Below are 72,089 nucleotides of genomic sequence, written 5' to 3'. Positions count from 1 at the left end.
CACTGCAGTCAGAGCCAAGGTGATTTCTTTCTGTTTATGGCGAAGCGTCTGCTGCAGTGTCCACGCTCAGCCAACATAAACAAATCGCGGCGGCATTGGGCAGTGCTGATCGCTGCGCTTGTCGCAGGCCTCGACAACAAGAGCGCACTCTCTGCTAACGATACTATGGAGTTAATACATCTTACTTAACGTAATATGCAGGACGTGGGTTAGGTGAAAATTCAGTTTGTAACTTCCCATCGCATTAACATACTTTACAGTCATATTTGATGCCCCGTTGTCTGTCTGATGTTAATAGTATTGATTCAGATTGTGCATTAACACGAAAACTCACTCACACACACACACACACACACACACACACACGCACGCACACACTCATTGATTCCAGTGAGGGTGACAACTACTGTGTGTTGAACAACACATGCACCAGTCAGTTCCTCAGTTGGCGTCGAGTGGATGAGTTTTTTCAATTACCTTGCATTGCAAGAATTGTATGTAAGAGCCTGAAAGTAAATGGACTTGTATCCTAAAGAGCTGCGACAAAGCAAAGCTTGACCGATTATCAGATAATTGTCCACATGGGTTTTGTGGACGAGTATACTTTTAGTAGCCGCGCGGGATTAGCCGAGCGGTCAGGGGCGCTGCAGTCATGAGCTGCGTGGCTGATCCCGGCGGAGGTTCGAGTCCTCCCTGGGGCATGGGTGTGTGTGTTTGTCCTTAGGATGATTTAGGTTAAGTAGTGTGTAAGCTTAGGTACTGATGACCTTAGCAGTTAAGTCCCATACGATTTCACACACATTTGAACATTTGAGCATTAGTTCTGCTCCTGTAAATAAACTGTTATCTCGTTAGTTCACATATTTATATTGGAATAACGTATTTGTAATAAGCACATCGGATTATTATTTTCCACAGTGTTTAAGAATTCAGGTCCTGTCATAGATAAGTGATCTATATTCAACAGTCCGATAAAGAATGTGGTTTACACAGTCTATCATATGATGACAGTCGTGGTCGGATATCCACATTAAGACTACCTGGCTGAATCCGATTAGAAAGATCTGGTATCGAAATGAAATTACAGAAATCGGATAATTTGAACGTCTGTATTTCAACAATGCTTCGCACATAAATTCCTATGATGGAGTAACAGGTAGCAACTGTCTAAGAAAAAGTGAGAAGTATGTCTACTAGTAGCAATGTAACGTAATTATAAACCACATTTATGTGATGGAAATACTGAATCGAACAATACACATCTATTTCAGTGGTGGGAAGATACACCATATGGGATTTGCTGAGACATAATGACAATAATAATAATAATAATAATAATAATAATAATCGCGTGTGGCGGATAGTGGAAACCCTCCCCCATATGGGTGGTACCGAGGAAATCAAATACTAGGGGTGAACCAAATACTAACACAATCCTGAACGGCTACTCAATCCGTTGAACGCAAAATCCAGACACGTCTGAGTGAAAATCACCGTTACTCTGGTCACCGTGTTAGCTCAATGAGCTTGGCTGAAAATATTTGCTTTCAAAGGCTTCAACACCCTCTGGTCCTGTCCGGTCCTGGTATCACCCAAGCACAACCAATGAAACACAAGCAAACGTAAACTATGCAAGCAAAGTCAACTTTATCCCAGGTGGTACACAACCCGGCTGTCAACAGGCGGCAGTTGGATTTTCGGCTTCTGGGGAGTCCAGATTAGCACGACAGAGAATATCGAAGATCTCTGGTAAATTTCCCTACAAGCAAAAAACATGCATTTAAAAGTAAACATCGATACCTTGATCCAAACACGAAAACTAAATAATCTCACAAAAGAAATGGACCGACAAAAAATTCTCATCCTTGCACTTCAAGAACCACGACTAACTGACAATGAAACCGTGCATTAGTGAAACCATTGCATCTTCAAGAGCAGAATACAACAAAAGGTAACGAAAGGCGTACCAATCTTCGGCATTGCATTTCTCGAACACCGATCTATCAACTCTGTCAAAGAAATCACACCGATCGACAATCAAAAGGTTCCAATGGCTCTGAGCACTATGGAACTTAACAGTGGAGGTCATCAGTCTCCTAGAACTACTTATACCTAGCTAATCTAAGGACATCACACAAATTCATGCCCAAGGCTGGATTCGAACCTGCGACCGTAGCAGTCGCGCGGTTCCGGACTGAAGAGCCAAGAACCGCTCGGCCACCGCGGCTGGCCCGTCAACAAGCGACTTATGACTATGGTCATTCAGAGCCCCAGTAAAACATATACACTCATCAATGCACGTGTCCCCACCAACATCGACGGCCGGAGTGTTCGAGAGGTTCTAGGCGCTACAGTCTGGAACCGCGCGACCGCTACGGTCGCAGGTTCGCATCCTGCCTCGGGCATGGATGTGTGCGATGTCCTTAGGTTAGTTAGGTTTAACTAGTTCTAAGTTCTAGGGGACTGATGACCACAGCAGTTAAGTCCCATAGTGCTCAGAGCCATTTGAACCATTTGAACCCACCAACATCGAAAATAAGAAAAACATCGACAATGTTGAAAAATTCTGGAACACACTCGAAAATACCATGAGCAAAATTCACCAAGATGACGTGAAAATACTAATGGGAGACTTCAACTCTATTTGGGACAGAAAAAACGTGTAGAAAAATCATTGGTACAAATTCAACACACCGAAACGCTTAGACTAACGTCACACGTCTGACTGACATTTGCCAATTGAACCACAAAAGGATGTCTTCCCGCTTTAAGAGAAAACCAGTCCCCAGGTAACATGCTTAGTAACCAGGTGCAAGCTGCTTTTGTTCGCCTTTCGAGACTTGCTGAAAGCCAGATTTTTAATTCTTTTGTAGCACAGCTACAAGCAGGCAGATAAAAACTTAATAAGGGAATCGTAAGACAACGCTCGAGCAAAATTCTTCTTGCTACTTTCAGTAACTCTTAGTGTCAGAGTGAAAACCTTACGGTACTGCCAGATTCATAATGCCACTTTTGTTTTCTGCCGACATTTTGTTGTTGTTGTGAATACATAATTTTATCTATGAAAAGCCCCATTTTCATAACACTTACGAATGGTACAGGAAATGAAATAAATACAGATCTTTTCTAAGTGTAAAGTCTGTAATATCCTACTAATTCGTGTTAAAATAAGCCCAATTGTCTCACAGACACTTAATGCTTTATTAAGATAGACTGCCGTCGTGATGTTTCTGTATTAAGCTGACTTTAGTTTGTATTAGTACAGTGAATATTTTAATTGCATTTTCCATTAGTTTACTAAACGCAACAGTAATTATCAAAGAGAAATTAATTAGCAGCAGAATTTTCTTTCACGATATCTAAAACGATATGACAATGCTAAAGTTGTTTACAAATTCTACGCCTGTAGAAACCTACTTGTTCTAACGATGTCAATAAACCAGAGTAGTTTTAAAAGTATTTTCGTCTAGAAATGAATTGCCTTCACGGTTGATCGATCTAGAGTGGGAAAGGTAAAGTTTTACAAATATATGACGAGAGGGACGAGTGCTTGTGAGAGGACTTCCCTATCAATACAAATGTGCCTGAGAGACGACTTTCCTATCAATCTCCTGGATAGTTTTGTTTCTCAAATCAACATAGTGCGTTATCATGCAGTAGCACAGGTGATGTAGTTTTGTTGCTCGATTTTCTTACACTGTGACCGAAAGGTGACTCAGTTGTTGGCAACAAATTCCAGCTGTGTTGCACACACCCTGGGGGCAGAATTCGTAGCCCAAAACACACTTTTGGATTTATCAGATGTAAAATAATATGTTCACGCAACTCTATCCTCGAGTTTACGTCTTTTGGTGGGGCTCAGCCTTTCATTTCTTCTTAGGAAGTTAACGATAAAGGCATCATAACACGTCACCAGTAACAGTACTGCATAGGAATGCTCGATGAGTGACCTGATGACGTTCAATAATAGTTACTCTGTTGATTTTTGTTGTTTCGAATTAGAGCATGCAGTACTCCTACACCAGACTTCTGAACATTGCCTGTTGAATGCAAATTCAAGTGGTTCATAATTATTTTAGTAAATTCACTCGATATTTTTATGTCCTTTAAATTACATTTGCTACATGATTCGCATTGAAGACGTAGGAAATGTATGTTATTTGGTCCGGGAAGCACGTTCCAACAGAAACTGATGCTTACATTGACATTTATGTTGCGAATTAGTCGTCTTATCCATCACATGGATAACGAGGATGCTCCGTTTTGCTACAGTTGTTTCATAGCTAACAAGGGAACCTTCCCATCGCACCCTCCTCAGATTTAGTTATAAGTTGACACAGTGGATAGGCCTTGAAAACTGAACACAGATCATTCGAAAAACAGGAAGAAGTTGTGTGGACCTATGAAAAAAATATTCAAACCAAACAAACTGAGTAGTCCGTGTGCATGATAAGCAACATCAAGGATAGCTTGAGCACGGGAGCGCAGTGGTCGCGTGGTTAGCGTGAGGAGCTGCAGAACGAGAGGTCGTTGGTTTAAGGCTTCCCTCGGGTTAGTTGTTTGATTTTTTTTATTTTCAGACAATCATCACCACACGTACTGTTATTCAACAAATGTAGGAAATAATCATACAAATGTTCGACAATCGTTCGATCCCTTAAGGAACTTTCCGATGCCTTACAGTTCGGAAAATATTCATTGACATTGTTATTGGAGTCACGAGCTATATTTGCTGGATTCATATTGCCCACGCAATGCATCGCACGTATTTAATGCACTCTCGTCCAAAGTAGCGAACAGTTAACTGCCAGCCAGGGAGCCTCATTAGCAGGAATACTCTCTCTTCCGTGCGCTATAGTCGACTGACGTCATGTCTTTCGATGTTTTTTAGGTGTAGCGTCATCATACTACGGCGCGGTTACCTCGCATCGGACGGACGGACGGACAGATAATAATTGTCTGAAAATAAAAATTAAACTTTTCACTCCTGGGAAAATTTGACGGAAGGACCTCTCGTTCCGCAGCTGCGTGCGCTAACCACGGGATCACGGCGCTCCTGAGCTCACCCTATCCTTGATGTTGCCTATCTTGCGCATGGACTACTCAGTTTGTATATTTTGCTTATTTTTTTCATACTTCCACACAACTTCTTCCTGTTTTCTCGATTGATCTGTGTTCAGTTTTTCAAGGCCTATCCCCTGTATCAACTTATAACTAAATCTGAGGGCGGTGCGATGGGGATGTTCCCTTGTTAGTGGTATTGTGTGTTGGTGGCGTTGCCAGTTTACATACTGTGCATGTAACTCACAATAAATGCGTTGGATGCCTCCTGTGATCAGTTTACTTGAAAAACGTTTGTTGTCATCGTAATTTATGTAACTGGCTCTCCGACTTCCAATTTGACAATTTGTGGAAAAATTGTTTACCTCGTTAGTCCTAGTTTCAAACATTGTCTGTCTGACGGAAAACGTAGGCATGAAGGGGTCTGTAAAAAGCAATTAATCGCTATTATAGCAAACTTTTGAATTCACATGGTACTTGAATTCTCTATATTGATTCTGAGAGTTTTGTTATTTCTCCTGTTATTTACTGTCTCAATGTCATCCGTGAAAATAAAATTAAAGGCAGTTGGATTAGGTTCCTGATCTATAAACTGTGATTTAATATTCTGCGCTGCTAAATAAATTTTGAAGGTTGTATTCTTTACGTAAAACAGAGTATCGGTGTCAGTCCTAGGATTGACGATAAACTTCAGAAATACAATTACGGAAAAGTGACATATCGATTATGGCTCCTCACCATCAACAATAGTTGTTACCCATAGTTTCATATTTGCTATTTTATCGTCGTTACCCTTTAGAGACCAACCTGATCATTCCACAATGCCATTTTTGACTCGCTTCTTAATATGTCCTATAACTACAGATTTGTCGAAAATATTAACTGTTAAATACGCTTTCCACAAATTAGAAACTTCCAGTTATTCTTCATATCTTGAAACTTACTACCGTTGACTTTCACTGGAGAAAAGATACATAATAATAAAATGAAATCAAAGATTAGAATGTCAAATCATAGTGTGAATGGTTAAAATGAAATGAACTAAAAATCATCTCCTTGTCTAAAAGACGTTATTCTTCCAGAGAACTTCGGCACCTCAAAATTTTTTACACCTCTGATGTTCAGCCACATGTGGACAAATAGCGGGTCCCATGATGCAGCACTGTTTAGCCGTCACAAAATGAAGCCTCAAAAATCAGTCCACATTCCATTTACTGCGTTTCCTTGAAATTATATAAAATATACGTCTGTAAGTAAAAAAAAAAAAAAAAAAAAAGACGAAGAAGAAAGAAACAAAGCTTGAAACAGCTGATTGGTGAAGCCTCCTTTGGCTTCCACAACAGCTCGAAGTCTGTTGGGCATTGAGCCCACAACTCGAGCCACATAACTAGGAGATTCAAGTAACTCATTCCAAGCGTCATGAATCACATCAGAAAGCTGTCGGCGAGTCGACGGTGACTGCCCTTTTCTCGTATTACTCTGACCATTTCTGCCCAGATATTCTCAATGGGATTCGTGTCAGCTCCTTTAGGTGGCCATTCCGTTACAGTAATATTACTATGGTCGTCGACCCGCCTCTTAACCACACGTGCCATATGAATAGACGAGCGATCTTGTTGGAACATGATCTGATCATCGCCAAATCTTGCTGCCACAGCAGGCAACATCACGTTCTCCAGAATTGATATGTAATTGCGCGCATCGAATCTTCCTTCCACTTCCCACAGGAGCCCACACCCTTCGGCCGATATCCACGCCCATACCGTTACCGTCTACAAATGGCTCTGAGCACTGTGGGACTTAACATCTGTGGTCATCAGTCCCCTAGAACGTAGAACTACTTAAACCTAACTAACCTAAGGACATCACACACATCCATGCGCGAGGCAGGATTCGAACCTGTGACCGTAGCGGTCACGCGGTTCCAGACTGAAGCGCCTCGAACCGCACGGCCACACCGGCCGGCACCGACAACCTGCCACTCCTTCGGCAACTGTAAATATATTTTCGATTATACCTAGCACATTTAGGCCGGTAAACTAGTACTTTTCCGGATGATGCCGTAGAGAAAACTTTTTGGTGCGTGAAAATCACTTGCCTCCAAAACTGGAGAGGTTTGTCGCCATTTTCAGTAGCAAAAGCAAGGCAAGCTTCTCTTTGGGAAACAGTCAATGTCTCTTTCACAGCAGCGCTTCTTGCTCTCAGCCCACCTTCCCTTACACGAGGAGTGACGGTCTTACTGCTAACATTGAGACCCAAAGTTTGCTGAATTTGTCGTGCGTTGACAAATGGGTGGTTCTCACTGAAACGGCGTATCTGCTGATCCTGAGCTTGCGTTGTTTTGCGGCGACGGCCATGAGGCCTCCCATTCAAGTTACCACTCTCTTCCTTTCGTCTGATCCACCTGGCTACCGTCGACTTGTGAAGACCCATAGTTCTTGCTATGTCGGCATTTGAAGATCCCTCTGCATGGAGTTCTATTATAGCGCCCTTGTCTGCCTCAGCCAGATGGGCCATTTAGCGTTGACTGAATGATTCGTCGCGGTTAATATTGGCTGCGGAAACAGCGCTGGCAGGAAACAGACTGCCTCCTCCACGATGGCAGCCACAACGCAGTGGCCAAGTATGTGTAACACGGAAATCGATGGCATAAAAGAGAGATCGCAAGCCCATACCCGTGTCATTACATAGTGGAGCAACTTAAAATCTCTAATTTTTCTCAGAAGGGACTGGTCCACTCTTGTCATGTCTTATCCTGATAAATATTACATGAAATGAAATGTTTACGTTTTGCATATGCGGCAGGCCTGAGGCAAGAAACATTTCTGAAATATCTGAGGCAACCTGAAGAACACTTCATGAATTTTATCTGTAGAGGGTTGCCTTATAAGAAGGAAAACGTGTTTATCCCCGCTCGCCGTGTTTCCAGGTGGCGCAGTTTACTCGGAGGCATACATAATTCTCGCCGGGCGTAAGAAGCGACTCGACGAGCGAGGGGAACTCGCCAAGTGTCATAGGCTGATTGTCCCGAAACTTTGCTCACAAGGGGAGGCCGCCAAATGTGAAATTCAGATTCGATTCATACTGCGCATAATAAAAGCTCATGGCCAGAGGTGTAATGTGGCAAAGCACCAAGATGCACTTCTCAGCTGTTGTCGAGAAAATCGACAGTTAGAAGAAACCGTTGCGGTGAAATACTCTCTACGATTAATAATTTTCTACAGCGTCGTGGCGCAGCGGTAAGCGCTCGAGTTCGTAATCCGAAGGTCGCCGGATCGAATCTCACGCCATGCAATATTTTTTTTTATTATTATTTTTTTGTAATTCAAATATATATATATATATATATATATATATATATATATATATATATATATATATATATATATATATATAAAAACTATTAATGAATTGCTTATGCATGTTGGTGAAGGCGGATCGCTCTCCAATTGTACCGCCTCCATTTTACCGTTTGTTTAACAGGGTGTACCAAAGCTCTCACGTCCGCACTGATTTTCGACGGTGTTATAAGTCGTGCTAGGGACCGCATCTACCTTCTTTCGAAGTTAGCAGGCAACTACGCTGTTATGCGGCGGCTCGTTTCGGCCCATTCAACATCTGTCCTTCAAGTGTAACGAGCGATTAACGGAGTTTATATTTCATACCTGCCACAGCAAATTTGTGTTCGTGGGGTTTCTATTCTAATTCGAACATTTGACTTACGCTATACGTATTCGTTTCGGAATATCGTTTCTACGTCTTCCGCTAACTATACGTGGTTAACATTATGAAGACAATTAATAACATTTGTGAAATACAAATTTGTTTGCGGAAAACATAATGATGTTCGAAGTCGCCAGTTTTTCCACGACAAACGACTTTCAACAACTTATTATATGCATAATTGTTGCAACCTGTTGCCGGGAATTATATATATATATATATATATATATATATATATATATATATATATATATATGTGTGTGTGTGTGTGTGTGTGTGTGTGTGTGTGTGTGTGTGTTTATACACACATTTGAATTACAAAAAACAATTACTAAAAAAAAAAGAAAAGTTGCATGGAGCGAGATTCGATCCGCCGACCTTCGGATTACGAACTCGAGCGCTTACCGCTGCGCCACGACGCTGTAGAAAATTATGTATCGTAGAGAGTATTTCACCGCAGCGGTTTCTTCTAACTGTCGATTTTGTCGACAACGGCTGAGAAGTGCATCTTGGTGCTTTGCCACATTACACCTCTGGCCATGAGCTTTTATTATGCGCAGTATGAATCGAATCTGAATTTCACAATTGGCGGCCTCCCCTTGTCAGTGAAGGAGAGGACAAAATAAGCGAACATGTGTTTCGGCTTATCTGCAGACACTCGACCGTTTCCGAGAAAACGACGGCCAAAGTTATCAACGCGCTGTTGCTCTAGTGTAGATACCTTCTGCAGCCGAGAACGCAATTGAAGCGGTGGCTCAGTGGCTACCGTCGTTCCTTCTTAGCATTGATTCCCGTGTTCGAGACCATATTGGGTTTTTTAATTATTTTATTTTCCTGCCTCTCTATCAGAATTATCTTCGAATGTTTTTTTCTAATTTATGTTGAAATAATGTTGTCATTACTCGACAATTAACTTTATGTGTAATTAATGAATTAAAAAAATAATAAACGAATGAGACAAGCTGATATAAAATCATCTCGTCTGCCTCATGTATCGTTATATCCAAATGGTTTATCAATGTTAATCTACATTTAGATCCGATAATGGCACCTTTAGTGTGTTGAAACCGGTTATCCAGTAGACAGTATTTAAGCGATCTTGGCTTCTGAATTATTTCTACAACAGAGTGATCGCCCCACTACACACTGTGTGTTCCCTTTTTAACTTATTTCTTTACACAGTAAATTAACCGACGAATAACGACAACAGTGTTTCATCATAAATTGGAATAAACATTCGTAGATAATTCAGAGAGTGAGGGGGGAAAAAAGGAAAAACCGGGTTTCGAACTCGCAGCGCAAAGTTCCGAAGTCGCTATGGTAGCCGCAGAGCCACCGCTTCAGTTGAATCCTTAACCGCTAAGCGGTATCTACACTATAGCAACAACGCATTGAACACTTTGACCGTCGTTTTCTCAGAAGCGGTAGAGTTTAAGCTTATTTTGTCCCCTCTTTCAATGAGCGTAGTTAAAAGCAAGATCGGGGTCTGACACTTGGCGTGCCCCCTCGTAAATTGCGTGCGTTGGGATTCAGTAGACAGAATGCGTCCACTTTCCTCGACTACTCATTGACATGTTTGGAAACTTTCTTTGTTGTAGTTGCACTTTGCATTATGAGGGCTGGTTTTCCTGATGAGGATCTACTTATGGACTTTGCTCCTAATTTACGTTACTGTGTAGTAGACCTACTGCAACTACTTAAACCGGAAACGTTTGTTTGTTTGGCTACTCCGCTTCTTAGTTGCTACATTTCGCTAAAATATTTTCCTTTTTTTCAAAACGGCAAGGTAAGATGACCACTGCAAAATGGTAAGATCAGTAACAATTCAATACTTTGAAACAGTTATGTGTGGTGTACGAGGAGTCTACTGTTGTTGACTGAGGAATACATTAAACACGAAAGCTGCGTCCAATAACAATAATTAACTTTCGGTTACATGACAAAACACAAGTCGAAGCACTGTCAGTTCATCTCAGTACCCAGTAAAACTTAAACTGGAAAGATCGAAAACATACTTTTGTGGGGAAGGCAAACGAATGACTGCGTTTTATTGGCCGCACACTAAGAATACGCAACAGGCCAACTGAAAACACTGCCTACACTACGTTTGTCCGTCCACTGCTATAATATCCTTGACAGACGTGATTGACTGTGCACGCAAAAACGTCCAAGGAACGGTAGCACGCTTTGTAATGTCACGAAATAGGGGAGAGAGGATCCCAGATTTGATAATCGAGTTGGGGTAACATTCATGAAAACATATGCGTTTTTCGTTGCCACGAGATCTTTTCACGAAATTTCAATCACCACCATATGTTCTGAATGCCAAAACATTACTTCCTAGGGTACTTACACAAGAAGAAACCATAGTAATAATGTAATTCAAGGCTCGCAAGAAAAGATTTAAGTAGTCCCTTTTCCCGCACACTGTTAATGAGTGGGACGGTAGAGAAATAATCCGAACCTTCTGCCAGGCACGTAAGTCCGGATTGCAAAGAAATCCTGTTGATGTAGTCATGTAGATGTAACAACGAAATTATGTTGTAATTACGACATGTGACTTTCACTTGATCTGAACATCGAAGTTGTTTACTGTTTATTTACTTTTTGTTCATTAATTTCAGCCATATACGAACACCTAGGCGCGTTAAAGTGATATTGAAATAAAGTGTCATGCATGGACCAATAACAATAAGTTCCCACCTACTTGTTATAGTACTGCATTATCTGCCAGCGTATTCAGAAGTGGATATCGCATACGAAGTTCCTAGGGTGTTTGTAATGGATATTGCAGACGACTTCGACAAAGTTTGAATGTAGCTTCGTAAAAGTTCCGTGAGCAAACGATCAGAGTTGCTGGCGAATACAGTTTATCCTCACTAGACAGTATATATTATCATTGTACATGAGGTGAGTAGGGTTTCGCCGCGTTGCGGTGGCCGAGCGGTTCCAGGCGCTTCAGTGACGAACCGCACGGCTGCTTCAGTCGCAGGTTGGAATTCTACCTCGGGCATAGATGTCTGTGATGCCCTTAGGCTAGCTAGGTTTAAGTAGTTCTAGGTCAAGGGGCTGATGACCTAAGCAGTTAGGTCGCATAGTTCTTGAAGCCATTTTTTGACATTTCGCGTAAATTTTCTTTACATAAACCGTCGTATCTTTTGATTGCGTTGACATAGAAGCTCACTTTTTTACACCAGCAAGGGACCGGTTACAGCAAGAAGTGCGATACATTTCCGCTTATTATGTCCACCCGTTCTGGAGGTAAACGGGTTTTAAGGGTTGGGTAGACCGATAGACGGTCAAGAAAGTGAGACTAGTAGGGTTCCGTTTTTACCGGTTTAGGTGACGAAATCCTAACAACGAAAACACTGAAGATGAGGGCCGCATAAATAACACCCGCTACTCTTTATTCGAAATTTTCTAGTTGCTGTCGATACATAAGCATATTAGTCGTAGCTACGTTTTCGATCCAAATCACGTTTACAGGAATGCAAATAGAATGTATTTGCCTAAACACATGGTAATTCACATCCCAGTATTAATGCCACCGCGTTTTAGAAGTACGAACATTCTCATTGCTAGCTAGCTTAAGAAACACTTCTGCTAATGAACGTTTTCTGGCTGTGGCGAGTCTAGTGGAGAATTCGAAACAATGCAGAATACGTTTGGCAGCTATGTAGCCGTTTATTTCCTGGGGTGGTGCAGAATTATCCTACAAAATTTACTCTCTAATAACAGTAATTTGTTATTTCGATAATCATCCCGAATGATTGTCGCATAAGTGGTGACATAAAGGAAGAAAATTCATGTTTTTGAGTCCAGAAAGCTCTATGCAACAGAAACTGCAGATTTTTATTGCGAAATTGCCGGCTTGTTCATGTCTGGGGTAATAATAGAGGGCTGTTTGCCTAGGTTGTCTGCTAGCATAGTGAAAGGAAGGTCTGGTTTGTTTTCGGTTCTAATCTCTATGGAGGCAGGTAGAATATCAGTAAAGCAATTTTAAGAAATTCTCGCGCACCCAATACGATTTATCGCTACCTTTATTCTGTACTGGCGCTCTGTGGATGTCAATATGACACTCTTGTAGAATTTCATACATGATACTGCCTCCTTTTTCCGCTTCTGTCAATAATGGAATTGACTTAAGTGTGGCACTGAATGATGTTTAAGTGAATTTCGTTATGAATCTTCACGCATTGCGAAATTTGTACACTTTCATGGTAGGTCAGCAATGGTAATCCAGTATGACTGGTCTGAACGTTGACACAGACCGTTTCGCGGGCGAATGCGGATAATATTTTGCTAATTCGTAACGGTCTGGGGTTCTTTGTCTGTTATCTGGATAAGCTGAAATTCATTTTTATTCGTCCGTTTCATACAAATTAGCGTTTCTTCTTTCAGTTCTGTCCTATGTTTACGTGTTGTATTTAACACACTAATCAGCATTAATATAGTCTTAGAAATTATGGAATACAGTCTAAAAAAGTTCAGATAGTTTGTCAATTTCACGCCTGCGCATAGTATGTTGGTAGCACTTCGTCGCCTTGCCTGTTATGCTGTGTAGCAGACTTTAAAGCCGTGCGGATCAGCATAACGAAAAGGCGAGGGGTCTCGCTCGTTTTGTCCACGACTGTACATCCTCAGAAATATGTTCCTCAAATTAAGACCTATGTTTGATAGTAGTGGATTTCCCTTGGCCGGCCGGGGTGGCCGAGCGGTTGTGGGCGCTACAGTCTGAAACCGCGTGACAGCTACGGTCGCAGGTTCGAATTCTGCCTCGGGCATGGATGTGTGTGATGTCCTTAGGTTAGTTAGGTTTAAGTAGTTCTAAGTTCTACGGGACTGATGACCTCGGATGTTAAGTCCCATAGTGCTCAGAGCAATTTGAACCATTTGATTTCTCTTGACCTGGAATTACCTCATAGTTCGGGAGGCGATCGATCAGCGCTATGGATTTTGCGTTGTCGGGAACGTTCTAAACCTGTCTGAGTTTGGTGTTGGGTAATTGACATGAATGGGGTAAAGAAATAGAGTAGAAGAAGAATGGGTAGCTTTGAGTGATGAAGTAGTGAAGGCAGCAGAGGATGAAGGTAAAGTACTAGAAATCCTTAGGTTACAGAAGAAATATTGCACTTAATTAATGAAAGGAAGCAGGGATGGCTAGAGGACAAATGTATGGATGCAGAGGCTTATCTCACCTGGGGTAAGATAGATACTGGCTACAGGACAATTAAAGAGACCTTTGTATGAATATCAAGAGCTCAGATGGAACCCCAGTTCTAAGCAAAGAAGGGAAAGTAGAAAGGTGGAAGGAGTATATAGAGGGTCTACACAAGGACGATGTACTTGAGGACAATATTATGGAAATGGAAGAGGATGTAGATGAAGATGAAATGGGAGATATGATACTGCATGAAGAGGTTGACAGAGCGATGAAAGACCTGAGTCGAAACAACGACCCGGGAGTAGACAACATTACATTAGAACTACTGACAGCCTTAGGAGAGCCAGTCCTGGCAAAACTCTACCATCTGGTGAGCAAGATGTATGAGACAGGCAAAATTCCCTCAGACTTCAAGAAGAATATAATAATTCCAATCCCAAAGAAAGCAAGTGTTGACAGATGTGAAAATTACCGAACTATCAGTTTAATATGTCACAGCTGCAGAATACTAACGCAAATTCTTTGCAGACGAATGGAAAAACTGGTAGAAGCCGGCCTCGGGGAAGATCAGTTTGGATTCCGTAGAAATGTTGGAAAACGTGAGGCAATACTGACCCTACGACTTATCTTAGAAGAAAGATTAAGGAAAGGCAAACCTACGTTTCTAGCATTTGTAGACTTAGAGAAAGCTTTTGACAATGTTGACTGGAATACTCTCATTCAAATTCTGAAGGTGGTAGGGGTAAAATACAGGGAGCGAAACGCTTTTTACAATTTGTACAGAAGGCAGATGGCAGTTATAAGAGTCGAGGGACACGAAAGGGAAGCAGTGGTTGGGAAGGGAGTGAGACAGCGTTGTAGACTCTCCCCGATGTTATTCAATCTGCATATTGAGCAAGCAGTGAAGGAAACATAAGGAAAATTTGGAGTAGGTATTAAAATCCATGGAGAAGGAATAAAAACTTTGAGGTTCGCCGATGACATTGTAATTCTGTCAGAGACAGCAAAGGACTTGGAAGAGCAGTTGAACGGAATGAATAGTGTCTTGAAAGGAGGATATAAGGCAACGGTCGCAGGTTCGAATTCTGCCTCGGGCATGGATGTGTGTGACGTCCTTAGGTTAGTTAGGTTTCATTAGTTCTAAGTTCTACGCGACTGATGACCTCAGAAGAGAAGAGAAGTTAAGTCACATAGTGCTCAGAGCCATTTCAACCTTTTTTTTTTTTTTTGAGGATATAAGGTAAACATCGACAAAAGCAAAACGAGGATAATGGAATGTAGACGAATCAAGTCGGGTGATACTGAGGGAATTAGATTAGGAAATGAGACACTTACAGAAGTAAAGGAGTGTAGCTGTTTGGGGAGCAAAATAACTGATGATGGTCGAAGTAGAGAGGATATAAAAAGTAGACTGGCAATGACAAGGAAAGCGTGTCTGAAGAACAGAAATTTGTTAACATCGAGTATAGATTTAAGCGTTAGGAAATCGTTTCTGAAAGTATTTGTATAGAGTATAGCCATGTATGGAAGTGAAACATGGACGATAAATAGTTTGGACAAAAAGAGAATAGATACTTTTTTGAAATGTGGTGCTACAGAAGAATGCTGAAGATTAGATGGGTAGATCACATAACTAATGAGGAGGTATTGATTAGGCTTGGGGAGATGAGAAGTTTGTGGCACAACTTGACTAGAAGTAGGGATCGGTTGGTAGGACATGTTTTGAAGCAACAAGGGATCACCAATTTTGTATTGGAGGGCAGCGTGGAGGGTAAAAATCGTAGAGGGAGACCAAGAGATGAATACACTAAGCAGTTTCAGAAGGATGTAAGTTGCAGTAGTTACTGGGAGATGAAGAAGCTAGCACAGGATAGAGTAGCATGGAGGGCTGCATCAAACCATTCTCAGAACTGATGACCACAAAACGACAACAATATGTCAGTGCTTACGTATTATGCAAGATGAATTATCTAGCTGCAGTCACGTCTATATCTGAAAAATATGAGAGGAAAGTAGTTTTCGTGGCGCCGTGGCGTGTCTGCAAGCTCAATATGTTCGAAAGGCCTTTCCTCAGCATATGTATCAATCGCAGTACGTAAAACTATTCCTAAAACAAACATCCTAGATACTCAGGGAAGGCCGAGATATCGTAATAGAATAGATCTTCCAAATGTTTCAATTTTCTGATTTAATGCTACCGATTTATATACTTCATAATATTCATACATGTCTGCATACACGACGCAGAAATAAGCTGCTTAGGAGCAGACACACTAAAACTATCCTTTGCAAGAGTCCAGCGACAATTAATCCGTGCTCTCTTAACCACCATATGACAGCCAATTATTTTCACGAAAGTTGGTCACATCTTCGATTTTACCATGAATTCGACACATCTACATCCACACTCCGCAAACCATCAAATTGCAAGGGCAAAACGCGTGTCGGGTTTTTCCGTTACAATCACGTATGCAGCGCTGGAAGAGCAATCGCTTAAACGGCCGTAATTAACCCGATCTTCTTTTCGCAGGCAGTATGGGACCGACAAAAGTGGGGTTATAGTATATTCCTAGATACATCCCACTGGTCAGACAACCCTGTGAAAATTCGTTCTGCCCTTCTTTATACCTGGTGGATTTCTCCTGTAAGTGCTTCTTTTTGGTACTGGTTCCACACACTTGGGAAGTATTCTGTGATAGGTCGCACTAGTGATTTGCTTAGAGCCTCCTTATCGGACTGATGACATTTCCATAGTATGCTATCAATGAACAGGAGTGTGCTGCGTGTTTTACCTACGAGTGTGACTATGTGATGGTTTCATTTCATATCATTACAAGTTGCTGTACCCAGGTACTTGTATGAGTTGGCCGATTATGCCAGCTGGGACTCGTTGACATTATGGTGATAGGACAGTACGTATTTTCGTTTTAGGAAGTACACAGATCGACATTTCTAAACATCTAAGGCAAGTTGTCAGTGTTTGAAGTACATTCAAATTTAATGAAGATTTGACTGAATGTTTGTACACATTCTTTCAAACAGTACGTCTTTATAAATATAAACAGCAAAGTTACAAATATCAGCATCCCCTGCTGACTATATTAGTACTACTATTGTACACAAGGCTCTCCCATGAGGCACCGCTTTATCGTAGCACTGTCCGTGTGGGCGGGAGAGTTTGTGTTCTCCAAGGAAGCTGAGAGCTATATCGGCGGTAGCGTAGCTACTGGCAGGTCCAACTTAGCCGGGCAGGTCTCAGCAGAGGAGCCAGACAAAGTGTGCCTCACAACGACCCGTCTTATATCCTATATATACTATTCCCTACCCTCTCCTCAGTTACCATTCCTTCTCTTTCTCTAATTACCTTAACACATCACTGCCTTGTGGTTGGTCTCGGCAGGGATGAAGGCTAAGGGACAAAACCCTGAAAGAAAATCTGGAGTGGGGCCCCAAAGGCGGTTGGAAGGCGTACTGCGTCCGCCTTTCGGCAGCTCCTGCAACCGAAGTGATACCAGACGTATTGGCTTGCCTTTCCTCTGGATATTATCATTTAGGTCGAGAGGGAGACCGTGATGATTGGGCAACTCACGTGTCTTCATATTTATCGCTCAGGCTTGTAGCGTCCAGGAGAGGACACTTCAGCGACGTCCAAGGACTTCGGCACATCACGGGAAGAGGCAGTTACCGGTTATAAGCTCTGTCTGATTGGCGTAAGACTCGAGTGCCAGGGGCCACTTCCGACGGTGGGAGAGATCATTGGACAGCTACCGCCCGCCTCAAGTTGGGCAGCCCCAGCCAATAAGGTGCTGTCCCACCACTATCCGCCTGCTTCACGGGGTGTGTGAAGCTTAGAAGTAATCTTCGACAAGCGGGTTGATATAGTACACCTACCAACAACAAAAATGAAATAATAAAGAAATCACTATTTCGTATTGCCACCTGGAATGTTAGGACCATGTGTCCAAGGTACATTGACGATGCCCAAGAGGTTGATTTCATCCGTAAGACTGCCGTAATTGACAGAGAGCTCCATCGTTTGAATGTAGACATCGCGGGACTGCAGGAGACACGGCTTCCAGACGCAGGCTCTATCAGGGAGGATAATTACACATTCTTCTGGCAGGGGAAGTCTCAAGACGAGCCAAGACTTCAGGGCGTAGGATTTGCTGTTAAAAACGCCCTCCTGGACTGTACTGTGCCACCATCCGGTGGAACAGAGCGAATTATTGATTTGAAAATATGCTCCTTAAGTGGCACTGTCAACATCCTAAATGTGTACGCCCCTACCTTATCATCCAGCATGGAAGAGAAGGATCTGTTTATGACTTACCCAGTGACAGAATAGCCAAGGTACCTAGCACCGAGACACTGTATATTCTAGGGGACTTTAATGCTAGAGTTGGATCAGATAACGACATATGGCCGAATTGCCTGGGACATCATGGGGTGGGAAAAATGAATGAAAATGGCCAGAGACTGCTTGAAGTTTGCAGCTTTTATGGACTCTGTATCACAAACACATATTTCCAGCTTAAGGATCAGCACAAGGTGTCTTGGAGACACCCGCGCTCTAATCACTGGCATCAACTTGACTTAGTCATAGCTAGGCGTACTGGTCTCAAAAACGTGCTACTGACACGAAGTTATCATAGTGCTGATTGCAACACAGACCATGCCGTAGTGGCGTGCACATTGAGGCTCACTCCTAAGAAATGACACCACGCTAAACCGAGAGGTCATCCCCGTATCAACACAGATCATGTTCATAACACACAAAGAAAGCAGGATTTTGCCAGTAATTTTGAAAGTGCTTTCCCAGGAAACGTGCAAGCAGAAAGGAATGTTGATAAGAAATGGGTAAAACTCTCGGGTGCAATCTACAACTCAGCAGTATTGGCCTATGGAATAAAAGGGAAAAGAAATGAGGACTGGTACGAGCAAAATTTGGAAGAAATGGAACCAGTCAATGAGGCTAAACGGAAAGCCCAGCTTACTTACAAAAGAAACCCAAATGAAAGAACTCGAGATGACCTACGAAAAGCAAAGAACAGGGCACAGCAAACATCCAGGAGATGCGCAAGTAACTACTGGCTGAATTTATATGCAGGTATACAGAAAGCGGCCGACTCTGGGAATGCTAAGGCAATGTACGATGGTATTAAGAGAGCAATTGGACCAACTGTCAGAAAAACAGCTACTTTGAAGTCCAGGACGGGTGAAGTCTTTACTGATGTAGGCAAACAAATGGAACGCTGGGTTGAACACTACCTCGAGTTGTATGCAGCCGAGAATGAAGTTAGCAAGCATGCATGTGACATCAAACAAATGCCAGTTATGGAAGAACTAGATGCAATGCCTACAATGGAAGAACTTAGTAAATAGATTCTCTTGCTAACGGAAAGGCCCAAGGTGAAGATGGGATCCCTGCAGAGGTTATTAAGTATAACAAGTCAGCTCTTCTCAAACATTTATATTCACTTATCACAACCAGCTGGGAAGAAGGTTATGTCCCGATGAGTATGCGGAATTCGAGGATAGTTACTCTATATAAACAGAAAGGGAACAGAAGTGACTGTAACAATTACCGAGGCATTTCATTACTAAGTGTAGCCGGGAAAGCTTATGTAAGAGTCATCCTAACGCGATTACAGATCTTAGCTTCCAGAATCTACCCAGAATCTCAGTGTGGCTTCAGGCCTGGCCGATCAACCGTAGATATGATCTTCTCCTTAGGACAGCTACAAGAGAAATGTCGTGAGCAGCAGAGGCCACTTTATATTGCTTTCATTGACCCTGTTAAAGCGTTTGACTTAGTGAGCGGAAATGGGCTTTTCAAACTGTTGCAGAAGATTGGATGCCCACCTAAACTACTGCATGTGGTGTCACCGCACCACACTTGCTAGGTGGTAGCATTTAAATCGGGCGCGGTCCGTTAGTATACGTCGGACCCGCGTGTCGCCACTATCAGTGATTGCAGACCGAGCGCCGCCACGCGGCAGGTATAGAGAGACTTCCTAGCACTCGCCTAGTTGTACAACCGACTTTGCCAGCGATGGTTCACTGACAAAATACGCTCTCATTTTCCGAGACGATAGTTAGCATAGCCTTCAGCTACGTCATTTGCTACGACCTAGCAAGGCGCCAGTACCAGTTACTATTGATACTGAATAATGTACCGTCAAGAGCGGCGTTCACCATTAACGGATTAAAGTTAAGTATTCCACCAGCTACGTCCGTTTTTCTAAATTCTAATTTCCTTGTCCTGTTCCAGACCTCACGCCAGCCTGCGTGAGCTAGAACGCGTGCCTTTCGGCTTCCTCTATTAACACGGTGTTGGCTCTCCTGCCAACCCACAACACTGCAGATAATTGTCTCTTTCCATGAGAAAACACAGGCAACAATTTGCTTCAACGGTAAAACATCAGAAGCATTCCCTGTTAATAGCGGTGTGAAACAGGGGTGTGTGTTAGCTCCTACATTATTTGGGATTTTCTTTTCCCTTCTGCTCAGATTTGCCTTTGAAGACTGTGAGGAGGGAGTTTATCTACATACGAGGTCTGATCGAAATCTTTTCAACATTGCTCGCCTGAAGGCCAAGACCAAAGTAAATACAGTTGTTATCCGTGAGTTGTTATATGCTGACGATGCAGCTCTAGTAGCGAACACAGAAGATGAGCTGCAGTATATAACCAACATATTATCAAATGCCTGTGAAAAGTTTGGTCTACTCATCAGCCTTCAAAAGACTAAGATCATGGCGCAGAGCACTACCAACCTTCCATCCATTAGCATTGATGGCAATCCTCTCCAGATAGTTGATGACTTTACCTACTTGGGATCCACAATATGCAGCAACTTGTCCATGGACACTGAACTTACTAACAGAATCGCAAAGGCATCATCTGTCATGGCTAGATTGAAAAACAGAGTATGGAACAACGGACTGCTTACCACAAAAACTAAATTAAAAGTCTACCACGTTTGTGTGATAAGCACCCTTCTCTATAGCTGTGAGACATGGGCAACTCTTTCTAGGCATGAATCTCAACAGCTTGCATCTCCTCTGTCTCCGGAAGATCCTTCAGATCTCTTGGAGAGATAGAGTACCCAACACCGAAGTCTTTCATCGTGCAAGCACAACCAGCATCTTTGCACTCCTGAGTCATCGACGTTTAAGGTGGTTGGGACATGTGAGGCGCATGGATCCTGAACGGATACCGAAACGGCTGCTGTACGGCGAACTTCAGGAAGGTGTGAGGCCAGTGGGACGACCGCATCTTCGTTTGAAGGATGTCTGCAAGAGAGACCTGACGAAGATCAGAATCAATCCAAGTGCTGGGAAAACATTGCAGATGACCGTGTCAAGTGGCGAGTAACTGTGCGCAACGGCGTCCAGTTCTCAGAGGACGAACGCACACAGGAACAAATCAGGAAGAGGACAAAGCGAAGAAACAGAGCGGCTTCTGTTCGAAGTCCCTCAAATTTCACATGTCCAAACTGCAGTAGAGACTGCCACTCTCGACTGGGACTTTTTAGCCATAGCAGACGCTGCAGACTCTGAACCAATCATGCTACACCACCATCCCTCAAGGATGGACGGATGCCATTTATTTATATGTACACAAGGAGTTTAATACGAAACGTGAGCAGCAGAGGTCTCAACACACGGCCTCGGGGCACACCCGAAATAACTTCTGTATGTGTCGATGACTTTACATCCGAGATAACTTTCTGCGTCCTCACTACCAAAAAAACGCCTCATTCGCTTCATGCCCCATAGGACTGTAAAATTTTTTGATCCATATCTTTCAGCATCGCATGTGAAAGAAAATGAAACGGTTGAGTCTCACATGATAGATGTTTTCCGAATCTAATCTGGTTGACACGGACGAAATCATTCTGTTGGTGATGCTTCATTACGTTTGAGCGAAGAATATGATCTGTACAACAGATACCGCAGGATACCGCAGATATCCTTCTTGTAGAGGATTTGACCGGTGTATTCTTCCAAATAATGTTCATCGGTTTTGATCGAGGGATCTAAGATACAACATGAAAACCGTCATAAATATGACAAACATGGAAAAATTATGGGACTAGATTTCAGATCTTTCCCTGACACTTACTCAAAATCACTTGCCTGCCTTGTAGAACACTTGGCGCATTTCGCCAAACTCAATGGCACTGACAAAAGGAATCTATCAGCTATTTTTCTTCGCCATATGGGGGTCGTAAATCTCATCTAGGAACTAGATATGGGCCACAGATAACAGCGAGTGATCATTTAGGCTAGGAAAATTACGATAAAAAGTACTCGGTAATCAGTAACAAAGACACCTGCTAGAAGGAGACTATAAGGAAAATCATGTCAAGTTACAAACAAAATACACATAAAATTTAGTCTGTATTGGGACCACGTATTAATTCCACAAACTATGGCCACGCGGACTGGGCGCGTGGTTTAGGGCGTCATGTCACGGACTGCGTGGCCCCTCCCGCCAGAGGTTCGAGTCTCTCGGGCATGGGTGTGTGTGCTGTTCTAAGTATAAGTTAGTTTAACTAGTGTGTAAGTCTAGGGACGGATGACCTACGCAGTTTGGACTCCTAGAAATTCACCCACTGAACATTCTGAACTATGGTTTGTAGTAACTATGTGCTTTTGAATATTTTGTTAATCTTGTTGTTATTGTTTTGAGTGTAAGAGAAGGAAATGTATGCACTTTAATCACCAAAAACTGGAGAGATCACATTTATTTACGAAAAATTTTTACAAATCATTCCTATTATTAACGGAATCATCACTAGTTCATTTTCTTGTGATACTCGTGAAATTCTAGTTCTATGAGAAAACTATATCTTTATTGGTAACACCACATTTTCCAGATAGACACGAGGCCCACGCCTACTACAGTAGTACAAATGGTTCAAATGGCTCTGAGCACTATGGGACTCAACTGCTGAGGTCATTAGTCCCCTAGAACTTAGAACTAGTTAAACCTAACTAACCTAAGGACATCACAAACATCCATGCCCGAGGCAGGATTCGAACCTGCGACCGTAGCGGTCCTGCGGTTCCAGACTGCAGCGCCTTTAACCGCACGGCCACTTCGGCCGGCACAGTAGTACAAGTTTGTATGCCAACTAGCTCTGCAGGTGATGAAGAAATTGATGAAATGCATGGTGAGATAAAAGAAATTATTCAGGCAATGAAGGGAGACGAAAATTTAATAGTCATGGGTGACTGGAATTCGACAGTAGGAAAAGGAAGAGAAGGAAACGTGGTAGGTGAATATGGATTGGGGCTAAGAAACGAAAGAGGAAGCCGCCTGGTAGAATTTTGTACAGAGCATAACTTAATCATAGCTAACACTTGGTTCAAGAATCATGAAAGAAGGGGCAGATGTGGACTCTGACCACAATCTGTTGATTATGAACTGTAGTTTAAAACTGAAGAAACTGCAAAAAGGGGGGAATTTAAGGAGATGGGACCTGGATAAACTGAAAGAACCAGAGGTTGTACAGAGATTCAAGGAGAGCATAAGGGAACAATTGACAGGAATTGGGGAAAGAAGTACACTAGAAGAAGAATGGGTAGCTTTGAGGAGTGAAATAGTGAAGGCAGCAGAAGTTTAGGTAGGTAAAAAGAAGAGAGCTAGCAGAAATCCTTGGGTAACAGAAGAGATACTGAATTTAGTTGACGAAAGTAGAAAATACAAAAATGCAGTAAGTGAAGCAGGCAAAAAGGAATACAAACGTCTCAAAAATGAGAGCGACAGGAAGTGCAAAATGGCTAAGCAGGGACGGCTAGAGGACAAATGTAAGCATGTAGAGTTTTATATCACGACGGGTAAGATAGATACTGCCTACAGGAAAATTAAAGAGATCTTTGGAGAAAACAGAACCACTTGCATGAATATCAAGAGCTCAGTTGGAAACCCAGTTCTAAGCAAAGAAGGGAAAGCAGAAAGTTGGAAGAAGTATATAGAGGGTCTATACAGAGGCGATGTTCTTGATGACAATATTATGGAAATGGAAGAGGATGTAGATGAAGATGAAATGGGAGGTATGATACTGCGTGAAGAGTTTGACAGAGCACTGAAAGACCTAAGTCGAAACAAGGCACCCAAGTGTAAACAGCATTCCATTAGCCAGTCCTGACAAAACTCTACCATCTGGTGAGCAAGATGTATGAGACCGGCGAAATATAATATAATAATATCCAATCCGAAAGAAAGCAGGTGTTGACAGATGTGAAAATTACCGAACTATCAGTTTAATATGTCACAGCTGCAAAATACTAACGCAAATTCTTTACAGACGAATGGAAAAACTGGTAGAAGCCGACCTTGGGGAAGATCAGTTTGGATTCCGTAGGAATGTTGGAAAACGTGAGGCAATACTGACCCTACGACTTATCTTAGAAGAAGGATTAAGGAAAGGCAAACCTACGTTTCTAGCATTTGTAGACTTAGAAAAAGCTTTTGACAATGTTGACTGGAATACTCTCATTCAAATTCTGAAGGTGGTAGGGGTAAAATACAGGGAGCGAAACGCTATTTACAATTTGTACAGGAAGCAGATGGCAGTTATATGAGTCTAGGGACATGAAAGGGAAATAGTGGTTGGAAAGGGAGTGAGACAGGGTTGTAGCCTCTCCCCGATGTTATTCAATCTGTATATTGAGCAAGCAGTAAAGGAAACAAAAGAAAAATTTGGAGTAGGTATTAAAATAGAGAAGAAATAAAAACTTTGAGTCTCGCCAATGACATTGTAATTCTGTCAGAGACAGCAAAGGACTTGGAAGAGCGGTTGAACAGAATGGACAGTGTCTTGAAAGGAGGGTATAAGATGAACATCAACAAAAGCAAAACGAGGATAATGGAATGTAGTCGAATGAAGTCGGGTGATGCTGAGGGAATTAGATTAGGAAGTGAGACACTTAAAGTAGTAACGGAGTTTTGCTATTTGGGGAGCAAAATAACTGATGATGGTCGAAGTAGACAGGATATAAAAAGTAGACTGGCAATGGCAAGGAAAGCGTTTCTGAAGAAGAGAAATTTGTTAACATCGAGTACTAATTTAGGTGTCAGGAGGTCATTTCTGAAAGTATTTGTGTGGAGTGTAGGCATCTATGGAAGTGAAACATGGACGAAAAATATTTTAGACAAGAAGAGAATAGAAGCTTTCGAAATGTGGTGCTACAGAAGAATGCTGAAGATTAGATGGGTAGATCACATAACTAATGAGGAGTTATTGAATAGAATTGGGGAGAAGAGGATTTTGTGGCTCAGTTTGACTAGAAGTAGGGAACGGTTGGTAGGACATGTTGTGAGGCATCAATGGATCCCCAATTTAGAACTGGAGGGCAGTGTGGAGGGTAAAAATCATAGTGGGAGAGCAAGAGATGAATACACTAAGGAGATTCAGAAGTATGTAGGCAGCAGTAGGTACTGGGAGATGAAGAAGCTTGCACAGGATAGAGTAGCATGGAGAGCTGCAGCAAACCACTCTCAGGACTGAAGACCACAACAGCAACAACAACATATCTTAGTAGAATACACAGCATAACACAAGTAAAATGTTCTTCACGAAGAACTAAAAACAATTTACGTTATTTAAATACATTCGTTCCAGTGGATATAAGATTTTCAGGACCTTTTATCCTGCTATTCTTACTTTTAACTTTCTGTTTATTGTTAATAATTCGGAGGATATATTGCTGATGCTGAAGCTATGCATCGGCGCTAGATATATCTTGTAATTCCTGTATATCAGCTTATTAAAATGTTTTGAAAAAAATGGTGGTCTGACCGCAATCTGCATGTCTAGGAAGCGAGTCGTCTCGGGAATGAGTCCAAGTCGGAGCATGAAAATTGTCAGTCTCATATTAGGATTCCCCACTGAACTGTTGGTCGACTTTACTCTCGTGAATAGCTTGGGTGGATAAGGACACACAAGTCACCGAATCAGCGTCCAGTTCAAAGATTTTCCCAAGCCATCTGAACCACAGGGAATTATGGAATCCAAGCTTTATCTTCTAGTATAATCGAGCCTGGTGACGCTGGATTCTGATTCGGGAGGAGTGCGGGTCAAATGCAATACAGATTTAAATTTCCTGCTATTTCTCTAAGTTCCTTGAGGCAAATAGTATAACAGTTCGTTGGATAGCACGGTGAATTTCCTTCAACATAGTTCCTGATACGAAGCTTTTACCCCGTCTGAATGGCATCGACCTCGATGTCGACAGAAAGCTTAGAAACATCGAGTTTGCTTCCTTCTACAAATTTACAGCCCGTGCGTTACCTGAATGGACATTTCGTGGTCCATCCATACGTGTTAATTACTGAAAATGTGGCAGGAATGTTAGAAAACACAGTGTTCCGTTTTGTTTGCCATCTCTACCTCTGAAGTAACGTAACACCGAAATTTCATCTCATTATGAGACACAAAACCTTTCTCATTTACACGCAGCTCACGGAAAATGTGATGTAGTAAGGAAGACCCACGAGTAAAGGCTTAAGGCAGCTTACTGAATATTTCATACGAGGTAATTTCCGCTGGAAAGCGTATAGCTGCGATGCTGAATTATGCATAATCCATGTCTCACTTTTACTTGCAAATTTCTTAGAAGCATTAACTTTGAGCTGCTTAATATTTCCACAGCGTACTCTTTTTTGCCCTTTACCTTTGCAAAACATGTGTCAATCTGAATGAGAGGAATTTCAGTAACAACTGGATACACATGGCGAGACAAAAATTATGGCTCTTTGTTATCACCATCATTGATAACAGTATATTTCTGAGACCTTTAGCTCTGACAGAAGCGCGGACTAGTAAACGCGCCTTTCACGTCATATGACCAAACAATTTTTAGTGCATACCTATCGTGATACTATTTTAAGGCGTATATCTAACAAAACATGGAGTTTTACAAAGTACAAGGTCCTATTTAATGTCATTGGACTACTCATGTTTGTGCTTTGAGTATACAAGCGCTGCGGAAAGCATGAGAATTATACGAAGAAATATTCAACCGCAAACTGTTTATACATCATCGGCCTAAATAAATAACAGTTGAACATCGCTACTCGTCGTCTACATTAAGAGTGGAAATCAATGAATAGGCCGTACGAAGGGCATTCAATAAACTATGCAACAGTTTTTTCTTGGCCAATTACTGTTGAAAGAGCGAGGAATTAGTTGTGGGACATCGTGGAATATTTCCGCTTCAGTCTCTATAGTTTCACGAAGCTCCGATGGGTGGCAGCGCCGTACGTACCTTTAAAAATGACGTCTTTAAAGGAGATGCGTTTCTAGCAGAGAGCTGTCATTGCGTTTCTTTTGGCGGAAAACCAGAGCATCGCAGATATTTATAGACGCTAACAGAACGTCTACGGAAACATGGTAGTGAACAAAAGCGCGGTGAGTCTTTGGGCGACGAGTCTTTCATCATCGGAAGGATGCGCATGGTGTCCCGCGTACCGGGCGGTCGCACACAACTATGACTCTTGCAGTGGTGCAACGTGCGGACACTCCCAGTAGAGATGATCGACGGATGCAAACGAGATTCTCCTTCTCAACGACAACGCAAGGCGTTACGCAAGTCTGCATACGCTAGAGGAACTGACAAAACCTCACTGGGGTGTTCTTCCTCATTCACTGCACAGTCCGTATCTCGCACCCTTCATCTGTTTGGCTCAATTTAGGATGCACTTCGCGGCAAGTAATAAATGGATGATGAGCTGGTTACTGCTGGAGTAAAACGCTAGTTCCGACGTCGACCAATAGAGCGGTCTCGTGCGGGCTTGCAGGCCTTTCCAGGATGTTGGCGTGACACAGTCGCATTGAACGGAGAACACGTTGGAAAATAGTTTTTTATAGTCCCAAGAGTAGGGAATAGTATGGTCTATGAGAATCGGAACAAAACGAATTAGTTTTCAGATAAAGATGTGATGCATTACCGATTGAACGCCCTCATAGTAATCAGCTGGATACATCATCATAATATTCATACGACGATAAGGATCAGTGTACATGAATTAGCTACGACAGCTATGGAGCTGTTTCAATATTCAATTAACACTACACTTGTTTCGAATTTATTGTGCTTCACTACGAAATTATGTCTAACGACAAACAATCATAAGTTACACTAAGGCTTATTGGCAGCGTACTCGGAAGTAAACTTGATAGTAATTCATTTAACATTACGCCTTGTTATAATTCAGCTTGCTAAGCAGCGCTGGGTAGAATTAAACATAACAATAGTTTTACAGAGGAGAAAGAAAATATTAATCCAGGCGTTCAATACTTTTATGACAGCATTCACAAACACACAGAAAAGAGAAAAACCAAAGGTCAAAATATGTTGCTTTTAACTACATCGAAAGGGCAGTGACTTTAAATAAGCCTTGGAAATTACTGCACCTCTGTACAGCCTCGGTGGAGGAGGGGGAAGAGGAGGAGATAAGTGTTTAACGTGTCGTTGACAACGAGGTCATTAGAGACGGAGGACAAGCTCGGATTAGGGAAGGTTAGAGAAGTATATCGACCGCGGCCTTTCGAAGGAACCATTCCGGCATGGCCCTTAACCGATTTAGGAAAATCATGTGCCCGGACACGGGTTTGAACCTTCGTCCTCCCGAATGCGAGTCCAGTGTGATAATCACTACTGGGTAGAAAGGAAATTGAGAGATGAAGTTTAGATACGAATTTTGAAATTACAAAACATCTGGATGATGGATAACACGCTGATGGGTAAAATGTAGACAGTTAAGGACAAATTATTAACAACTGCACGTAATTTAATTTATTCGGATCTGGATTCAGTGGATTCATCAGATTACAAATGGATGCAGAACGTCGAATCAATCAGAGTTGAAAATACAGACGGCGATTGTGTGGTGTCTCGTAGAACAAATGCGTAAGAAGAAAAAAAATTGTATCAGAGATGTCAGTGTTTTTCTTTTCTTTGGCAATCATGTTATTAGCGTAGATAAATTATAAACAGGATGTTGGACGTGGTATTTTCGATAGCATCATCTCATCACCCATCGTAAGTGATCTAAGGTAACTTAAAAGTAGGCGAATGAGATTTTTTCCTACCACCGTTTAACTGAAATTATTAATGCCTCATCCCGTTGCGACTTCTCTGGACATAATGTCATCATTTGGCAGACATGGACTATTCATTTAACAGCAGCTATAAGTGCTGTAAAAATATCTTTCATATTAGATACCGAACATGATACCTCAGACATGGTATCTAAATAACAGTAGGGCAGAATAAATAATAGTAATATCGAGACAATTCATTTTGTATAAATATGTGAGGGAAATTAATGTAATGTAGGAATTACAGGAAGCTACATTGTGTCTTAGTTATAACGTGTACCACGAATGATCATAACAGAAGGAGTATAGAGATAATTCTGAGCCAGGTAGCATAGTGATACAGTAGCTGTACTTACATTCTGAATGCGCACGGTTAAAATACCGTAGTGCCAGCAAGGTTTGGGTTTGTGTGGATTACTAGTATCAGTAATCTTGTTGTCGGGATGATTCAAAAGTGGTTCAAATGGCTCTAAGCACTATGGGACTTAACATCTGAGGTCATCAGTCCCCTAGAACTTAGAACTACTTAAACCTGACTAACCTAAGGACATCACACACATCCATGCCCGAGGCAGGATTCGAACCTGCGACCTTAGCGGTCACGCGGTTCCAAACTGAAAGGGCCTAGAACCGCTCGGCCATAACGGCCGGCATGGATGATTCCTTAGAAAATGTCACATTCAGTGTATTTTATCATTCCTGAGTAATCATTCTAAAGATCCTTTTGTCGACAAGATGTCCAATATTAATTTCCCTTTTATATCTTAACTAAGATAATGAAACACTAGGCATAGGTTGAAAAAAAAACTAGGTGCTCTCGTAATCACATCTGAAATTAGGGGAAAAGGCAGTTAAAACGTATAACTTATTATAATTCGTCGTGGTTGATGCTTTTTGGAAGCCTGTATCTATGCCAGTTATGACATTAAATAATAAAATAGCACAAACGTTACTACTTTTCTTTTTTTCTACGCATAGAACGATGGCTTTCAGAAAGTTATTCTCATTTTTAATTGCTACTATTTACATTACTATTGTAGGTGATGTAATATCCTTTTCCTTTTGCCCTAACGAGCCATGAATTGAAAATTCCAATCCAAGACTAGAAAGGAAAGCAAAAATTAGAAAGGGACCAGTCAGTAAGACAATCTATGGGAAGTGAGAAAAAGGAGGAAAACTCTGAATAAATACAAAAACATTGATATTTGCCTATGATTTCTAAATCCTGTCAGTCATGGCAATGTACTTGGAGGATTAGTTAAACAGAATAGTTAACATATTGAGAAGATTTTATAATATGAGCATCAACAAACCTAAAGCAAGGGTAATGTAATTTAGTAGAAGCAAATCATGTTATACTGAGGGAATTACATTAGAAAATAAGATAGTAAAAGTAGATGCCGTCTGCTATTTGGGCAGCAAAATAACTGATGATGGCGAGAAAATAATATGTCAGTGTCAAGAGCAGTGCTTGTCTAAAAGGTAAATTTGTTAACATTGAACATAAATTTTTAGGAGTTATTTTTTGTGGACTATATCCATCTATTGAAATGAAACATGAACGATAAACTACTCACACAAGACAGGAACAGAAAGTTTTGGGATCTGGCGCTACTGGATTATAGAGTCAGGTCTCATTACTAATCAAGAGGTACTGAGTCTAGCCTGGAATGAAAGTATGTTAGGCGAAGACTTAATTAAAAGAAGATATCGGTTGATGAGATAAATCCTGAGGTATCAAGGAAAAGTAAGTTTAGTAGTAGAAGGAAGTGTCAAGGGTAAAAACAGTTGTGTGAACCCAAAGCTTGACTACAGCAAACATGCTGAACTGGATGTAGGCAGCAATAATTATGAACAGGTGTAGACATATTCATTCTCTTAACAGCGACGTTTTGAGCTGCACGAGCCAGGGAGTTTTGAACCTCCGATAGTAAGCAGTACGCTTGTTTTTTGTTTTCACATAACGGCAAGGGGACGGTGTCAGATGGCCCTCCGAAGTCAAGGGACGCGGAATCAATTTTTGCACCGCTGTCTGCAGGGCATTGGATCTCAAGGACGAACACAGTGAGCAGTTTCTGTTTGTGGAATCCATATTGACATAAAGTTGCGTCATCTTGACAAGAGTAGCAATACTATAAAGTAGAAATTTTAATCAAAATTCTGATATTCACTGAAATTTAAAGAAACTATTTGTCGTTGAAAGAGCAGTCACGCCGTGGTCAGCCATAACATTATGATCATCTACCTACACGGCGGTATGCGACCCTTTGGCAAGGATAACATATTCAACGGTTAGTGGGATGTGAGCAATGACACCTTGGTAGATCGCTGGAAGGAGTTGGCAGCACAGCTGCACAAAAAAGTCACCTAATTCCCGTAAATTCCGGGGAGAGGGCTATGTGTTCGATGGGGTTCAAATCTGGCAAGTTGGGAGGCCATTACATCAATCTGAACTCGTCACCGTGATCCTCGAACCACTCCATCATACTCCTGGCGACGTTACAGGTGCATTATCTTGATGAAAAATGCAAATGCCGTCGGGACACATGATCGTCATGAAGGGGTGTACGTGGTCTGCAACCAGTGTAAAATAATCCTTGACGGTCATGGTGCCCTTCACATGCTCCACTGGACCGTGGCTGCCCACGCGAATGTTCCCAAGAGCATAAAGGAGGCGCCGCCTGCCTGTCATCGTTCCTCAGTACAGGTGTCAAGGAGCTCTTCCCCTGGAAGACGACGGATGCGCGCCATCCCATCAGTATGATCACGAAGTTATTGGGATTCACCAGACTGTGCAACGCTCTGCCACTGCGCAAACACCCAGTGCCGATGGTTATGTGCCCATTTTAGCCATAGTTTCCAGTGTCATGTCGTTAACATTGGCATATACATAAGCCGTCAGCAGGAGAGGCACATTACTAGAAATGTTCGGTGCACTTTGTATTTAGACACACTTGTTCTGTACCCAGCATTGAAGGGTGATGTTAGCTTTGCTGCAGTTCTTTGCCTGCCCTGTTTTTCTAATCTGCCCAGCCTACAACGTTCGACATCTGTAATGAGGGGTGGCCGGCCATCCTCACGCTCTGTGGATGTTGTTTCACTTTGGTTTCACCATGTGTTGAAGAACGCAACACAGCACTCCCTGACAACCCGACAAGTCGTGCAGTTTGTGAAATGCTTGTGCTGATCTTCAGGCCATCATAATCTGACTCGGTCAAGCCCAGATAGATAGCATGCCTTCCCCATTCTACACATGACAGCACATTCACTGATACTACATGCACCGAATGTGTGTCTAACTAGCAGTCATTGCTCACCAGGTGACGCTGCTGCCACTTCGATGGACTTAAATCGATAGTAGTCGCTAGTCATAATGCTCAGCCTGATCAGTGTACAACCATAAGAGAGAGAATTTCACTAGATGGTCCAAAACTGTAAAGATTCAGACAACACTGATATGAAACATATTTAATGCAAAGGTTTCTAATAACAGTGAGTGAGGATGATAGGAAGAAAAATGCTGGAAGAATATGCCTAATCTTCAGCTTTGGCGGATTTCAAATGGAAAAAAAAAGAAAATGGAAGATATTGTAGGCAGTAAATGATCAATAGATTCATAGGAAGATGGTCATCCAAAACTGAAAGGTATGTATTGGATACGAAACCAGAGACCACTTGTATAAATAGTTATAATCAACCCCTGATATCTTCAAGCAATGCAACATGTATAATTCTCATGACCCACATAAGTGACAAATTCTACACAAGAAAGCGAGAGATATCATGAGTAGGATACACGTTTTCTTCAAGCACAAAGCAATTTTATGACCGTACCACGGTTGTCGCTTGGAACCGGAAATAGTACAGTGATCGTCCTTGCTTGGACCTGTGTGAAATATCATCTTTTATAGATCGAAGTATAGAAAAAATTAACTGCCCTCGTAAGGCGTCCGAGAGTTTACGGACCTTACATGAGCTTGTTCCATAACGACAGTGTGATACAGTGTAAGACCCTCAGAAAAAAATCATTATTTTATAACAACAAAATGCAGATGGATTAATATCATGTACCGAAAACTAACAAAACAATATCTAACAATACATGGACAGCAGCATGCATAAACAAGTTAAACCCAATTTGGAGACGCACTGAGCAGGTGGTTAATGAGATAGGAAAACCCTACTTAACAAGAGAACGGCGAGATTCAGCACAGAAAGAAGGCAGAACAGTATATAATGGCTTTGAATGTAAATATGGCTGGGACCGTGGGACCGAGGGTAAGTAGCTGCACGGCATTAACAGGGCTAGGCTGTGACCCAGCAAGGAAAACAAAACTCACCTCTAGCGAGATAGCGATTGGATAAAGCCATACAGGGCGACACAGACGCGACACGGCGGGAGGATCACCCCTATATAAAAGCATTTTGAGAACTAAAATTGCTAGATATCTCTCTCGTCTCACGGCGGACTGAACAAGTGTGTGGAAAATAGCGAGGCCGTTGACAACTTTGCTTTCTGTAAGGTGTATCATGGCGACCGGTAGCAAACAGGTAGTTAAATTATTCCTGTGAGAATTTTTACATGCAGAGAAATTGTGCACGTCACTCCATCCCTTAGTGAGTGTGCAACAGCGATTAATTCAACTAGGGAAAGATTAGCGTTCTATGGAACGGAGGAAAGTTGAGACTGAGTGAATTCAGTCAAGGCCAGAATAACGAATTAGCAATTTAGATCCAGCATGGAGAGAACGCCATTTCAGAAGCCACTTGGTAAAGTACCATCGTGCATTAGGCCACAGTAAATGTTGAGTCAAAATTTTGCTCACTCCAAATTTCATACGCTTTGACCATGAATATCAAAAGCTTTGATACTAATCTACCCTCACATCGAGTACATGACAGTTTTTCATTGTTTGAAAAGTAAATTTATTGTACATCAACTCAGTGCATTGACCAACTCTGATAACATAGATGTAAATGAGATAATGGAGATTTTTAATCATTCTTTCCAGTGACACAATTTTTTCATATGTAGAGATAACGATTTATAATCTTCATTTCAGTATGTCCAAGAATTAAATATTTTTTTATTGAGTGTCAAAAGTAATTGAACATGGTTGTTGTGTATCAATTGACCCCTGAAAGCACAGTTGATAAATTATATGTAGAATAAAAAAGGCTATAGCTGTTTTGTATTTCTAGAATATATATTCACTTCTATTAATTCATGCCTTCTAGTTAAGCGACAGCAGCATTTCTAATGATTTTTGTTATGATCCAAACCTAATATTAGCTCCCTTACAATGCCAAGTTCATATTTATTTAGAATATTTGTATAACACCTCATATTAGCTCCCTTACAATGCCAGGTTCATATTTATTTAGAATTTTTGTATAACACCCTGGGAGAATTCAGATGTTTTGTCCATTTGCGCGCTAAGTGGTAAGCTAAGTTTGCACATATTAGTCCACTCACTGTGCGGGCACAAAAAGTGCAGACGCTCACACTCTCTTCGAAAAGCATCCATAACTACTTTCCCTGGCTCTTTTTTGACTTTGGTTAATATCATTTTATTATCAGACGTTAAAATCCCAAATAGTGTTAGTTTCTGAAGTAACTCAATGCTGAGAATGAATCCTGTTCGATTTCAACTTACTTGAAAGTTGAAGTGTTTCACTTGTTGCTACAGTGTTGCCACATCAGATGCCTGTTACAGCTTAGCTGTAGACGACATTCATACACAGTGAGTCACTTCAGTCATTCATGGGTCGTGGTGTACCGATATCACTATTCGTACGATCTATGATTAACATATTGCCATTGGAGCGCAGCACTCTCTGGTGTGGGGGCTCCAGGCGTGGTGGTCGGTTTGGTGGAAGTATGAGCTGAGGAAAGAAACTGTAATGAGCTTTCTGTGGGGCCCCTTCACCGTGGTGTTAGTCGTTGGCGGGCGTCAAATACTGGAGTGATGTTACCCCATGTAAGTTACCAAGTACCAACGAGATTTGTGTTGTGATTCACCAGAAGGGCGCCGAAATGTCAGGGCGGCGTTCAATGTCATTTTGGTATGTCTTCCTTGTTCTTGTGGGGTACAGATGCCTGTGTCTCCATAGTATTCGAAGTGAAATGTGATTGCATGATTTGGTAGACATTTTTAAGTTATTCATTGGTTGATACCTCATTATATTTTATGTGTTAACCTTATGTATCTGCAATGCTTGTGAACCTTTAGCCGGTGTTAAGCTCCATGTTCCAGAAGAAAGCATATTTTGAATTTTGGGAGTGTCATTAATATACTGAAGCGCCTAAGAAACTGCTATTTTCATGCCTATTCAAATACAGAGATATGTAAACCGGCAGAATACGGCGCTGCAACCGACAACACCTCTAATTGGCAACACGTGTCTGGCGCAGTTGTTAGATCGGTTACTGCTGCTACAATGGCAGCTTATCGTGATTTAAGTGAGTTTGAACTTGGTGTCATAGTCAGCACAGGAGCGATGGGACACAACATCTCCGAAGTAGCAATAAAGTGAAGATTTTCCTATACGACCATTTCACGAGTTACCGTGAATGTCTGGAATCCGGTAAAATACCTAATCTCTGACATCTCTGCGGCCGAAAAAAGATCCTGCAAGAACTGGACCAACGACGACTATAGAGAATCATTCATCACGACGGAAGTGCAATCCTTCAGCAGATTGCTCCCGATTTCAAAGCTGGACCATCAATAAGTGTCAGTGTTAGAAACATTCAACGAAACATCATCAATATCAGCCTTCGTTGCGAAGGCCTACTCGTGTATCCTTGGTGACTACACGACACAAGGCTTTACACCTCACCTGGGCCCGTCAACGCCGACATTGGACTGTTGATAACTATAAACATGTAGCCTGGTCGGAAGAGCCTCCTTTCAAATTGCATCGAATGGATGGACATGTACAATTATCGAGACAAGCTCTTCAATCCATGGACCCTGCATGTCAAAAGGAGACTATACAAGCTGATGGAGGCTCTGTAACGGAGCAGGGCGTGGACAGTTGGAGTGATATGGGACCTTGATACGTCTAGATACGACTCTGGCATGTGACACGCACGTAAGCATCCTGTCTGATCATCTGCATCCATTCATATTCGTTGTGCATTCCGACAGACTTCGGCAATTCCAGCAGTACAATGGGACACCCCACACCTCTAGAATTGCTAAAGAGTGGCTCCAGGCGTACTCTTTCGAGTTCAAATTCTTCCGCTGGCCACCAGACTCCCCAGACATGAGCAGTATTGTGCATATCTCGGATGCTTTGCAACGTGTTGCTCAGAAGAGGTATCTACCCCTACGTACTCTTACGAATTTATGGAGAGCACTGCACGACTCATGGTGTCAGTTCCTTTCAGCACTAGTTCAAATATTAGTCGACTCCACTCCACATCGTGTTGCGGCATTTTGCGTGCTTCCGGGGGTCCTACACAGGAAAGTGTACCTGTTCCTTTGGCTCTTCAGAGTATATGCGTTACCTGTTCTTGTTCACCTCCCTTTAATTCTTTTGCTTTTCAAAGTACATCTACCTCTACCTCTACATCTACATGGATACTCTGAAAATCACAGTTAAGTGCATGGCACAGGGTTCATCGACCCACCTTCACAATTCTCTATTATTCCAGCCTCGAATAGCGTGCGGAAAGAATGAACACCTGTATCTTTCCGTACGAGCTCTGATTTCCCTTATTCTGTCGTGGTGATCCCTCCGGCCTATGTGGGCCAGTGTCAACAAAATATTTTCGCATTCGGAGGAGGAAGTTGGTGATTGGAATTTCGTGAGAAGATTCCGTCGCAACGAAAAACGCCTTTCTTTTAATGATTTCCAGCCCAGCTCTCTCACATATTTCGCGATAATACAAAACGTGCTGCCTTTCTTTGAACTTTTTCGATGTACTCCGTCAGTCCTAACTGGTAAGGATCCCACACCGCGCAGCAGTATTCTAAAAGAGGACGGACAAGCGTAGTGTAGGCAGTCTCCTTCGTAGGTCCGTTACATTTTCTAAGTGCCCTGCGAATAAAACGTAGCCTTTGGTTAGCTTTCCCCACAACATTGTCTATTGTTCTTTCCAATTTAAGTTGTTCGTAATTGTAATACCTAGGTATTTAGTCGAATTTACGGCTTTCAGGTTAGACTGATTTATCGTGTAACCGAAGTTTAACGCGTTCCTTTTAGTACTCATGTGGATGACCTCACACTTTTCGTTATTTAGGGTCAACTGCCACTTTTCGCACCATTCAGGTATTTTTTCTAAATCGTTTTGCAGTTTGTTTTGATGTTCTGATGGCTTTATTAGTCGATAAACGACAGCGTCATCTGCAAATAACCGAAGACGGCTGCTGAGATTGTCTCCAAAATCGTTTATACACATAAGGAACATCAAAGGGCCTATAACACTACCTTGGGGAACGCCTGAAATCACGTATCTTGTACTCGATGACTTTCCGTCAGTACGAACTCTGACCTCTCTGACAGGAAATCACAAATTCAGTCTCATAACTGAGACGATATTCCATAAGCACGCAATTTTACTACGAGCCGTTTGTGTGGTACAGTGTCAAAAGCCTTCCGGAAATCCAGAAATACGGAATCGATCTAAAATCCCTTGTCAATAGCACTCAGCACTTCATGTGAATAAAGAGCTTGTTGTGTTTCACAGGAACGATGTTTTCTGCACCCATGTTGACTGTGTGTCAATAGACCGCTTCGTTCGAGGTAATTCATAATGTTCGAACACAATATATGTTCTAAAATCCTGCTGCATATTGAAGTTAACGATATGGGCCTGTAATTTAGTGGATTACTCCTACTACCTTTCTTGAATATTGGTGTGACCTGTGCAACTTTCCAGACCTTGGGTACTGATCATTCGTCGAGCGAACGGTTGTATATGATTGTTAAGTGTGGAGCTAATGCATCAGCATACTCCGAAAGGAACCTAGTTGGTATACAGTCTGGATCAGAAGACTTGCGTTTATTAAGTGATTTGAGTTGCTTCACTACTCCGAGGATATTTACTTCTACGTTACTCATGTTGGCAGTTGTTATGGATTCGAATTCTGGAATATTTACTTCGTCTTCTTTTGTGAAGGCATTTCGGAAGGCTGTGTTTAGTAAATCTGCTTTGGCAGCACTGTCTTCGATAGTATCTCCATTGTTACCGTGCAGAGAAAGCATTGATTGTTCCTTCCTGATAACATACTTCACATACGAAGAGAATCGCTTTGGATTTTCTGCCAGGTTTCGTGACAAAGTTTCGTTGTGGAAACTGTTAAAGGCGTCTCGCATTGAACTACGCGCTAAATTTAGAGCTTCTGTAAGGGATCGCCAATCTTGGGGATTTTGCGTCTGTTTGAATTTGGCATGTTTGTTTCGTTGTTTCTGCAACAGTGTTCTAACCCCTTTGTGTACCAAGGAGGATCAGCTCCGTCGTTTGTTAGTTTATTTGGTATAAATCTCTCAATTGCTGCCGATGCTATTTCTTTGAATCTAAGCCACATCTGATCCACACTTATATTATTAATTTTGAATGAGTGGAGATTATCTCTCAGGAAAGCGACAAGTGAATTTATATCTGCTTTTTTGAATAGGTACAGTTTTCGCTTATTTTTGGAGGATTTGGGAATTACAATATTCAATCTCGCTACGACAACCCTGTGTCCACTAACCCCTATATCGGTTTTGATGATGTTTATTAAATCAGGATTATTTGTTGCTAAGAGATCAAGTGTGTTTTCACAACCGTTTACTATTCGCGTGGGCTCATGAACTAACTGTTCGAAATAATTTTCAGAGAATGTGTTTAGCACAATTTCGGATGATATTTTATGTGTACCTCCGGAATGAAACATGTATTTTCGCCAACATATCGAGGGTAAATAAAAGTCACCACCAACTATTATCGTATGAGTCGGGTACGTGTTTGAAATCAAACTCAAGTTTTCATTGAACCTTTCAGCAACTGTATCATCTGAACTGAGAGGTCGGTAAAATGATCCAATTACTAATTTATTCGGGTTGCCAACAATGACCTCTGCCCATATGAACTCACAGGAAGTATCTACTTCAATTTCGCGACAAGTGAAACTCGTAAATTATTGGTCATGTAATTTTCGGTTCGATGCGCAGTGATATATTTGGTATTACCGGTTACCACAGATGATTAATTGTTCATGTCAGAATGTTCGTCTACTTTGCTCCTTTATTGGCTTATTTGTAATATTCTGTGGTATTCTGATTTCTTTGAAGCTAATTCCAAAAAACCTTGTTATCTAAGAAACTATATATTGCGTCCCTACTATTTAACTGGCTCAGACAAATTTTGTTTTGTTCCTGGACAGGATTGTTTTCTTCGAACTGCTTTCGACTAACGTATTCACTGATGAATTTTGAATTACATGTCAGTGTTCTTACGGCTACTTTAATTGTGTGGTTGGAACGAAAATTTTCCGATACTGTAGTCTTATGGTGAAAAGTTTTTTAAAATACACACATGAAATAAAGTTTTGCATCACCTCGGTTCCGAGAGTTCCGGAACCTCCACAGAAAATTTGAATAGACATCAACATACACATCATTTCCGTCCTTTTTATTGCTCATGAAAACCACACGTTTTATGTTGTACCACCATAGAGCGAAACCTTCAGAGGTGGTGGTCTAGATTGCTTTACACACAAGTGCCTCTAATACCCAGTACCACGTCCTCTAGCATTGATGCATGCCTGTATTCGTCGTGGCTTACTATCCACAAGTTCATCTGGGTACCGTTGGTTCAGATCCCTCAAAGAGGTTGGTGGGTCATGTCGTCCTTAAACAGCCCTTTTCAATCCATCCCAGGCATGATCGATAGGGTACATGTTTGGAGAACATAATGGCCACTCTAGTCGAGCGATGTCGTTATCCTGAAGGATAGCTCTGTACGAGGTGAACGCGAATGCCTCGTCAATATGTAGCCGATATGGTTGCACAAGCGGTTGGAGGAAGGCATTCACGTGTCGCACAGTCGTTACGGCGCCTTCCATCACCACCAGTGGTGTACGTCGCCGCACATACGCCACCCCACTGCACTCACTGGACGATGTGTCTAATGCGATCAGTCTGTCCGAATTGCCTCCAAGCCCTTCTCCAACGATTGTCTGGCTGAAGGTATATGCGACGCTCATCGGTGAAGAGAACGTGATGCAAATCCTGAGCAGTCAATTCGGCATGTTGCTGGCACATGTGTACCGCGCTGCATGGTGTCGTAGTTGCAAATTTAGACCTCGCCGTGGACGTCGGCAGTGAAATTGCTCATCATGAATCATATTGCGCACAGTTTGAGTAGTAACACGACGTCCTGTGGCTGAAAGAAAAGCATATCTCAACATGAAGGCGTCGCTGTCAGTGTTCCTCCGAGCCATAATCCGTTGGTAGCTCTCATCCATTGCAGTAGTAGCCCTCGGACGGCCAGAGCGAGGCATCTCATCGACAGTTCCTGTCTCTCTGAATCTGCTCCATGACCGAACAACGTCGCTTTTTTCACTCCGAGATGCTGGGACACTTCCCTTGTTGAGAGCCCTATCTGGCACAAAGCAACGCGGACGCGATCGAACCGCGGTATTGACCGTCTAGGCATGGTTGAACTACGGACAACACTGGCAGTCTAACACCTTCCTGGTGGAATGACTGAAACTCATCGATAGTCGGACCTCCTCCGTCTAATAGGCGCCGCTCATGCATCGTTGTTTACATCCTTGGGCGGGTTTAGTGACGTCTCTGAACAGTCGAAGGGACTGTGATACAGTATCCAGAGTCAACGTCTATCTTCAGGATGCAGGGTGATGCAAAAGTTTTTTGATGTTTGTATTTGTAGCTCTTTTCTAAAATCATTTTCTTGACTTGTTAAAAGACAGGTAAGCTGTCATGATATTGAAAAGAGCTCAGAGTAATTAATTCTACTGTGGGAGTATTTATTTGATGCATGTAAGTGTTGGAATTCTGTGTAATTAAAATCAATTGCGCTGTGGGGAACTGTCGTTAATCATCTCTTTTACTCCATTGCTGGTACGTGTTACCTAGGTTCGGGCCGCAATCCTCACGTTTTGTCGGCTTGCTTAACCGCCGCTTACGTCACTTGGAGCGCATACGCTCGGCAGTTTCCCACTGGTCCAGCCTCTCTCATTGTTCCTTCCGGGACGAATTAAGAGGATGTGGTTATCACCAGTTCAGTGCTGTTGATGTGCATATCGGAGCAATGCCCTAAGTGGCTGCAGCGAGGTTTGAAGGGAATACTAGATACTTTGTCGCTAGCCGAATCTAAATTCCTATAACAGAACTGCGACAGACGTCGCGTTTATTTAAACTCGTGTCCCAATCTGACCACAAACTTGTGACGTGCAATGTAACTGACAAAACGGCGGTAAATAATATGTGGCAGAACTAAAATCAAGATTTTCTTTTTCACAGGGATTAGAGCTAACGACTACGAGCAATCTAAAGACACAAAAATTTCAGTTTTAACCCTAAAAGCAAACTATATCTTCTAGTTATCATTGGTCACCGGAAACTCTCCTGACAGTGGCTACACCAGCTGCCGACGTTGCCAACCTTTGAGCAGTCCTGGCTGGCACATGGTTACTGATTATAGGCGATGTAGGCAGATCCCAAACGAAAAGAGAATTATAGTAAGAGAAATAATATAAAATAAAAAACAGTACAGTGTTGAAAATGACATGGTTACGTGTTAGAAGTATAACGAAATTACATTTTAACCAGTCAATTGAATAAAAATAATAATCAAAATCTTTTGATTATATTTAAGAATTATGAAAGAATTCGCTTAATTTCACGATATTCTGACCTATGACGTCGTACACGAGTGGTTGTCAACCTGTTCCCTAAACCCTCCCTGCTGGTCGGTGTTCCACCTTCCATGGCGATTGCTACAAACTAGCTGTTTTCATTAGGTTTCGAAAGAATTTTGACATTAAGTGTTTGATAAGTAAATATTACTATGAGTTTTAACTTGCTGCAACCTTGCTTTATAAAGTACCTAAGTTGACTTCCGTGCTTTACAAGTCACTATTACTGAGAAACTGGTGCACAGTTACAAAATCTTGGTACTGTTGTGGTATCAGACGCCAAATGTGGCATATTGACACCAAATGTAGTGGATGGGTGCCAGGAGTTGCCATATTAAAACTCGGCGAGAACTTTCCAAATTATTTATTCGTTTCCAATATAGTGCTTCGTTCACCTCGGTCTGCGTCACAGGCTCCGCAATGCTGAGGCCACTGCCCCAGCGACCTGTGGAACGCAACGCTGTGCCCTGCCGGCCTTGTTCGCCAGCTGTAGAGTTCCGATTACGTCAGGGTGACTGCGCCAGCAACCGACTCAGCGGCCACCGTCCCCGTTGACTCGGCGCTGCTCCGCCGGGAGCCGTAGGCTGGCACTGCTGCTGCTTCTTCCTCAGCTGGCGTAGCTGGGAATGTGGTGGCAGCGACTGTCCATGATCCGGCTTTGGAATCTGCAGCCCCTCGCAACGGAAATCTCGGCGTGTGTCGGGAGCCGAGATGACTGCCAGCGGTAGCGAACCGAAGAGTGGCCCGCCCTGACTGGCTGAGGACCCCGCGTCGGCCTCAGAGGGTCGAACCAAGGACCCGGCGTGGACTGAGACGCTGTCGCCTCATCTGTTGCCGTGTGCCGCCAGTAGTGTGACACGCCCAGCCGACCAGGAGAGCTGCCACACCTGAATGAATCTCGTTAGTAAACAACACCTATTCATACTCGGCTGTGCACCTCTGTTTCGCTAATGCATCGCTCCAAGTCACGTACGCCCCACACCCCAGTTGCTTATAGCTTGCGACATTCAAATCGCTGCGATTACTCTTTTCAGCGGTTCGACAGCCCTGTGGCCTCCATTCCACTTCGCAACTGCTGGTCAGCATAACTTGCTGCAATGTGGCCCGCACCTGGCTGTAACTTGCGCTCGGAATATAGCCCAAAACTAACATTTCCTATCATAAACGGTGGGGCCGCTACAGTACTAACACATAGATGTACGCTACCTCTGTTATACACCTCACATTTATATGACAACCGTTACGGCATGTCACAACTATTCCACTACACTCAATAAGTTATTATATTTATGACTCCGATGAGCCAAGTGCATAGCTGATCGAATGTCACCCTGCCTCGGTGGTTATAATAGCTGTATGTGTGACGCAAAATCGCGTCACGTTGTGTGAAGGATCCAGTGGAAATGGTAATGAGCGTTTGGTGTCATTGGACGGGAGGCTCCTACGGGGCAGGTCCTGCCTCCTTGGTACAGGTCTTATCACATACGACGCCACAATGAGCGACCTGCGCGGCAGATGGGGATGAAATGATGATGAAGACGACAACCAGTTCCCGAGGGGAGAAAATACCCGACCCAAGCCAGGAAACGAAGCCAGGACCCTTAGGATGGCAGTCCGTCATGCTGATCATTCAGCTATCGAGGCGGACAAAGGATCTAACACCCCCCCCTCTACACACACACACACACACACACACACACACACACACACACACAAAATGATGCTGACGAAGCAAACACGTTTTATACACAGCACTAACCAAACTGACGAATCCAGTAAGGTTTGGTTAGTGCTGTGTATAATATGTGTTTACTTCGTCAGCATCATTATGTGTGTGACTGGGGGTGGGGGTGTTGTTTTTGGCGTAGCTATCATATGTGACGAAATACGAAATAGAAGGGCCAGTCCCAGGATTCACATACAACAGAAAAGAAAGCCAGACAAGAAATTGGAAGTAAACTGACCAATTGTTGTGGCAGTCTGGCAAGGGCAAACAGTCCAGGGCGTGACATTGAGCTCACGGACTGTAGGAAGCCCGCCGAAGTGAAGTGTCAACCATCAAGGAATTTGAATGGGACTACAGAGGTTACAAGGTGAACAGAATTTTACAAGAAACTGGTTCAGATAACCCAGCAGAACACAAATCAATTTCGTGGCCTATGACTTTGAGTTTCAGCTTCCTGAAATTCCGATATCCAGTATGACACATGCACTCAGCTAAGAAGTTTACCAAACAAGTATGTTTGTACGCAACAGCTGCTACTATCCACAGTGTGAGTCCGACGGACAGCTAACGGTATTCGCCGAGCCAGTGGGCCAGAGAAAGCTTGGGAAATGGAGAGGCAGTAACATTTCCTTTTTTGTTTTTTCTTTTTTTTTGCGCTCTCACTGTACACGTGACAGTAAATTTTTAAATACTAACAACAGGGTGGAAGTACAAAATCAGTCGCAAAGAGGTATCACAGAATATCTCAAAATACGTAATCGCCCATTTCACCGTTCCGTAAAGAGGCATAATAGCGAACCTAAAGATGACGGGAAACGTCCCGTGTTGTTAGACGCGCCACAACGCACACAGCTGTAGACGCTTTTGCACTCTCAGTGCACAGAGCGCAGGATATGATGGTCCTGGATGCTACAAGGAAATGTGTAATTCTTGCATCCTCCGGGTGCTCTGCTTTGTATGCAGTGGCAGTTCACAACACTTGAAGGTCAAAAGAGTCGCAATGGAGAAAAAAAAAATTAGCAGATGTAAAGAGTGTAGACTCTTGACATATCACTTAGAGGACGAATACGTCTTTCGAAATTGATTGAGAATGAAAGTGGACAGTTATCAGTGATTACCTGATCTCGTGAGACAGAAACTAACGTAGAAGGGCATTGTGATGAGAAAAGCAATTATTTCATCCCGTAAATTATCAGTTACTGTAAGATTCCATGTCGCTGGTGTATTGGTATGTCAAACAACTACACTTTCGGTGCGTAATCACCCTCACTGCCACAACTCTCGCGATCTTAATCACGTCGCAGCACTGTGAAGCAGAGTCTTTACTTCCATCTCAGCCTTCTCCACTGTTGTCTACGCCTTACACTCTTTCAACATAGAGAATATTTCATTTAATGCTAAATCATGTTGCTTCCGATTATGATAATCTTTTCATGTGATGTCAAAAAGACAGTTTCAGTTCGTATTGGTCAACCAAGTTGCAATATCGTACGTTTATTCTTCTCGAACTCACTGTGTGAGCAATTCGTGGGAAGTGAGAAGGTCATTGCTGCAGACATCTTCCCGAGTAAAATCACACTTGCTTGTGAACGCTTCGTATCTGTCAGCGACATTTGTGTATCGTCGGATTACGCGCTTCCACGCACCACGCCTTTATGTGACGTTCAGCGGCAGGGTGAGGGGTAATGAATTTAGGCGGTGTGGTTAGCTCAGCGGATCCATGTTAGGCCCTAGCGCAGTGGCTCCCAACCTGGGGATAATTACTTCTGAGGGGTAAAATTAAACTTTCTGAGGGGTAAACACTAAACGACTCCATTCTGTTTCAGTAACGAAACTAAATTATTTTCAAAAGATCATTACTATTATCACAATTTTGTAAGACTCTAATATTGATTATATATGTTATCAATAATTACATTTTCTCAGTTAGTAACATTAATGCGGTGGACGTTACAGGTTACTAACAAATTCAACCCACTACGCACATGTTGTGCCTCGCCACGTACATCACTCATGACTAAAGTGAGACATATATGTAATATTGCAAGAAAATGTCGTGTGCATGTTGTAGATAATACCTGCAGTAGTCCTGTAATTGCTTCATTACTCACTTGGAAAATGACAAATGAATTTAGGGCTACTATAGTGCTATACGCTGTTTTATTGTTATTATTACTATTATTATTATTAGAGTGGTTAGACACAAAGCATTCCCAGCATGAATTCGTCCAATTACCGCCAGTTCAGAAGTAAGGAGTACTGAGAGGAGTGATTTACGAATGATAAGTATGGTACATGTACTTGAACTTGTTTATTTGAAATGGGCTGGTCAAGCAAGTGCCGCAATGGAGAAGAGTAATGCAGAGGAAGCATGTTTTGTAATAAGCTTGTATTCTCACTGTGGTTAGTTAGCTTACTTCTCTGAGAAGGAATTGTGGGTAACACTTGCAACGCACCACGAATTCCTTCGTTATTCATTCTAACACACACACACACACTTTATTCATCTATCATAATTTTAACAGTAAAAGTGTTCCAAGAAAAGTCCAAGAAAGTGTTCCAGTCCAGTTAGGTGCGAAAGATGGTCCTAACTAATGTCTGACTGCAGTCAAGGGTAAGGGACTAAGAACGGTTGGGAACCACTGCTCTAGAAGGAATGTGCAAAAGGACACTAAAGTGGTCTGAAATTGTAAGGAAAGATACCACTCACCCATCAACACAGTACTAAGCTTTACCTAATGCTTTGAAGAGGGGAACAGAGGATTATAAAAAAATATGACACACGTCGGTGTGTCATTCGTACTATGTTGCTTCATGTACAACAAACCTTTTGCATGGTGACTTGCATCAGTTTCTTGGGGTGGTGGGCGCCTCGCGAAGTATAAATGAACCATGCCTGACACTGTAGGCTGAAGCCTAATTCTTGCAAAACAACTGCTAATTCTGCAGTCCGCCAGCAAACTTAGCTGCTAGCCAACTTTTGCTAATGGTCCAAAACTGCCACTCAGTAACCAGCCAAAGACGCTAATCGGATGATTAGCTAGGAGATCCCCAGTTTACATACCGTACAAACTGCCCAGAGGGTAAGAGGGACCATTGTCTTTTATCGCCGTCCAGAAAAGCAGCTGACAACAATCAAAGGGCGAATGGAGGCGAAGTCGGGATAAGTTCACAAAATTACTTCGCTTCACGCACAGGCACACATACTAGCACCCCTTTTATAAGGGTAAACATCATGTTACCCTATAAAGGCTAGAAGTGCTACAGTTTAAATATATTCAAGCAAGAAAGATGGTATTTTTTGAGTTAAACATTCAACCTCATGTTTTCTCCAACGGAGATAACCATGCCGTTCACGCAGCAAGTTGTGCGTTTGAAATTGGTAGTTGTACGTAATCATACGCTTTTAGCCGAGACGAATAATAATAACATCGGGTAAATGAATTGGAAACCATTATCTTTCGCGCTACGTATATTATTGTACGGAAGATTTTACAATTGGAAAACCAATTAGTTTTAACTAGAAGCAGATTTGGTCGCCATAATTTTGCTAGCAGCTATTTCAATCGGCTAGGGACGCAGAGAAGGATGGTGGTCTCAATATACACTATGTGTCAGTTTTTGGTTCCAGATAAACCGTAGTTGTAAAACAGTACGACGCTCGAAATAAACGACTTCACAAGTTACAGACACAATGGGGGTGGCTGTGGAGTTTCGCCAGTAGGATGAACACAGGCTTAGACCGCTTCGCTGTTTCGCTAAATTTCGCCACGCCTTAACAGAAATGGGTCAGGAGAGCAGAGGCGTAATCTTAATGCGGTGAAGCGACTTCCATACTGCCGAGTACTCTGGCAGTATTCGGAGAAGTCGGAAGCTTATGCGTCTGACGAGTTCGACCTCGAGGTGTAGAGTTCCAGAAGTCGTGACAGCAGACAACGTACCGTGCACTTGCAGTATAGATGTAAGTATCAAGATCTCGTCACGTGGAAAGCAAAATTTCGGTGCAAGAACAGAAGCTACGTATTAAAGCCGCCGTCGATCACAACATTTGTGGTATATTTTACAATCACTTCATTGTTAGTTTCTGTAAGCTATTCTGCACACATTACACTTTATCAAATTGCTGTACTGCGTTTATAGGACTAACTGTTCACCCTTAACTCACGAGGTGTTGTCTGTCATACCAGCGAGAGTTTTCGGTCTCGCCTTTGAAAGTAAATTCTGGCCATTGTCTGTTTCTATTACCTTTTCCGCACACATTACTCTTTATCAAATTGCTGCACTGCGTTTATAGGACTAACTGTTTACCTTTGAGGTGTCGTCTGTCAGACCTAGCGATAGTTATCGCACTCGCTTTTCAAAGTAAATTCTGGCCTAGTGCTTCTACACTCCATCTGCCCTCCTTAAATCGCCAACTCTGTGATGTTTTACTGTCGCCTGCATTATCGCCTATTTTATTTGTTGCTGACACGTGTTACTGACACATTTCGGGGTATCCTAGACCGCACCTCGTGAACTATGTACATGTTTTCTTATTGTAACAGAATATGTTTCCGCATGAATGTGTCACTTTTAACGATCCTAAGATTGATGACGTTATCTGTCGGTCAATAGAGTAACATATAAGTGATATACACTCACATGTTCCTCTTAAATTGAAGCTACCAACTGCTATTTCCCTGTCCTGTGTCCAGTCCACAGATGTTGTTACGATCGTGTTCTGCACGGAAGATAGCTTTTCGATCAACGGAAGACCAAACCAGCAATGACGTCAGGGTACCTATCAAGCGGGGTAGTGTTTGCACGGTAGTCCCACATCCACAATTGCTGTGTACACATTCACAGCCGGTGCAGTATGGCACGGAGAAGACGTCTACATACTCTCTGCCGTGGAGTGCCATAAGAAGAATGGAAGCAGAAGAGTCAAAAACTGATGTGAATGTGAATTTGAGTGTTGTTTTTCGGATGAGGCGACAGTTTACAGAGACCGAAACTATATAATTGTGTCCAGGAGACCAGGACATGGCCGATCATGTGTGACGTCAGAACGAGTGGACCGTTATTTGGTTGTTAAGGGCACGACGGTGCTGCTTTAGTACTGCACTGCAAGTGGCATATGATCTCGCATCATCCAATGGATGTGTTTCATCGTGGCAAACGTTGTGCAGAGGGCTTCAGCAGAGTAGCCTTTATTGTTGGAAACCTGCTGTCTGTCTACCTCTGGCATGTCTTCACTGAAGGAAACGTCTAGAATGGATCCATCAACATGCCACCCGGACGTTCGAATGGAAGGCCAGTGTTCGTTTTACAGATGAGTTCCGATTTGGTCTGAAGAGTGATTCGTGACGGATTCGCATCTGGAGGGTACTTGCAACATGATTTTGCGACTCAAACATTGTGGAAAGAGACCATATCGAGGAGGACCACTAATCGAGTGGGCAGGGAGTATGTTGACCACTGGAACACCTCTTTATGAAATTGTACCGGTGATTTAGAAGATTTAACTGCTGTCTCTTACCGTGAGGAGATCTTGGGACCTCATGCGCGGTTGGTACGAGGCGCTGTGTCCCAGACATCGTATTGATGGACGACAATAATCCACCTCATAGAGCACGAATGGTTGATTTTTTTCTTGGAAACGGAAGATATTGCATGCATAGCGTGGTCTGTTCGCTCTTCCGATTTCAATCCCTTAGGGCATGTCTCGGATGCACCAGAGAGACGGGTTGCATCACGTCAGTATCCACCAAACCCTTTCCAAGACTTGCGAGAAGCTCTGCAGAATGGATGTTATTGCCTCACATGACTCATATCATTCACCGCATTCCCCGTCGTTTTCAGGCTTGTATTGCTGCCAGAGATGATCACACCGCATATTGAGCACATTCACTAGCCGTTGGAATGTATGTGTAAATCAGTCAAGTTCGAAAAAAAAACGCAGAACATTTTTGTCTAGTGTTATGCATGTTGTAGTTGTTTAGTTCAGCATTCTTTACGTTGTTCCTACTTTGCTATCATCTTTCTGTACTATTTTGTGGCAAAATAAAAGCAACCTTGCAAAATTTCGGTTTGTCGCTTTAATTTTGGGCGCCATAGTAGATCAAGAAATAGACGAAGAAGACGACGATTCTGAGATAGCTAGTGTTTAAAGCTCTGCTTGCGAACAGGAATATCATTTAGAGGAAGAACGTCGGAACAACGGTGTTGTTCCAGTTACGTAACACCAAATACATTCTCGGTTGTGATAAAGGAAATGTAGGTCCCGGCAGTGAATGTCAATTTAGCAGATTATCTTTTGAACCTATCGAGTTAAATTTTTATGTGCAATTTAAACACTGGAATTTAGTTTTATGTGAAAATATATTTGCTACAGGAACACTGTAATTTTCACAATATTCAATTCAATACTCTAACACTTTGTGTATGTGAACTATTGAAAAATTGCACGAAAGTACGCGATTTTGTGGGATGAAAGTAAAACACAGCAGGCTTTATTTAACACATCAAAATGACGGTGAAGTATTTGAACAACACTGGAATGATTTTAGAAATAAATTTTATATAACTTAAATGTTTGTTGCAGATGGTTTTATTGCTTAAATCTCAGTTTAAACGAAGGGGGCCCAGAGACCACACCTCATACCATACGTTACAGAAAAGTCACCTCCTGAGGGGAGGCATAATTAGCTTTGGATGCCTTGAGTAGCATGATGCCAGTGAAAGTGTTCCAATTGTTTATAACAATTTTCATTCATTGTATATTGTGAAATATGGTGTTGAAATATTAATTCTTTTATATTTCGTGCTTCTTTCAGCGCAGTGACAATCATTCCGGATTAACGTATAGAGAGGACTCTTCTCGCACTTAGGCACTCACCAGCCTGAAGCCACATTAACATCACGTACACTAACATGCCCTGATTATACTGAGAGACGCTAGCCATTTATGATCGTGCTCACCTTTGGACACAAGAAGCATTAAACTATCTACAGCTACTAAACAGTTCAGTAAACTCAGTGCAAGCATCTGAGATTTAACGAAGTGCTCTAAACTGCAATCGACAGTAATTAATATATTTACAAGTCGTATCTGGCGAAACGACCGTGGTACGCTCCATATGCCTTCTCGAGCACAGACAACATAGCTTCACAACTGATTATGACCTACAAAGTTTTCGTTTTGTTTCTCTTTGCAGTTAAGCATTCTAGACATAAAATCAGCCAATGTACAAAGACATTACAGTAAGACGCCTCTGGCGTTGAAAATGGCTCCAGATTTGCCAGGGAGTGAGCTACCAGACTGCGGGGATGTTGGTTTCTAAGTGTTCAGTTTCTACTTCAAGTATCTCAGTACATTGTCATTGACATAGCGACCAGCCGAGACGGCATGGAGTGCCTTGAGTTATCGTCAACCGTGGAAATGAGTGCTAATGTGTGAACGCAGTTGTTGTCATTGCGGACGACGCGAGTGTCGACAGCGTATCCGTCAAGAAGTTGTAGAGGAATGAACAAAACTCGCTTACCCAAATGTCCAAACTGACGTAGTAGATCATGTTCACGGAAATTTCAATGACTGGGACCCCCACAAATGGCATTATATTCCACCCTAGACTACTCCCTCCACACACAGCAGGTTAAAATGGTTCAACTGGCTCTAAGCACTATCGGACTTAACATCTGAGGTCATCAGTCCCCTAGACTTTGAACTACTTAAACCTAACTAACCTAAGAACACCACACATCCATTCCCGAGGCATGATTCGAGCCCGCGACCGTAGAAGCAGCGTGGCTCCGGACTGAAGTGCCTAGAACCGCTCTGCCACAGCGGCCGGCACAGCAGGTTAAAAAAGCCACTGGGATTATTTCATTTATTTTAACGGCGGCTTTATGTGTCGCTGCAGATAATTAAGTTCTGCGGTGTCGCCGACCCCCAAACGTCCGTTGCGTGCTGTTCGGAGAGTTGGCTCGCAAAACAGGTGGAGAGGTGGTGCTGCATCACTACCAGCAGCTATTTCTGTCGAGTTTTAAGTTATTTCCTCTGCATTTACGATCTTTTTTACGACTGTCGTGTTGAATGGCCGCGAGTTGTAGACACCTCCGACGTTCAGCATTGACACATCAGTGAGTCGGGCATCTTGATTCATAAGCACGACCGAACACTTCGGCTCCTTCCTGCACCCCTCTGTGGACTTATCTTGTTTCGCCGCTTCGATCCAACCGACTGATGAATACATACCACTAAACAGGCACGACTTAACGGCAAAGGAGGACCGTCACATGACCGCTTGCTAGTAGCTAGTCCTACAGGATGGGGGAGAAACCCCCTTACTATTGTAACCCCTGTTTGGTACCAAATGTTATTACTCAGATTGGTATCTGTGCTACTTCTTATCAGCTGTTGGAATAAATTGCTGGAATCTATTTTCGCATGTTTTCTTTGTTATACTGGGAATCGAATTTTAATTTGTAGCCCTGGAAGATGTGAACTGTCATAGTTACAATACTTAGGAGCATTTAGTGGCAGGGGTGTGAATGCGCGAACGCAACACATAGGGCAGACAATGAGAAGTATTCCAGAAAGGCTTTAATAAGACTCTCCCTAGGAAGGCCACACTTCTGGACTGGGAAAGACGTACTTTTGCTATTTGCAGTTTTAAAGAAAGGCCGTGGAGTGGAAGCAAGAAGTCACGAGAAGTAATGTGTGTCAGAGTCTCTTCTTCCCTTGAACGATCTACTATAACGTCAACACGTAAACGTCGTTTCCGAACTCGCTATACCGAGGACAATAATGCGAGATCACACGGCAAAACTCCGTAACGTCACAACTTTTCCACCGGAGTTCGTAAACGTGTTATCAGATAGAGGTCTGAATGAGTGTATTTTAACAAGCCGTGCTTTGTTATGTCAATTACTGTATGCAGTGAACCGTGACAAGGTGAATGCAGTGAACCGTGACAAGATGAATGTGCCATTTATTGCAGCTCACGTGCTAGAGGTTTCGTCGTTTGATCTAAAGAGAATCCTCACAACACAGGCAAAACAGAAAGGAATCAACGTCACGTAATTCTATGGGCAGTGATTACATCACAACGTCTGCTTGCACCGTGCTTTTCTGAAGGGACTGTGAATGGCACAAATTATTTACACCTGTTATAAACATGGTTAAAACCACAGATTGAAGAAAAGGGTCCAACAGAACGGATGTGGCTGCGGCAACACGGGGCGCTTGCTCACTACGCTCTTGCAGTGCGCGAGTTCCGAAATGTACACTTTTCATGTCGGTGGATTGTTCATGGTTCGTCAGCAACAGCAGCTCCCTTGAAATGGCCTGACGTCACTACACCTGACAACACCTTATGGGGAGTCATCAAGGCACGTTGTTATGCAAGAAACGAAGAACTGCACAATGGTGTTGCGGATGCAATTCGCGCTAGAACACCGGACGTGTTCAAAAATACGTCAAGAATAACATAAAGGCGTACGGAAATGTGTTTACAGCATTATCGTGAACATACCTATATAATGGACAGTTAATAAGTAAGTACTTGTGCTAAAACGAATGAAATCTATTTGTAGATATGGAGCAAGATATTTACGTTTTCTGATTGAATGAACCCGATGCAGACCTCGACTGGAGACGACACATGTCCACCAAAGTGACCATTCCCGGATCATACCTTCCTTACTTCGGACCAGCATTCCTTGTAGACTGAAGCTGATACAGTTCCGCCTGACCCTCATCTAAAGATTACGTATTGTCCTCTCAGACGAACTACTGGTATGATGTTCAGTAACGCCATTGACAGGCATCAGTAGACAAGTATAGTATGAAGAAGATTGCAGTGAGCAGCAACTGCTAACACAGTGACACAAATATCATGAGGCCGTGTAATATTGTTGGGTTTCGGATGCTCTGTATATAAAATATTTGTCATAAAAGAGAGGAACAGCCATCGAGCTGTAGTTGGTAAAATGTTACGCATCCATGCGCAAATGTTAAGAAAAGAAATATTTTTGTAATGTTCGTCCACACAAAGACGCGAGTCCCGCATTAACTGTTTCAAATAAACACTATGACCCGCCGAGCACAGATATGCAAATAATTGCCGCAGCGTTCGATCCTAATAAGATACGAAACACATGAATCATAAAAAATTTTTCTTTTGCTATGGACAGTTCTAGAGACTTGGTTACTTTTTACTGTTCTGATGCTGACGTTTTAAGACGTTTAGAGTAACATCGCTACAAGTGCTATATAATATTTGTGTACCAGTAATGTAATTTTCGAACGAACGCTTCGATAAACAGTGCGACGCCATGAAATATTCACGTGCACGCAAGAAGAATTAATTTTGAGAGAATATTGGACATACACCAAAGGACATTGTCGTTGCACGGAACGTGCGTAACAAGTGCAAAATGTAGCTTTTATATTCCATGGTTATTTGTTCATGCTTGGTGCTATGGATTACTTCAGAAAGTACTGATTTGTTATAATGAAATCCCTTTTTTTAATTCTTTTCTTTGAGTAACCTCAGTGTTTTTCCGTTGCATGCACACTATGTAACAGGGCAGCTCTTTACAGCTGTATCTTGATTGTTTTCAGCAGGCTGTTAATTTATTCAATCGCAGATTTGGTAACAATTACCATAACCCACTTTCCTTCATCCATTTCCTTTTCAATATTGAGTAAGGCTCCTTAGACATTTGTATCGAAAAATCATTTAGCGTGAAGGCAGTCCGGGTTAAATGTCAGGTTCAAACCACCTTCGCGTAATCAAATACTATTCCTCCTTGACACAATCAAGTACCGACGCAACGCAGTTCACAAAATCTTCTCTCTCTGTCTCTCTGTCTGTCTGTCTCTCTCTCTCTCTCTCTCTCTCTCTAACCTGCACCAAAATCGGTAAAGAAATGCCGTGAGTGCAAGATCCAGTATAATTTCCATCGTCACACACACACACACACACACACACACACACACACACACACATATATATATATATATATATATATATATATATATATATATATATATATATATATATATATATATATATATATATTATACTAGAGCCGCTAGTGCTACCAATCAAGAACACCATGGCTGGTCATAAAAAATTGAGAATACACGTCTCGCCATACAGGAGCAAACGCTGCAGATGAAGCGCACATTATTTAAAGGACAAACCGGAAGACGACATCTCGTAAACAGTTAAACGGTTTTCCGAAATCACTTACTTGGTCTGCAGGTGCTCGTGTTGCAGATAATGCTAATTTCAAACACCATATTATTTTTAATTGTTGCCTCTGCCTGCTACTACAGCTGGAGTCACGGACGAGGGCAGAGGAGTTTATGTTAGTTCTGTGCATGTAATAGAACGTCGCGTATTCTCCCTCACACAATGAGCCTGCAGTAGCGTTCTGAGCACTCTACTGTGAATGCCGCAGCCAATGTGAGCATTAAACTTGATCGTAGCGAGTTTTTTAGTGAAATTTTATTGGATTTGTTACCAGCTATCATCGTTGATGGTGGTGGTAAGCGACAAATTCTACATTAGCATGTAATTGACATGCAGGATAAATGCTTTCCTCAAGCGCAAAGCTTGTACCGGCTGAGTCACATTTGCACCGAAAATATTGCGCAGATCGAATGTGCTATTAATTCGGTTTTTACAGAATGGACTGGTAGTCGGAGGGTCGTATTGTTAGCCAATACACAGATCGTAATAGTACTTAGAAATAGTATTTTTTGCTCAAATAAAATGTTTTCTTCAGCGGAACAATGCCTATTGATATTAACAAATTAAAATTAGGGTGAATTAGAATATTAGTGGTGTTTGCTGCAGCGGTCTAGTGAGAGTCGCTTGCGAGATATCGTATTGAGCAAAGTTTCTGTAGTGTTAGCAGTTAGCCAACACTACGCACACTACTTGGTTGAGGAGGCCGAAATGCACGCTATAAGCTCACGCAGGATGGCGTGAGGTCTGAAACAGGATACGTAATGAATGCTATAAAGAAAAGTACGCAGTTTCTGGAATACTCAACTTTAATCCATCATTTGTATACATCGTTCTTGACGAGACATGCCTCATACGATAACTATCAATTGCTATGGCGCCTTGCTAGGTCGCAGCCATTGACTCAGCTGAAGGCTATTCCAACTATCTGCTCTGCAAATGAGCGAGGCTTCGTCAGTGTGCATCGCTAGCTAAGTCGTCCGTACAACTGGGGCGAGTGCTAGTCCGTCTCTCGTGACCTGCCGTGTGGTGGCGCTCGGTCTGCGATCACTGACAGTGGCGACACGCGGGTCCGACATGTACTAATGGACCGCGGCCGATTTAAAGCTACCACTTAGCAAGTGTGGTGTCTGGCGGTGACACCACAGTTTCTACATTGATGCTTCTTTGTGTCACGCCACCTGCGTGGTTGCCCGGTACGAAGTTGTTATGCCTGAATACTGTGTGCTTGTGTGTTCCCTGAGAGCACTACGACTTGCTAGTCAGTTAGTGTGTGATAGTACGAACAGTAGATCGCGAGTGGACGATGGGATTTACCAAATCAGAAAAAGCCGATATGCTCATGATATATGGGGAGTGTAGCAAGATTGCAGTTCGTTCTTGTACGGTGTATGCGGCAAGATATTCCAATAGAAGTCAACCATCTCGGCGGTTCTAGGCGCTTCAGTCCGGAACCGCGCTGCTGCTAAGGTCGCAGGTTCGAATCCTGCCTCGGGCATGGATGTGTGTGATGTCCTTAGGTTAGTTAGGTTTAGGTAGTTCTAGGTCTAGGGGACTGATGACCTCATATGTCCCATAGTCTTAGAGCCATTTGAACCATTTAGAACTTGAAAGTGATAATGTAGCACCCGGGAAACATAACAGAAGAAAACAAGTGACCGCAGAAGGGTGGAAAATTAATGTTCTTGTTGCCGTTGCAGGTGATTCGAACGTTAGCTCCCTCGCAGTCGCACGAGGGAAAGAAGTGGTACGACTCAGGAAAGTGCTCCACGCATTCTCCATCGATATAGGTTTCATTCGCATCATGTCTCTCTCCATCAAGAACTCCATAGGAAACGATTATGAGAGTCGTGTTAACGTCTATACATGGGCATTAGGATACACCAGATATATGATGTACTTCTCTTAAGATGAGGCCAAAGGTACCAATCACGGCCAGGTAAACCGTCAAGACATGCCCTATTGGTCTGCTGACTTTTTTCTTTCACCTCGTCATGTGGAAGGTCAGCGTCCATAGAGTGTAAACGTGTGGCACGAGACAGTGAACCATGAGCTCATAGGCCCGATTTTCATAGACGGAACGTGCAGAAATATCGCAGCCACGTAACAGACCATCTTCCATGGATGCTAGAACACGTTTCTCTGCAGACTAGGAGGAATCTGTGGTACCAAAATGATAGCAGCCCAGGTCATAGTGCACGAAGTACAACAGCATGTTTCACGAGTTGTTTCAGATGGTCAGATTTAACGTAGATGACCTGTACCTTGGCCGACCCGTTTCCCGTATTTGACACGTGTAGACTTTTTTCTGAGGGGATAATTGAAACACGCTGTCTAATAGGATATACCATCTACATCTTCGCCGAATCCTAGAGCAGGTGCTGCAGTAGTTCCTTACCAGACTAGAAGGGTGTATTGTCGCTGTCAATGGTCATTTTGGACCCACTCTGTGATCCCCATTTCTCGCGTTAGTAGTGTATGCGTACTAATGTATGTATTTGTGTTGGTGTTTAGTATGTGCGGTGTCGTCGAGTATGGAGGGGGGCGTAAGAAGAATCGAGCTACTATGAAGCGCCAACGAGATGCTAGGAAGAAGCCGTGTCTCCCGTAGTTACGAGGTACCCCTGCCGCGCCTCTGATATCTAACATCGTCGCCAGAGGCCAGGAGGACATTTCTGTTCGAGGTCGGATCCTGCCCATTTCCTGAATTTTCCTGTCTCAGTAACTTCGTAGAGCTGCCTACTCACCGTGACAGAGCTTGTGTAAACCGTTGTGGAGGGAAAAGACTTCCGTTTCCGGTAAACTGTGCCGACACGCCATCGCTATCAGAACTGTGTTAACAAGTGACTACGATATCAGTTCGCCATTCAGTAACAGTGGCTCATTTAGTGTGTTCTGAACCATAAGTCCACGTATGCAGTTTCATATCTACAGCCGAGCCTGGCGAGCAAAGATAAGTTTTGTTCAATTAATACAGTATTACTTATTTAGAGTGTTCTAATTAACTGAATTATTTTTACCCACAACAACGTCCAAGAAGTCGTAAACAACAATACTTGCTACCAGAGGTATTGTGCAAGTGTCTGTGTGGAAACTATTCAGAAAACTATATCCTGCAATAAACATCACGAAAACTCTAATTTACCCTACTTAAAAAAAATAAAAATTTTCAAATGTGTGTGAATTCCTAAGGCAACGAACTGCTGAGGTCATCGGTTCCTAGAGTTACACATCACTTAAAATAACTTACGATAAGAACAAAACACACACACACACACACACACACACACACCCATGCCCGAGGGAGTACTCGAACCTCCATGTGGAGGGGCAGCACAATTCGTTTTTTGACGCCTCAAACCACGCGGCCGCTCTGCGCGGCCTAATCTACTTTTAGTTTGTTAATGTGAATAGGAATTGTTCCATTATGGAAAGGTGTAATTTGCACAAAATATACACTTTCTATGTGTTATTACGATACGGTGGTTGGAAAACAATGCGAGCCCCTGATTGCCAATCCGTTCCGCGAGAGTCGCACATCAGTAGCACTCTCCACTTCCACATTATTTTCGGTGCAAGTTTTAGGTGATTCACTCTGTGTGTATAAACTTCCTTCAAAAACGTATAATGCTCAGATTAACTAAATGCAATGCTGCTGTTTTCACTTGTGGTCCTACAGACACCCATATTTACATAGCGCACGGGAAAATTTTGTTTCATTTCATATTTGCTGGGTTACCAACATCGAAAGTCTGACTCGTTCTTTCATGTATAAAGTTGATATCTTTCGTTGAAACGCTCACACAACCCAACAACACCAAAAAAAAAAGAAAAAGAAAATTTCATGTAGCAGCGGCGTTGGAGCTCTGGAATGCCTTGCCTTTTTTGACATCAAAATAATTTAATAATTCAAAAAGTTTTTCTTAGTGTGCACCTACTACGAGCGGAACGGTTATTTTGACTGAAAAAAACTTACTTGGATTAACTATGAGAATATTTAATTTAAATATTTCCACGTAGACTTTGGGCTATGCCTGACACCTACTCTCTTCTACTCCCTGTTAAATATGATGCTTCTAGTAATTAAATTTACAAAAGATACGAATTTGAAATCATGATATGAGATAACTTCACAATTATTATTGTGCTTCTGAATTTACAGTGTCCTTGCACAATTCAACTGACGAAAGTACAAACACCTACTGCTCTCGGCATAGTCATATGAAAATCGATACTGCAATATACGTTTGAAAATGGTACGAAAAATACAAGTCACATTTTCTGAATGAAGCACTGGCTTACTACACACGATCTGGAGTTAAACTGAGTTCATAAACGGAGCAAGATCCACCATACATAGATCTTACCTGTTACTGCTAGTCTGCTACGCATGCGACATGAAGACCTAATCAAGAACACTGTTCCAATTTAACACACCAAGTCGTAATACAAAAGTATACAACACCTTGCGCTGCTGAACGGGAAAACAGAGAGGAGGGACATATGCTTGTTGTTATCACGTTCTGAATACGAACTCTTTACTGCACTCATGCATAGTTGTCTCTCTCTGCCTCTCTCCTCCTTCCAGTTGATTATTTTGTAGTGGCGCTCATTGCCACTTCATAGAATGTAATGGCTGTCTAATCATCACACAAAACTTCCGGCGACCACATGCTGACCAGTACTGTTTACCTACTCACATCCAAAAACAACAAACACCTTCGGCCTGACTGCTGTTCTCCAACTCTCTGCCGGTCTCCAGCTTTCCTCAGTTCGAAAACTAGTCCCCTCAACTACGACAACTAAGCCCTCCTGTTCACTGGCTGAACCATGACTCGCTCCAAAGACCACAGGAAAAATCTTCAAATGTAGTCTGATGCCCGCACACTGGGCCATCCTTCCAGCAGCTCGGTACCACAGGCGCCCTCTGCAGCCGAGGCGGATACTCAGCCACTCATGCTTGGTAACACTTCACAACGTGACACTATGTAGACGTTATCTGGTAACATTGCTATTATATGAGCTGTATTCTGTTTCTTGTTGCACCATTTGCAATGAGTATTTGTACGTTGGGGAAATACATGTTGAGTAAATCTTCCGTTTGCTGTGTTACATGTTCACTAACCATTTCTGCTCCTGCCCAGCTTTCCTACAACGGCAGTTGCCGCTTCACTGTCTAGCCGACATTTACTTACTATTGTGTGTGAAGCCACACACAATACAGCCAATGCAACAGAGATAATGCGGAATTCGGTCAAAACGTTGGCAATAGAAAAGCAAAAGAGTGTGTCAGCAATCGATATTAAAATAAATGGAACATATCAAATGTGGCTGACTAAAGCAGACACCTTCCAAGTACTCAGGTTGCTCCAGTTCTGTGGCGTTGGGCTGTCACTGTGTACGAGAACTGCAGACATGATCTTGATAAACAACTAACGATCTTTTAACGTATATTTTTGAAGTGATAATGACATTTTTACGACCACCCTTCGTATTCGGAAGTGTATTACTAATTTAGCATTGTTGGTGTTATTATCGAGAAATAGAAAAATGATAAAACGTGTACTTCACTCCTCACCTCCCAAGACCAACAGCTTGAGAACTGTCTTTCGCAACACCATACCGAATGTCTACTGCGAGAAGCTTGCTTTGGGCTCATCCAAGCAGCCATGTATTCTAAGACACTGGTATCACAGTTTCGCAACTCAGACTCGACCAGTGGATAGCAGGCTACTGTAGAAACTCAATTCATCAACTAAACTGTACAGTGTAAGTAGGCAGTTTACAACCGTTCTTAGCCGAGACGTCGTAACTTCTCCTCGTTTTTCTCGCCGATTAGTGTTGGGTCTTGCCCACTCATCTCGTATAGGTGCCTAAGGGATGCTGAGTTCTCGGAATTCTATACAACAATTCAAGCAATGTGACGTATGCTAAGCAGTTCTAATACTCCGCAAGTATTGTCCACTGACGTCCTTTCGAGGCTGGCAGGAGCGGCGCTTACATTCACTTCTTGCAGGTGTCGCTCCTGTCATGTTTTAGTCCTCATCAGCGCACCGTTGGCAGATGTCGTTTCACCACCTTCTCTGGTCTTGCGTTCTTCGTCTTCGTTCCGGTGCTTGTGGTTACGACAGAACTATTAGTACACTTTGGACTGCTGTACAGCTAGCCGAAGACTGGGGCACTGTCATTTCGCTGCCGACAGTGATGGATCAGGAGTTCGACATCTAAGACGCCGCCAGGTGACAGACACCTGGATATACTGACAGGCATTAACATTACAAACAAGTGGGTTTGTTATTGTGTGGCTGCTTTCTTGAAATCACAGTAACACACACGTATACTTCAGACTACTCGCTGTGCTTATTGTACCTAGTGCTGGGCATTGCCACTGTGCTGGTCTTGCGTTCTTCATCTTCTTTCTGACACTTGTGATTCCTACAGAACATTCCTCCCACCAAAGCGACGGACCGTCGTCGTGTAAGGAGTGTGACCACGGCGGTGGATGCAGGAGTGTGGTAGCAACGTCGGGCTGGAAGCTGTGGCTGCTGAGGACGACAATCATCCGGCCGTACCCCACCATCCGGCCTGCACTCTGGCGGAAACGTCCCCCGGAAAATGAACAGAAGAATACGCGTCCACCTCCTTCTGCCATGAACCACATGAAGAAGGCGTCGATTGCTGTGGTGTCCATCGGTAGGACGACAGGAGGCGGAGGATTCGAGAGCCCCGTCTCTATGGGGCCCTGTCGCGGTGTCTTGACGACACCCTCTGGCGGCTGCTGTGGCTGCGCTGTCCTCTGGACCCGTGAATCTGGGGGAAGAGAGACTGAAAGAGCATCGTGTACATGACAGACGGGAAGTAGATTTTGATGGTTGCCGTGCAGGCCATTTGGACCTGAAAGGAGAAAACATACAAGCGCAAAGTCGCCTCGCGCCACCACATACTGCAGCTAAATACCCTATAAAAGATCATATCATGCGGTGCGAAGCGATACCTACGACTTTCACTGGCGCCGGATGCTGAGGAGGGTTAAGCAGTATCCGATGGCGGCGGCCGTGAAACAATTCCGCCAGCGATGGTCCATCTAATGAGTGCGTACGATATGTGGAAAGAAACAGTTTCAATGGTCGATCCCTGCTGTGTGCGGAGCGAAGTTCGGCCATCTGCTGCTTCAGTGTTCTGACAAAACGTTCCACTTTGCCGTTTGACTGTGAATTGAACGGTGCACTAGTTACATGACGTATGCCACTGCATTCACATAAGGTTTCAAATTACTTTGACGTGAAGATGCAGCAGAAGCGTCAAAGTCTGTATCAGGGACAATGGGAAGACATGAAAGTACGTCCGCACTACCATGTTGGGCTGTCGTGCCATACACAATCTCGTACTGGTACTGAGACAACAACAAATCCCATCGTTGCAATTTATAGGTAGTTTGTGCAGGAACCGATTTCACCGGATGAAACATGGACTGCAAAGACTTGTGATCCGCTACTAAGTTGAATTTTCTGCCATAAATATTGTGGTGAAATTTGATGACACCATCCACAATAGCCAAAACCTGTTTTTCAAAATGTTACACTGAGCTTTGGGCAATACTTTTGATGAGAAAGCAATAGGCCTGTGCGTTCAAAAGCACTGCACCGATTCCGTAAGAGAAAGCGTCAACTTGCAATACAACGGGTTTGTCAGGATCAGAGTGAACTAAGCATCGATCACTGAGCAATGCCTCTTTAAGTTCTTGAAAAGCTGCTTGGCACTCATCTTCCAAACACAGGGGACATTCTTGCGACGCAAGCGATGCATTGGAGCTGCAATTTGTGCAGCATTTGGTATGAGCGGAATATAATAGCTCATCTTTCAGAAAACTGACTGCAATTCTGTGGTACTGCGAGGAACTGGCCAGTTTCGTTTGGATAACAAATGTGACTGCAGAGGATGTATATTTTGACCGTTTATGACATGACCAAGATACTGAAACTCAGTTTTAAAAAATTCACACTGGTCCAATCCACGCTTTAGTACTGCGTCAGATAACACGCGAAACAAAGCACGTAAATTTTCCATATGTTCTTTAAGTGTATGACCTATTACAAAATCGTCCAAATAGTTAGAACAGTTTGGCACTTGGGTAATCAGCTGTTCCAAAAACCGTTGGAAAATGGAGGGTGGGGGAGCACTGCCAAAAGGCAAAAGAAAATTTTTAAACAGCACCAAATGAGTATTCACTACAAACACTTTTTGAGATTCTTCATCGAGCGGTATTTGAAGTACGTGTCGCGCAAATCAGTTTTTGAAAAATAGCGTCCAACCCTAGTTTGTCCTTGAGGTACTCTAACCGTGGCAATGTAATGATAGTTCGTGGGTTGACTGTAGAGTTAATGTCAACACAGAGGCGAATGCTACCTGAAGGTTTGGGGTGCAAAACCAGTGGACTTGCGCATTGAATAGATGATATGGGGGCAATAACTCTGTTATCTTGCGAAGTTCAGCAATGACTTTGTCCCGTACTGCAATCAAAATAGTTACGGTCCGGCAAAATTTCGGCTGAGCGTTGTCTTTGAGTGTAATATGTGCAGCAAAATTGTTTGCTTTGCCTAAACCTTCAGAAAAGAGTTCCGGGATTCCTTTAGCATGCTATCAACACTGTCGTGTGCATTAAATGCAGACACTGACAACAATTGTCCTCAATGCTAAACCCAAACAAGTCAAAAGAATCAAGACCAAATATGTTCTCACACTCGCATGATTGTAGCGTGTAAGAGGTCCGAGCAGATGTAATTTCGATGTATTGCTCATGCACTGCCTGCGATATGCAAGGTCTCTGACCAGAGAGCAGTGTTGAGTGCAGTAGGAACTGTGTAGATGTAGCAGTAAGTTGTTGCTGGTCTGGAGTCTGCTCTGGTCTGCTCTGGTGTATCGTGTTGGCTGGCCCGGTCGTGGTGCAGTGATGCCGGAGCCTGAGTATTAATGTATGAGGTAAAAAGCAGCCTCGCGCATAAGTAGTAATGTTATCTCAAGTCCCATGTAAATGTTTTAAAAACCTCGCAATAATAATCTCTCTCATAAAAAGTGACTTTTAACAACCATTCATTTCAATTTAAAGAATTTACTAATTTCTCCCATCCATGATTATCCCGATTATTGCAATAGAAAAATCGGTTGCTTCCTTTCATAAATGACAGGTCGGCCAGCATTGCACAGAGCTGTGCCGGAAAAATTAATTGTAAGAGCTGATATATCGGGCGACTTCATTGAGGTAAGAATTTTTTTCTTTTTTCATTCAGAATGATTTTTCAGGGCCATGACGCAGCACTGCTGTCGTCCAAAATTTACCAGGTTAAATTCACAGTGAATTATTGAAAAGTCATAAGTGAGCGACAATTTAATTGAGAGGTTAGTTACATTGTTTTATTACCAGGTTACTGAATTTATTTTTTTATTGGGACGTTACACTGTATGTGAACGACATAATTATAATTTTTACTGTTGAGAGATTTAGGAATTTTTCTGTTATGAGGTTACGCTAAATGTGAATGAATTTTGAGCTTAGATTAAATCAGAAAGAATTTAGTAGCGAGGTTACAAATGAGAATTTTGTGGGGAGGTCAGACTAATTTAGAATCATACTCATATTATTTATTTTTTTTATTTTGCGGGGAGGTTACAAGTGCTGTAAAAGTCACTGTTCACGTATGCGAGCGATATATTGCGGGCAAAGTACTTGTTCCGAGAACGGGAATGCCTTGTCCATTATAAGCCGCAGGTGCGTGCGGGGAGCCTAACAGTTCATACGTGAGACGATTTAGCGATGTGACAGCGGCACCCATGTCTAACTGAAATATCACATGTTTCCCTGTAAATAAGTAAACGACAAAAAGTTTGTTTGACGTATACCTGGAGAAACTGCACTTTTACCATTTGCAGACTTTGAATATACTGCATTAATTATAAGAGCCTTGTGACAAGATTTCTGCGAATTCTTATGTCTGTTCCATTGCAAACATACGGATTGTACACGTTCTTTCCTACCACATGCGTAGCACTGATCTTGATGGGAGGGGCAGTCTTGGCGTTTGTGCCATAAATAAGACCTAGGGCAAGACTTAATTTGTTCCTCGGCGTAGCCGCCTGTGTTGCGAAATGCTTACAGAGAATGGAAGGTTATTTACTCGGCTTGGCGGGGACAAGCCGCCATTGTGGAATGTGGCGATTACAAGCAAGGGACTCAACCAGGCAAATAGCTGGCTGCTCAGATTTATGAGCCGACAAGGCACCGAAATGGTACCGATCTAATATTTGGACTACCTGATGAAATGATGGATCGGACTGTATCAAAATTTATTTGAGATCAGGTATATTGTACACGATCGTGTCACGCAATATAACATCTGAATATAAAGCACAGGGAGCATATTTGAATTTACATTTCCTTGTCATAGCCTGGAAGTCTGTTAGACACTGGCGATAGGTTTGTTCTGACCATTTTTTGCAGTTGAAGAATTGATACCTAACTGCTGCCACATTCACTTGTTGGTTTTAATAGTTTGTCACCGAGGCGACCACATTGTCATAAGAAAGTTCACTCGTAGTGGCGTTAGGAAAAAGTTTGTTGATATGGTGGAACACCCCACTTCCTACTGTGGATAATAGGTATGGAAGTTTCAGAGTACCTAGTATATTGCGAGCTAGTAAATGGGCCTCGAAATGGTGCTGCCACTCGAGCCATTCCTCGTATTGTTCACTAAAATGTCGATCAAATTGAATAGCAGCTGTGGCAGGCGGTCCTTTTTCGATGGGGAGTGCAGCGTTGGTGAGTAGCTGCTGTACCGTGTTGAGTAGTGCTGAGATCTGCTGTGTCTGAAACTGAAACATCTTCTTTAGCTTTGTGGCACCTAACATTTGCGGCTGTGGTGCCTGAGCAGGGGTCCGGTCAGGGGGGGAGGAGGAGGGGGGAGGGGGGGAATTTTTGAAGACATAAATGCTACAAAACTACAAAAATATGTGCAAAGAAATTTTTAATACTCCCACCAGAAAACACTGATTAGCAAAAACGACAAGAAAGTGTTAAAGGAATGGAGCGTCCCGGCAAAGTAAAGACAAGAGAGAAATAAGGCCCTAGCACATCAAAAAATGTATTGTGGCCGTCGGGCACGGGGTTCAGAGGATTCTTGTCGCCAATTGTTGGGTCTTGCCCACTCATTTCGTATTGGGTGCCTCAGGGAAGCTACGTTCTCTGAATACTGTACAACAATTCAAGGAAATAACATCAGTAGTTTTATTTCAGTAAAGGAGATTGACAATGCTTAACTTTGGATTTAGAACTAGTGTAGCAAGCGATGGACGACAGGCAATATAAATCAAGAGTCCTGTGATATATGCAATGTTCAGGCAAGTCTGTCACACAGTCTGTGGATCACTACAAACTGTTCTCGTAGCACTCTCTGCTAGGCATGCTAGGCGGCTCTTATATTCACTTCTTGCAGGTGTCGCTCCTGTCCTGGCACGGTCCTAATTAGGGCACCATTAGCTGACGTCGTTTCACCGCCTTCTCTGATCTGCTTGTACTTAAGTTGGCATTGTGTGTTTTGTATTCCGTCCCGATGCAATTTCTGTGTTTCATCGACAATGTGAAGGTCCAAGAGATACAGTAAACCTGCAGTGGTGCATCGGAATCGAATACTCTTCTCCCAGGAAAGGCTCAAAGGCAAACATTTAGAAGAGTCACTCTTCTTGTTCTTAAGTCGGCATTGTGTCTTTTGTATTCAATTCCGACGCAATTTCTGTATTTCATCGTCAATGTGAAGGTCCAAAGTATACAGTAAACCTGCAGTGGTGCATCGGAATGTAATACTGTTCTCCCAGGTAAGGCTCAAAACGCAAACTCTTTGAAGAGTCACTCTTCTTGTACTTATGTCGGCATTGTGTCTTTTGTATTCAATACCGATGCAATTTCTGTATTTCATCGTGAATGTGATGGTCCAAAGTATACAGTAAACCTGCAGTGGTGCATCGGAATCTAATACTGTTCTCCCCGGAAGGGCTCAAAACGTAAACTCTTAGAAGAGTCACTCTTCTTGTACTTAAGTCGGCATTGTGTCTTCGTTCCGGCGCTTGTAGTTACGCCAGAACAATTAGTACACTTTGGTCTGCGGTACAGCTAGCCGAAGACTGGGTCACTGTAATTTCGCTGACGACAGTGATGGGCTAGGAGTTAGGCATCTAGCATGCCGCCAGGTATCAATCATATGGAGATATTGACAGGCATTAACATCACAAACAAGTGGGTTTGTTATTGTGTGGCTGCTTTCTTGAAATCGTAGGAACACTCACATTTACTTCAGACTATTCGCTGTGCTGATTACACCCAGTGCTGGGTATTGCCACTGTGCTGGCGAACGCCTTCTTCAGCATACCGGTCGTCACTAGGAAACATTGTATAGCAGGCGCTGAATTAGGCGCTCCTATGACAAGAGCAGACCAAGACACCTCCAGGCTACGCGCCAACAACGCCCCCTAGGAAGCGTCATATAGGCTGCTGTCGCTGACCAAGCTGTCTCAATCTCCCAATCTCAGTACGTCACATTGCAACTCAGTTCGCATTGCACTTCAATATGTCGCACTTTGCTCTAGTCTTCCACAATGATAGTCGTCGCTTCGCACCTTGGCTAGCAGTGAGGGAACGCTAGTCATTGTAAACAGTTGTCACACGGACATGCACAAGCTTCAAGAATTAGTGCAAGTAATTTGATTGCTGTTAACCACACAACTTCAGACTGGACATCATTGAGGTTAAGTACTCAATTGTTTCCTGTAATAAAGTATATTTTAACCATGTGTGCATTTTCTGTTGTAGCGGGAGGAAAACGGCCACCCACGTATCGTACCACCCTCTCCCAATCCAGCCAGCAACCACAAAACATTGCATGAGGGCACAGCAACAACAGCGACAGCAAAAACGCATAGAACCGGACGGGAGAATCCGGGTAACATGCGAACCACCATAAGATCAGAAATTTTCACCCCGCACGAAGAATGTGAGGTGTGGGCACACAGTGTCGGTTAATCACTGTGTGGCATTGCGTTTTGTGGCTGCCAGTGACAGAACATATTTGTTGGAAAATTCTGCGTCCCGGAGAGCAGAATGCGGAAGACGAGTAACAGAATTCAGAAGCAGGAGCAGGCGAGGCAGTCGGTCTGGAATCAATCGGTCAGGTGGCGACACAGTGAAGACACAGCGATGAAACGTAAATCCATAGCAACAATCTCAGACTTTTCATAAAATTCTCCTTTATGTCTAAAATACGTTGCTCGTAGACAAAATTCCATCAGTTCATACACATCTACATCTACATCCATACTCCGCAAGCCACTTGACGGTGTGTGGCGGAGGGTACCCTGAGTACCTCTATCGGTTCTCCCTTCTATTCCAGTCTCGTATTATTCGTGTAAAGGATTGTCTGTACGTTTCTGTGTGGGCTCTAATCTCTCTGATTTTATCCTCATGGTCTCTTCGCGAGATATACGTAGGAGGGAGCAATATACTGCTTCACTCTTCGGTGAAGGTATGTTCTCGAAACTTTAACAAAAGCCCGTACCGAGCTACTGAGCGTCTCTCCTGCAGAATCTTCCACTGGAGTTTATCTATCATCTCCGTAACGCTTTCGCGATTACTAAATGATCCTGTAACGAAGCGCGCTGCTCTCCGTTGGATCTTCTCTATCTCTTCTATCAACCCTATCTGGTACGGATCCCACACCGCTGAGCAGTATTCAAGCAGTGAGCGAGCAAGCGTACTGTAACCTACTTCCTTTGTGTTCGGATTGCATTTCCTTAGGAATCTTCCACTGAATCTCAGTCTGGCATCTGCTTTACCGACGATCAACTTTATATGGTCAATCCATTTTAAATCACTCCTAATGCGTACTCCCAGATAATTTAGGGAATTAACTGCTTCCAGTTGCTGACCTGCTATTTTGTAGCTAAATGATAAGGGATCTATCTTTCTATGTATTCGCAGCACGTTACACTTGTCTACATTGAGATTCAATTGCCATTCCCTGCACCATGCGTCAATTCGCTGCAGATCCTCCTGCATTTCAGTCCAATTTTCCATTGTAACAACCTCTCGATACACCACAGCATCATCTGCAAAAACCCTCAGTGAACTTCCGATGTCATCCACCAGGTCATTTATGTATATTGTAAACAGCAACGGTCCTATGACACTCCCCTGCGGCACACCTGAAATCACTCTTACTTCGGAAGACTTCTCTCCATTGAGAATGACATGCTGTGTTCTGTTATCTAGGAACTCCTCAATCCAATCACACAATTGGCCTGATAGTCCATATGCTCTTACTTTGTTCATTAAACGACTGTGGGGAACTGTATCGAACGCCTTGCGGAAGTCAAGAAACACGGCATCTACCTGAAGTAGTTTTATACTCCCATGTTCTCCACAGCTTCGGTTACTGGAATGTTAGGAAATCAAATCCCAACACGTAGCTCGAAACATCGATAGTAGAGGAAGAAATTAGAAGAGGAACATAACGCAGCCTAACAAGATAGAAAATATTGACTTTAGTGCTAATAGTCAAGAAAGCCTACAGACGTAATTCTAAAAAAATATTCCAACGTGTAACACGGCTTATTGCCTGCAATCGTGAGCGATGTAAATATGCTTCCCATATCGTGCAAGAAATCGACCCTCTCTGTATGCAAATAAACAAATACGCTTACACATACATTACGCTTTCATAATTTTGTCTGAGATGCATTCTGGAATGTAACTCAAAACTTGTCAGACTACGGTTTGAAGGAGGTACTGTTTGCTTGATTTTCCTGGGAAATTCAACTTATGTGTCCGGCGAAGTCTCGAACGTGGATGCTTTGTATTTTACGGGCAAATATTCTGCCGACTGACCCATCCATACACGACTCACGACCTCCAGTTACAGCTTTACTTCGACCACCTCTTCGTTTACTGTCTTCCAAATTTCAGAGAAATTTTGGAGACTAATACTCCCGCAAGAAAGGTTATTGCAGACGGTTTAGTCACAGCCTTGGGTAATGTTCCGCATTTTCATCCTGCAGTCGTGTGTACACTGATTTGAAACTTCCTGCAGGGTAAAACTGTGACGAGATACTCGCGGAAGTAGAGCATTGATGGCGGATCGTTAGTCATGCTTGGGCAGCTTAGTTGGCAGACCATGTGTCCGCGAAATGCGAAGGTCCCAGGTCTGGGTGCCAGTTTGCAGTTCAGAAACTGGGCTTATCTCTGCCTCCAGTAGCAGTTCGCGTGCTTGCTCGCTCAAAAGACATCCACAGTACATTAGGTTACATCTTGATCGTACATCTGTAACTGTAGGGGAAGTGAACAGGAAGTATACAACACAAAATTACGTAAGTGCTCCAGTTATCGAGTGTACTATCGATCAGGCATATTAACAAACGCTCAGACATGTTCCAGGACATATTGTGTCTGAAACAAACCCTCTGGTTCTTACTAAGGATACCGACTGATTTTCTTTCGCTGTATGGCAAATGCTGCAGTTGTAAATCTCCTCTCAAATACATAGCATGACAAAAAGTGCCGCTCGCAGAGGACATGGTCAACATCAATACAAATTCGTACACATACATATTATTGCCAGGTACATAAACAATTAGAGATGTTCGGATACCAAAGTGGATTAGTGTTGTTTGTGGTTAGTATGGTTGCTAGGCCTTCTAGGGCGTATATGGGGCCTGAATGGAGTCTGACGACGAGTGACCGCTGTGAAGGACACGGAAATGGCACGTAAACATGGTAGACAGCATTATCAGCACTTGATAGAATTTGAAAAATGTCTCACTGTCGGTCTCCACATGACCGAATGATTGAATCGTGCAAATGAACTTCTTCCTTTCTGTTTTTACTTATTTGAGCTGAAATACCTGAGAAGGTGAAACTTCTAAATTTAGCTCTGAAACTGCTGAGTGATATTGAACGTACTGTCCCTTTGCCTATCTTTATCGTTTCATTTCTGACCTACACAATTATTCGCGACAAACACAGCTCACAGTTATTCTATTCATTTATGACCCACAATATACAACGATACGCAGTCTGGCTGTTCAAATAATTAACACAAAATGGTTCAAATGGCTCTGAGCACTATGGGACTTAACATCTATGGTCATCAGTCCCCTAGAACGTAGAACTACTTAAACCTAACCAACCTAAGGACATCACACAACAACCAGTCATCACGAGGCAGAGAAAATCCCTGACCCTGCCGGGAATCGAACCCGGGAACCCGGGCGCGGGAAGCGAGACGCTACCGCACGACCACGAGCTGCGGACTAAACACAAGAGAATGGCCTTGGATCAGAAGAAATCCTAACAATAACCCATACATTTCATAAGCCACTTACCTCAGAGAAAATCTTCATTGCATGAACTACAGCGATACAGCAAGCACCAATATAGCCAGCTCAATAAAAGATTCTAACTCCTGTAGGCTCTAAATACTAATAGGCATATGGTTAGCAAAGGAAAGATTTTGTTGCAGAGCAAACAATGTATTTAGCAAATTTTCCTTAATAATGTAACATCCAGATCCAAAATAATTATATAATCATCAAAAATATGACATTTCCATGACGGACATACATCCAGACCTTCCGCTTGCTCTAACACTTCAAACCTCTATTAACTTCCAACCACTATCAGCGCTGGCTATTCACCTCCAACTGCAAGTCCGACCAGCCACAGAGAGTCCCTTACACAATATTTAAATTTGTTGAGCGTTCGGATGTGACAGTGATCGAAGGTTGGTCTGTAAAGCAACGTGAGGGCAAATGTACTGGTCGCCAAGGCTCTGGTAAACTACTCCTGACCATCACAGTGAAGTATTGCCAACACATTGAGATCAGCGGTGAATCACAGATATGCACTACCAAGGATGACCTTCGTCTGGTAGTGATTGAAGGAACCCTGGCAACTGTGATCACAATAGTACGGCCAGGACACCATGTGTCCTCTTGTGTTATTTCCCATGCGACCTTATCTTGGTGCCATTTTCGATGAGGAAATGTTCTTCAACATATGACACGTGTCCTTGTGAACTGCCTGCTTGATCATGATGTACACGAATTTTATTTAATTGTCTTGATCGCATAGCTTTTCAAATAGAATG

The sequence above is a fragment of the Schistocerca nitens genome, chromosome 1 (assembly GCF_023898315.1).
Source record: "Schistocerca nitens isolate TAMUIC-IGC-003100 chromosome 1, iqSchNite1.1, whole genome shotgun sequence".
In the NCBI taxonomy this organism is placed as follows: domain Eukaryota; kingdom Metazoa; phylum Arthropoda; class Insecta; order Orthoptera; family Acrididae; genus Schistocerca; species Schistocerca nitens.
Note: the sequence above shows the minus strand (reverse complement) of the source record.